This window comes from Lygodium microphyllum, chromosome 23 (genome assembly GCF_053477565.2).
Source record: "Lygodium microphyllum isolate KBCC chromosome 23, Lygodium_microphyllum_v1.1.10, whole genome shotgun sequence".
Classification (NCBI taxonomy): Eukaryota; Viridiplantae; Streptophyta; class Polypodiopsida; order Schizaeales; family Lygodiaceae; genus Lygodium; species Lygodium microphyllum.
The window spans coordinates 67,484,066-67,546,137 of NC_141157.1; the positions used below are offsets into that span (position 1 = coordinate 67,484,066).

At 44.2% G+C, this 62,072-nt stretch overlaps 1 protein-coding gene across 2 annotated transcripts; it reads left to right on the forward strand.

The window, feature by feature from the left end:
- Positions 1 to 20,279: 20,279 nt before the first annotated feature.
- LOC148016291 (uncharacterized) lies at positions 20,280 to 60,698 on the forward strand. 2 transcript variants are annotated; one of them, XM_087664579.1, is made up of 14 exons: positions 20,280 to 20,819; positions 22,306 to 22,636; positions 22,725 to 22,909; positions 37,343 to 37,541; positions 37,754 to 37,839; positions 38,108 to 38,198; positions 38,325 to 38,444; positions 57,929 to 58,030; positions 58,108 to 58,215; positions 58,332 to 58,396; positions 58,529 to 58,646; positions 58,741 to 58,914; positions 59,128 to 59,195; positions 59,273 to 60,698. In XM_087664579.1, the coding sequence occupies exons 2-14, from the start codon at positions 22,475 to 22,477 to the stop codon at positions 60,006 to 60,008; spliced, it is 2,214 nt and encodes a 737-aa protein (XP_087520705.1). In that variant the 5' UTR covers positions 20,280 to 20,819; positions 22,306 to 22,474; the 3' UTR covers positions 60,009 to 60,698. The 2 variants fall into 2 exon arrangements, with proteins under 2 accessions (XP_087520705.1, XP_087520706.1); XM_087664580.1 differs by having other exon boundaries at positions 20,281 to 20,819; positions 37,385 to 37,541.
- The last annotated feature ends 1,374 nt before the right edge of the window (positions 60,699 to 62,072 follow it).

Genomic DNA, 62,072 nt, shown 5'->3' on the forward strand with positions numbered 1-62,072 from the left:
GTTTCAACTACGAGATGGCACTTGAAGAACTTCGGTGTTTTTGAACCCTTATTCTATCTATTCTTATTGTTCTTTTAGCAGGAATGAAAGAACTTCTATGGTTCTACACACTCATAGGTCATAGTCTTCACTTTAATATCCATTGAAGGGAAAGGATACTCATAAAAGCTATATGTTGGTTGTGTATTCTTTCATTCCTAGCTTTTCATGGATGTAGATGATCGTATGAAGTTCCATATGTGATATTTCCAAGTTATGATGAAACTTCATGACTAGCAAAGAAGGCTTGGAGTCTAGCCATATAAATCCTAAGGAGAAGAGCCACCTAAGCAGATTAGGTGATTGTTATCGTAGAAGGACTTCTACCTTAGAAAAGGTTGTAAATTCCTTGAGCAAGTGTTTGATACCTCCTAGTTAAGTTCTGGTTGTGCATGCAATGGGATTGCGATGCCTTGAAGCAAGTGGGTGTGTGTTCCACTGTTTGTTAATGTGGTTTTGGCCAAGTGGGGTGTGATTGATGATTTCATGGCCGGGTCTGTGATGAATTATTACCATGGGAATAAAAAGGATGTTTTGCTAGTTAAAGGATATTGGGCTGGTTACTTCCGCTGTGGATGACTTCCTAAAGGGATAATTAAGAAAGGATGGCGTTAGCTACCCCCCGCGAACTGCCAAACCCTAAACCAAGGGGATTATGAATCCGCGTCGGGAATGTGGACCGAACCCGTCGCAAGAGGTCTCTCCGTGGAAATTAATTGGCGTAGGAGGACGCGTGGGTGCCAGTGGGGGCTCTAGCGGTAAATCCCAATGCCTTCGGACCCTACACAAGTGTTCTGCGTGACTCGAGATGGAATTGCGAGGCCTTGATACTAGTTACAAGGCAATATCTTGGTAGGATAAACCTTCGGGTTTTATTGCCGGGAAATGGAAGGATTTTTCTGCGGAGGCAGAAGGAAACACTTAATTCTCCTGTATGGGCGGGAGACAAACATTAATCTGAAGATAAGTCAAGGAAGCTTTTGATCTTGTTTTATCTTGTTTTCGTGTCAGTGCCCTAAATTACGTAAAGGAACCTGTGATTAACAAGTTAATTAAGGAAGCTGCTTTTATGTGTCAACATAATGTGGTAGGTAAATTGATAACTAAAACAACCCCCGAGGGAAGCGTGGTGGATGTGACCAATGGGTCTATCCTACAGAAGGATGGTCTTGATTAGCCAAGAGCTTTCCTCAAAGGACATATTAACGAGAAAGGTTAGGAAAAAGTCGAACGATGACCTTAGACAATGTTGGTTAGAACCCTGATTCATACCATTTTAGGGGATCGGAATGGGACTATGCCCTACGGTCAGAGAGGTCGAGCGATGCATTCCTCTCGTTTCCCATTCTCTTTGAACAAAGTGCGGTATGAGTCTACTTTGTTCCAGTTGTATCTGCGCAAAGTGGAGCAGTTGTAGACCGACGCTAGAAGGCTGTTAGGAAGACCCAACTACTAGGAACCCGGACTTCAGGTCGATCCTAGTGGGAACGGTCGGATAAGTTCCGTTGCGAGGCAGACTCGAGAGACCCTAGTTGGCAAACCCTGTGTCATTCCTTGGGAGTGCCGGGCAGCGTCTTCTAGATTGATCTCTCAATGGACTGCTAAGACGTGTCCCGTAATTTGAGGGGTGGGCATGTTACAGTTGGTATCAGAGCAAAAACGATAAAGGACAGAGTGCTACATGATTAGAGTTGCGCAGTGGATGCATGGTGGGTCTTAACCCACAGGTCATAAGCCCCACTAGTGCTTATCTTCCCCAGTTTCTTCTCGAGATGAGGACATCTCGATTCCTCTAAGGGGGAGAGGATGTAATGTCCCCCCCGTGACCCCTGTGCTCTCCCGTGCCTTCCCCATGAGAACCCCCCCTCCCATAAGAAAAAAATTTCAAATTTTTTTACTCCCTCTCTCTCCCCCTGCCTCATGGTGAGGAGAGAGAGAGAGTGCGAGTGAGAGTAATGAAGAGAGGGGGGCATGCAGCCCCCCAGGTGGCGGGTGACGGGTGGCGTCGTCCTCCCCCCCATACCTCCTCCCTCTATAAAGCCCCCTCGTGGGGGCTCATCGTCAGTCAGGAAAGCGTCCCCCCCTATCTGCATCGGCCAACAACGGCCCCCTCCATCAATGCTAGGCCACAGCCCTCGTCCCTAGGCTGCGTCGTGACGATCCCCCCCCTCGTCATCCTCAACAGGCATATTTCCCCCTGCCTGCTGACCAGAGAAACCCCCCCCCCCCCTCCTCGATTGCCAATTAGCTGCGCCGCCTCCCCCCTTGTGAACAGAAGGAAAGAAGGAGAGGGAGAGAGAGAGGGAAGAGAGAAGGAGAAGAAGAAGAAAAAAAGGTAGAAGAGGAAGAGGAGAGGGAGGGAAGAAGAGAAGGAGAGATAGAAGAGGAAGAGGAGAGGGAGAGAAGAAGAGAAGGAGAGAGAGAAGAGGAAGAGGCGAGGGAGAGAAGAAGAGAAGGAGAGAGAGAAGAGAGAGGGAGAAGAAGAAGAAGAAGGAGAAGAAGAGGGAGAGAGAGGAGAAGAAGAAGAGGGAGAGAGAGCAGAAGAAGAAGAAGAGGGAGAGAGAGGAGAAGAACAAGAAGGAGAATAGGGAGAGAGAGAAGGAGAAGAAGGGTGAGAGAGAAGGAGAAGAAGAAGGGGAAGAAGAGGGAGAGAGAGAAGAAGAAGAAGAAGAAGAAGAAGAAGAAGAAGAAGAAGAAGAAGAAGAAGAAGAAGAAGAAGAAGAAGAAGAAGAAGAAGAAGAAGAAGAAGGAGAAGGAGAGAGAGAAGGAGAAGAAGGAGAAGAAGACGGAGAGAGAAGGAGAAGGAGAAGAAGAAGAAGAAGAAGAAGAAGAAGAAGAAGAAGAAGAAGAAGGAGAGAGAGAAGGAGGAGAAGAATGAGAAGAAGAGGAAGAGAGAGAGAGAAGGAGAAGAAGAGAAGAAGAAGAAGAAGAGAGAGAGAAAGAGAGAGAGAGAGAGAGAGAGAGAGAGAGAGAGGCAAGCCGATGCTAGAAGGAGAAGGGGAAGGCACTCTTGGAGCAATGGGCTTCTTGCGTCAAGGTTAGATCTGGAGTTGGGGATTACGAAAATATCAACAAGACAAAGAAAGACCAAGGTTTCAACTCGGAGATGGCGCTTGAAGAACTTCGGTGTTTTCGAACCCTTCTTCTATCTATGCTTATTGTTCTTTTAGCAGGAATCAAAGAACTTCCATGGTTCTACATGCTCATAGGTCATAGTCTTCACTTTAATATCCTCTGAAGGGAAAGGATACTCATAAAAGCTATATGTTGGTTGTGTATTTATTCATTCCTAGCTATTCATGGATGTAGATGATTGTATGAAATTCCATATGTGATATTGCCAAGTTATGATGAAACTTAATGACTAGCAAAGAAGGCTTGGAGTCTAGCCGTATAAACCCTAAGGGGAAGAGCCACCTAAGCAGATTAGGTGATTGTTATTATAGAAGGACTTCTACCTTAGAAAAGGTTGTAAATTCCTTGAGCAAGTGTTCGATACCTCCTAGTTAAGTTCTGGTTGTGCATGCAATGGGATTGTGATGCCTTGAAGCAAATGGGTGTGCATTCCACTGTTTGTTAATGTGTGGTGGTTTTGGATATTAATCCAAGCGGGGTGTGATTGATGATTTCATGGCTGGGTTTGTGATGACTGATTGCCATGGGAACAAAAAGGATGTTTTCCTAGTTAAAGGATATTGGACTGGTTGCTTCCGCTATGGATGATTTTCTAAAGGGATAATTAAGGAAGGATGACGCTAGCTACCACCCGCGAACCGCCAAACCCTAAACCAAGGGGGCTATGAATCCGCGTCGGGAATGTGGACCGAACCCGCCGTGAGAGGTCTCTCCATGGAAATTACTTGGTGTAGGAGGACGCTTGGGTGCTAGTGGGGGCTCTGGCCATAAATCCCAATGCCTCCGAACCCTACACAAGTATTCTATGTGACTCGAGATGGAATTTTGAGGCCTTGATACTAGTTACAAGGCAGAATCTTGGTAGGATAAACCTTCGGGTTTTATTGCCAGGAAACGGAAGGATTTTTCTACGAAAGCAGAAAGGAACACTTAATTCTCCTGTATGGGCGGGAGACAAACATTAATCTGAAGATAAGTTAAGGAAGCGTTTGATCTTGTTTTATCTTGTTTTCGTATCAATGCCCGAAATTACGTAAAGGAACCTGTGATTAACGGGTTAATTAAGGAAGGTGCTTTTATGTGTCAACATAATGTGGTAGGCAAATAGATAACTAGAACAACCCCCGAGGAAAGCGTGGTGGATGTGACCAATGGGTCTATCCTACGGAAGGGTGGTCTCGGTTAGCCAAGAGCTTTCCTCAAAGGAAATGTTAATGAGGAAGGTTAGGAAAAAGTCAGACGATGACCTTAGACAATGTTGGTTAGAACCCTGATTCATATCATTTTAGGGAACCAAAATGGGACTATGCCCTACGAGCAAAGAGGTCAAGCGATGCATCGCTCTCATTTTCCATTCTCTTTGAACCAAGTGCGGTATGAGTCTACTTTGGTCCAGTTGTATCTGCGCAAAGTGGAGTAGTTGTAGACAGACGCTAGAAGGCTATTAGGAAGACTCGACTACTAGGAACCCAGACTTCAGGTCGATCCTAGTGGGAACGGTCGCATAAGTTCCATTGTGAGGCAGACTCAGGAGACCCTAGTTGGCAAACCCCATTTCATTCCTTGGGAGTGCCGGGTGGCGTCTTCTAGATTGGTCTCTTGATGGATTGCTAAGACGTGTCCCACAATTTGAGGGACGGGCACGTTACAGTTGGTATCAGAGCAAAAACGTTAAAGGACAGAGTGCTGCATGATTAGAGTTGCGCAGGGGATGCATGGTGGGTCTTAACCCACAGGTCATAAGCCCTAGTCGTGCTTATCTTTCCCAGTTTCTTCTCGAGATGAGAACATCTCGATTCCTCTAAGGGGGAGAGGATGTAATGTCCCCCCCGTGACCCCTATGCTCCCCCATGCCTTCCCCATGAGAACCCCCCTCCCCTAAGAAAAAATTTTCAAATTTTTTAACTCCCTCTCTCTCCCCGTACCGACTACATGGCGGGGAGAGAGAGAGAGAGTGAGAGTAATGAAGAGAGGGGGGCATGCAGCCCCCCAGGTGGCGGGTGGCGGGTGGCGCCGTCCTCCCCCCCATACCTCCTCCCTCTATAAAGCCCCCCCGTGGGGGCTCCTTGTCAATCAGGAGAGCATCCCCCCTCTCTGCATCGGCCAACAACGGGCCCCTCCATTAATGCTAAGCCGCAGCCCTCGTCAGTGGGCTGCATCGTCACGATCCCCCCCGTCATCCTAATTAGGCGTGTTTCGCCCCTGGCCGGTGACCAAAGAAACCTCCCCCCCTCCTCGATCGCCAGTTAGTTGCAACGCCTCCCTCGCCTGTGAACAGAAGGAAAGAAGGAGAGGGAGAGAGAAGAGAGAAGGAGAAGAAGAAGAAGAAGAAAAGGTAGAAGAGGAAGAGGAGAGGGAGGGAAGAAGAGAAGGAGAGAGAGAAGAGGAAGAGGAGGGGGAGAGAAGAAGAGAAGGAGAGAGAGAGAGAAGAAGAAGAAGAAGAAGAAGAAGAAGAAGAAGAAGAAGAAGAAGAAGAAGAAGAAGAAGAAGAAGAAGAAGAAGAAGAAGAGGGAGAGAGAGAAGAAGAAGAGGGAGAAGGAGAAGAAGAGGGAGAGAGAGGAGAAGAAGAAGAAGAGGGAGAGAGAGGAGAAGAAGAAGAAGGAGAAGAGGGAGAAGAAGAAGGAGAAGAAGGGAGAGAGAGAAGGAGAAGAAGAAGGGGAAGAAGAAGGAGAGAGAGAAGAAGAAGAAGAAGAAGAAGAAGAAGAAGGAGAAGGAGAGAGAGAAGGAGAAGAAGAGGGAAAGAGAAGGAGAAGAAGAAGAAGAAGAAGAGTGAGAGAGAGAAGAGAGGAAAGAGCGAGAGAGAGAAGGAGAAGAAGAATGAGAAGAAGAGGAAGAAGAGGAAGAGAGAGAGAGAAGGACAAGAAGAGAAGAAGAAGAAGAGAGAGAGAGAGAGAGAGAGAGGATGGCCGATGCTAGAAGGAGAAGAGGAAGGTACTCCTGGAGCAATGGGCTTCTTGCGTCAAGGGTAGATCTAGAGTTGGGGATTATGAAAGTATCAACAAGACGAAGAAATACCAAGGTTTCAACAGGGAGATGGAGCTTGAAGAACTTCGGTGTTTTCGAACCCTTTTTCTATCTAGGCTTATTGTTCTTTTAGCACGAATGAAAGAACTTCTATGGTTCTACACGTTCATAGCTCATAGTCTTCACTTTAATATCCATTGAAGGGAAAGGATACTCATAAAAGCTATATGTTGGTTGTGTATTCTTTCATTCCTAGCTGTTCATGGATGTAGATGATCATATGAAGTTCCATATGTGATATTGCCAAGTTATGATGAAACTTAATGACTAGCAAAGAAAGCTTGGAGTCTAGCCGTATAAACCCTAAGGGAAAGAGCCACCTAAGCAGATTAGGTGATTGTTATTATAGAAGGACTTCTACCTTAGAAAAGGTTGTAAATTCCTTGAGCAAGTGTTCGATACCTCCTAGTTAAGTTCTGGTTGTGCATGCAATGGGATTGCGATTCCTTGAAGCAAGTGGGTGTGCATTCCACTGTTTGTTAATGTGGTTTTGGATGTTAATCCAAGTGGGGTGTGATTGATGATTTCATGGGCCAGGTTTGTGATGACTGATTGCCATGGGAACAAAAATGATGTTTTTCTAGTTAAAGGATATTGGGCTAGTTGTTTCCACTGTGGATGATTTCCTAAAGGGATAATTAAGGAAGGATGGCACTAGCTACCCCCCGCGAACCGCCAAACCCTAAACCAAGGGGGTTATGAATCCGCGTCGGGAATGTGGACCGAACCCGCTGCGAGAGGTCTCTCCGTGGAAATTACTTGGCGTAGGAGGACTCTTGGGTGCCAATGGGGGCTCTGGGGCCATAAATCCCAATGCCTTCAGACCCTACACAATTGTTCTACGTAACTTGAGATGGAATCTCATGGCCTTGATACTAGTTACAAGGCAGAATCTTGGTAGGATAAACCTTTGGGTTTTATTGCTGGGAAACAGAAGGATTTTTCTGCGGAGGCAGAAAGGAACACTGAAATCACCTGTATGGGCGGGAGACAAACATTAATCTGAAGATAAGGAAGTGTTTGATCTTGTTTTATCTTGTTTTTGTGTCAGTGCCCTAAATTATGTAAAGGAACTTGTGATTAGCGGGTTAATTAAGGAAGCTCCTTTTATGTGTCAACATAATGTGGTAGGTAAATTGATAACTAAAACAACCCCCAAGGGAAGCGTGGTGGATGTGACCAATGGGTCTATCCTACAGAAGGGTGGTCTCGGTTAGCCAAGATCTTTCCGCAAAGGAAATGTTAACAAGAAAGGTTAGGAAAAAGTTGGATGATGACCTTAGACAATGTTGGTTAGAACCATAATTCATCCCATTTTAGGGGACGAGAATGGGACTATGCCCTACGGGCAAAGAGGTCGAGCGATGCATCCCTCTCGTTTCCCATTCTCTTTGAACCAAGTGTGGTATGAGTCTGCTTTGTTCCAGTTGTATCTGCGCAAAGTGGAGCAGTTGTAGACCGATGCTAGAAGGCTGTTAGGAAAACCCAACTACTAGGAACTCGGACTTCAGGTCAATCCTAGTGGGAATGGCCGAATAAGTTCCGTTGCGAGGCAAACTCGAGAGACCCTAGTTGGCAAACCCCGTGTCATTCCTTGGGAGTGCCGGGTAACGTATCCTAGATTGATCTCTCGATGGACGGCTAAGACGTGTCCTGCAATTTGAGGGGCGGGCACGTTACAGTTGGTATCAGAGCAAAAACTTTAAAGGACTGAGTGCTGCATGATTAGAGTTGCGCAGCAGATGCATGGTGGGTCTTAACCCACAGGTCATAAGCCCCACTAGTGCTTATCTTCCCCAATTTCTTCTCGAGATGAGGACATCTTGATTCCTCTCAAGGGGAGAGGATGTAATGTCCCCCCCCTGTGACCTCTATGCTCTCCCGTGCCTTCCCCATGAGAACCCCCCCTCCCCTAAGAAAAAAATTTCAATTTTTTTTACTCCCTCTCTCTCCCCCTACCGACTGCATGGCGAGGAGAGAGAGAGAGTGTGTGAGAGTAATGAAGAGAGGGGGCATGCAGCCCCATAGGTGGCGAGTGGCACCGTCCTCCCCCCCCATACCTCCTCCCTCTATAAAGCCCCCCCGTGGGGGCTCGTCCTCGTTAGTCAGGAAAGCGTCCCCCCTCTCTACATTGGACAACAGCGGCCCCCCCCATCAATGCCAGGCTGCAACCCTCGTCCCTGGGTTGCATCATCACGATCCCCCCCTGTCATCCTCAACAGGCATGTTTCCCCTTTAGCCGATGACCAGAGAAACCTCCCCCCGCTTCTCAATCGCCAGTTAGCTGTGCCACCTCCCCCCCTGTGAACAGAAGGAAAAAAGGAGAGGGAGAGAGAGAGAGGGAAGAGAGAAGGAGAAGAAGAAGAAGAAAAGGTAGAAGAGGAAGAGGAGAGGGAGGGAAGAAGAGAAGGAGAGAGAGAGAGAAGAGGAAGAGGAGAGGGAGAGAAGAAGAGAAGGAGAGAGAGAAGAGAGAGGGAGAAGAAGAAGAAGAAGAAAGCGAAGAATAGGGAGAGAGAGGAAAAGAAGAAGGAGAAGAAGAGAGAGAGACAGGAGAATAAGAAGAAGAGGGAGAGAGAGGAGAAGAAGAAGAAGGAGAAGAGGGAGAGAAAGAAGGAGAAGAGGGAGAGAAAAGGAGAAGAAGAAGGAGAAGAAGGGAGAGAAAAAAGGAGAAGAGGAAGGAGAAGAAGGGAGAGAGAGAAGGAGAAGAAGAACGGGAAGAAGAGGGAGAGAGAGAACAAGAAGAAGAAGAAGAAGAAGAAGAAGAAGAAGAAGAAGAAGAAGAAGAAGAAGAAGAAGAAGGAGAGAGAGAAGGAGAAGAAGAAGGAGAAGAAGCGGGAAAGAGAAGAAGAAGAAGAAGGAGAAGGAGAGAGAGAAGGAGAAGAAGAGGAAGAGAGAAGGAGAAGGAGAGAGAGAAGGAGAAGAAGAGGAAGAGAGAAGGAGAAGAAGAAGAAGAAGAAGAAGAAGAGTGAGAGAGAGAAGAGAGGAAAGAGTGAGAGAGAGAAGCAGAAGAAGAATGAGAAGAAGAGGAAGAAGAGGAAGAGAGAGAGAGAAGGAGAAGAAGAGAAGAAGAAGAAGAGAGAGAGAGAGAGGCAAGCCGATGCTAGAAGGAGAAGAGGAAGGCACTCTTGGAGCAATGGGCTTCTTGCGTCAAGGGTATATCTGGAGTTGGGGATTACGAAAGTATCAAGAAGACGAAGAAAGACCAAGGTTTCAACTGGGAGATGGCGCTTGAAGAACTTTGGTGTTTTCAAACCCTTTTTCTATCTATGCTTATTGTTCGTTTAGCACGAATGAAAGAACTTCTATGGCTCTACACGCTCATAGGTCATAGTCTTCACTTTAATATCCATTGAAGGGAAAGGATACTCATAAAAGCTATATGTTGGTTGTGTATTCTTTCATTCCTAACTGTTCATGGATGTAGATGATCGTATGAAATTCCATATGTGATACTGGCAAGTTATGATGAAACTTAATGACTAGCAAAGAAGGCTTCGAGTCTAGCTGTATAAACCCTAAGGGAAAGAGCCACCTAAGCAAATTAGGTGATTGTTATCATAGAAGGACTTCTACCTTAGAAAAGGTTGTAAATTCCTTGAGCAAGTGTTCGATACCTCCTAGTTAAGTTTTGGTTGTGCATGCAATGGGATTGCGATGCCTTGAAGCAAGTGGGTGTGTGTTCCACTGTTTGTTAATGTGGTTTTGGCCAAGTGGGGTGTGATTGATGATTTCATGGCCGGGTCTGTGATGACTGATTGCCATGGGAACAAAAAGGATGTTTTCCTAGTTAAAGGATATTGGGCTGGTTGCTTCCGCTATGGATGATTTCCTAAAGGGATAATTAAGGAAGGATGGTGCTAGCTACCCCCCACGAACCGCCAAACCCTAAACCAAGGGGGTTATGAATCCACACCGAGAATGTGGACCGAACCCGCCACGAGAGGTCTCTTCATGGAAATTACTTGGCATAAGAGGATGTTTGGGTGCCATTGGGGGCTCTGGCAATAAATCCCAATGCCTTCGGACCCTACACAAGTGTTCTACGTGACTTGAGATGAAATCTCGAGGCCTTGATACTAGTTACAAGGCAGAATCTTGGTAGGATAAACCTTTGGGTTTTATTGCTGGGAAACAGAAGGATTTTTCTGTGGAGGAAAAAAGGAACACTTAATTCTCTTGTATGGGCGGGAGACAAACATTAATCTGAAGATAAGTTAAGGAAGCGTTTGATCTTGTTTTATCTTGTTTTCGTATCAATGCCTGAAATTACGTAAAGGAACCTGTGATTAACGGGTTAATTAAGGAAGATCCTTTTATGTGTCAACATAATGTGGTAGGTAAATTGATAATTAAAACAACCCCCGAAGAAAGTGTGGTGGATGTGACCAATGGGTCTATCCTACGGAAGGGTGGTCTCCGTTAGCCAAGAGCTTTCCTCAAAGGAAATGTTAACGAGAAAAGTTAGGAAAAAGTTGGACGATGACCTTAGAAAATGTTGCTTAGAACCCCAATTCATACCATTTTAGGGGACCGGAATGGGACTATGCCCTACGGGCAAAGAGGTCGAGCGATGCGTCCCTCTCATTTCCCATTCTCTTTGAACCAAGTGCGGTATGAGTTTGCTTTGTTCCAGTTGTATCTGCGCAAAGTGGAGCAGTTGTAGACCGATGCTAGAAGGCTGTTAGGAAGACCCAACTACTAGAAACTCGGACTTCAGGTCGATCCTAGTGGAAATGGCCGAATAAGTTCCGTTGTGAGGCAGACTCAGGAGACCCTAGTTGGCTAACCCCGTGCCATTCCTTGGGAGTGCCGGGCAGCGTATTCTAGATTGATCTCTCAATGGACGGCTAAGACGTGTCCTGCAATTTGAGGGGCGAGCACGTTACAGTTGGTATCAGAGCAAAAACGTTAAAGGACAGAGTGCTCATGATTAGAGTTGCACAGTAGATGAATGGTGGGTCTTAACCCACAGGTCATAAGCCCCACTAGTGCTTATCTTCCCTAGTTTCTTCTCGAGATGAGGACATCTTGATTTCTCTCAAGGGGAGAGGATGTAATGTCCCCCCCTGTGACCTCTGTGCTCTCCCGTGCCTTCCCCATGAGAACCCCGCCTCCCCTAAGAAAAAATTTTCGATTTTTTTTACTCCCTCTCTCTCCCCCTGCCAACTGCATGGCGGGGAGAGAGAGAGAGACAGTGAGAGTAATGAAGAGAGGGGGACATGCAGCCCCCCAGGTGGCGGGTGGCGCCGTCCTCCCCCCCATACCTCCTCCCTCTATAAAGCCCCCCTGTGGGGGCTCGTCATCAGTCAGGAGAGCGTCCCCCCTCTCTGCATTAGCCAACAGCAGCCCCCTCCATCAACGCCAGGCTGCAACCCTCCTCCCTGCCCGTGAATGGAAGGAAAGAAGGAGAGGGAGAGAGAGAGGGAAGAGAGAAGGAGAAGAAGAAGAAGAAAAGGTAGAAGAGGAAGAGGAGAGGGAGGGAAGAAGATAAGGAGAGGGAGAGAAGAAGAGAAGGAGAGAGAGAAGAGGAAGAGGAGAGGGAGAGAACAAGAGAAGGAGAGAGAGAAGAGAGAGGGAGAAGAAGAAGAAGGAGAAGGAGAAGGAGAAGAAGAGGGAGAGAGAGGAGAAGAAGAAGAAGAAGGAGAAGAAGAGGGAGAGAGAGGAGAAGAAGAAGAAGGAGAAGAGGGAGAGAAAGAAGGAGAAGAAGAAGGAGAAGAAGAAGGAGAAGAAGGGAGAGAGAGAAGGAGAAGAGGAAGGGGAAGAAGAGGGGGAGAGAGAAGAAGAAGAAGAAAAAGAAGAAGAAGAAGAAAAAGAAGGAGAGAGAGAAGGAGAAGAAGGAGGAGAAGGAGGAGAAGGAGAGGGAGAGAGAAGAAGAAGAAGAAGAAGAAGAAGAAGAAGAAGAAGAAGAAGGAGAGAGAGAAGGAGAAGGAGAAGGAGGAGAAGGAGGAGAAGAAGAGGGAGAGAGAAGAAGAAGAAGAAGAAGATGATGATGATGATGATGATGATGATGATGATGATGATGATGATGAAGAAGAAGAAGGAGAGAGAGAAGGAGAAGAAGAGGGAGAGAGAAGGAGAAGAAGAAGAAGAGTGAGAGAGAGAAGAGAGGAAAGAAGGAGAGAGAGAAGGAGAAGAAGAGGAAGAAGAGGAAGAGATAGAGAAAAGGAGAATAAGAGAAGAAGAAGAAGGAGAGAGAGAGAGAGAGAGAGGCAAGCCGATGCTAGAAGTAGAAGAGGAAGGCACTCTTGGAGCAATGGGCTTCTTGCGTCAAGGGTAGATCTGGAGTTGGGGATTACGAAAGTATCAACAAGACGAAGAAAGACCAAGGTTTCAACTGGGAGATGGCACTTGAAGAACTTTGGTGTTTTCGAACCCTTTTTCTATCTATGGTTATTGTTCTTTTAGCAGGAATCAAAGAACTTCTATGGTTCTACATGCTCATAGGTCATAGTCTTCACTTTAATATCCATTGAAGGGAAAGGATACTCATAAAAGCTATATGTTGGTTGTGTATTCTTTCATTTCTAGCTGTTCATGGATGTAGATGATCGTATGAAATTCCATATGTGATATTGCCAAGTTATGATGAAACTTAATGACTAGCAAAGAAGGCTTGGAGTCTAGCCGTATAAACCCTAAGGGGAAGAGCCACCTAAGCAGATTAGGTGATTGTTATTATAGAAGGACTTCTACCTTAGAAAAGGTTGTAAATTCCTTGAGCAAGTGTTCGATACCTCCTAGTTAAGTTCTGGTTGTGCATGCAATGGGATTGCGATGCCTTGAAGCAAGTGGGTGTGTGTTCCACTGTTTGTTAATGTGGTTTTGGCCAAGTGGGGTGTGATTGATGATTTCATGGCCGGGTCTGTGATGACTGATTGCCATGGGAACAAAAAGGATGTTTTCCTAGTTAAAGGATATTAGGCTAGTTGCTTCCACTGTGGATGATTTCCTAAAGGGATAATTAAGGAAGGATGGCGCTAGCTACCCCCCGCGAACCGCCAAACCCTAAACCAAGGGGATTATGAATCCACGTCGGGAATGTGGACCGAACCCGCCACGAAAGGTCTCTTCGTGGAAATTACTTGGCATAAGAGGATGCTTGGGTGCCAGTGGGGGCTCTGGCAGTAAATCCCAATGCCTTCGGACCCTACACAAGTGTTCTACGTGACTTGAGATGAAATCTCGAGGCCTTGATACTAGTTACAAGGCAGAATCTTGGTAGGATAAACCTTTGGGTTTTATTGCCGGGAAAGAGAAGGATTTTTTTGTGGAGGAAGAAGGGAACACTTAATTCTCCTGTATGGGCGGGAGACAAACATTAATCTAAAGATAAGTTAAGGAAGCATTTGATCTTGTTTTATCTTGTTTTCGTATCAATGTCCGAAATTACGTAAAGGAACCTGTGATTAACGGGTTAATTAAGGAAGGTGCTTTTATGTGTCAACATAATGTGGTAGGCAAATAGATAACTAGAACAACCCCCGAGGAAAGCGTGGTGGATGTGACCAATGGGTCTATCCTACGGAAGGGTGGTCTCGGTTAGCCAAGAGCTTTCCTCAAAGGAAATGTTAATGAGGAAGGTTAGGAAAAAGTCAGACGATGACCTTAGACAATGTTGGTTAGAACCCTGATTCATACCATTTTAGGGAACCGAAATGGGACTATGCCCTACGGGCAAAGAGGTCAAGCGATGCATCGCTCTCATTTTCCATTCTCTTTGAACCAAGTGTGGTATGAGTCTACTTTGGTCCAGTTGTATCTGCGCAAAGTGGAGTAGTTGTAGACGGACGCTAGAAGGCTGTTAGGAAGACTCGACTACTAGGAACCCAGACTTCAGGTCGATCCTAGTGGGAATGGTCGCATAAGTTCCATTGCGAGGCAGACTCAGGAGACCCTAGTTGGCAAACCCCATTTCATTCCTTGGGAGTGCCGGGTGGCATCTTCTAGATTGGTCTCTTGATGGATTGCTAAGACGTGTCCCACAATTTGAGGGGCGGGCACGTTACAGATAATCAATAAAGCTTATATAGTACTTACATACAGCCATTGATGTAGCATTTGTAGGATTGTACACATCTAAATGTACAACATCAAGTAACTGCTACTTGTATGGAGCTTGTATGTTTATCATGAGGAAATGCATGCCTTGTCTATTTTTCAAATTGGCATGCTACACATACTTTTTTGCATATTAGCCACTCCGAAATTTAGGCAAACTCATCACAGTTTTATGTGATTGCATATTTTTCAAGCACTGCACATTTACATGGCCAATACATTTTATGTTAAATACCAATATCAACCACTACTCTTGCATCTTGTGCAAACATAGCAGCCTTTAACTCGAGAGCATTTACATTCAAAGTAAACATCCCTTCTATATGCTTTCCTTTTGCAACCAATTTACATCCATTTTTTAGATCTTCTACAAAATAAGCATCATTCTAGTTAAACTTTACTCACAATCCCTGCTCAACCACTTGCCTAATAGAAACCAAGTTCTTTGTGTTATTAGGTACATGTAGCACATTAACCAAACACAGCTTTTCCATCCTACGTAGACAATGGGATACTCCCAACATGAGTAATAAGATTTGTTGTATTATTACATGTTTCAACAAAACCTAGCATTTCAAGATTTATCATTTCTGTAAACCATTCTCCATGAGATGTCATATGGCTAGAGGCACGTGAGTCCCACATATCTTACACCATCAGTCATTACTAAAATGTATTTGTGTTTACTACATTCATTGTATGTTGCATAACAAATAACTTCTTATTATCAACTTGATATTGGTAGATGCATAATTGTTATGCTATCTTCTCCCGTTTCTACTATTTTCATTATTTTTCTTTTTCTAGATAATCATATGAAATATGCATTTTTTACTATAATTATAATATTATTTGTTATCATAACTTGCATTCTGTCCATCACGTCTTCTATGACTTCCCTTGCCTCGAGACTAGCCTCTACAACCTATATGTGATTGCTTCTATGAGTCATGAAATTGCCTTTGATTTTGCCCATAATGGTTACCACTATGGTCTCTACCACCATGACCTCTACCTCTACTTAAGTTAAAGTAAAGCACCTATTATGAATTATTCTTGCGTTGTGATGAAGACATAGTAAGACCCAATTTTTTCTCTTCTAATATCAATATAGATATTAAATATGCAAAATTGGGGATATTATCTCTTGTATTGATGGAGTTTTGAAACAGCTTGTACTCCTTGCCCAAGTCATCCAAACATGCAACCACTATATTATCATCATCAACCTGCACTTTAATAGATCCAAGAGTTTCAAAAATGCTCTTAATCTTCAATGCATAGTCATTAATAGACATATTGCTACACTTGGCATTGTTCAACTTAGACTTCAATTGCAACATTCTAGCTTTGGTATTTGTACCAAAAAGTTTGTCTAGGTTAATCCTGCTTCTACATAACAATCTATATCTTGCATATACCCAATTATATTCTCTAAAACACAAATAGAAAACTAATACATTACTTTCTGAGAACCCTAGTTCCATTTCTTAAATACCTTAGTCTCCTCAAGCAAGCACTTTCCTCTAACAACTTCGGAGCTTTAGTAATATATCCTTCAATGTAGTTTCAATAACCTTTACCCATAAGGAAATCAATCAATCTGAACTTCCAAGCATAGAAATTACGCTTATCAAGATTGTTGTTGAAAATCTAATTAAATCCATCAAAATTGTGCACCAGAACCCCTAAATTTTATTTTATCTCAATAACGTGCTAATTCAGATAAACTCTCACCTGTATTGAACTTAGTACATAAGTATACCCTAAGCAACATCTGTAATGTTTGATAGTATCCAAATATTGTCCATCATACCCAATACATACGACCTATTTGTGAAATGACAAGGCTTACATAGTTCATGAATCTTACTAGATTCTCATACAAACAACGTCAAATTGTCGAATGAAACAAACCCAAAACACAAATATGACCACACAAATGTAGACCAAAGGTCTAATAATCAAAACTCTATAACAATCCCTCAAGGACTTTAATCTTGCAAAGTCAGCTTGTCAATTGGAGATCATATGAGAGAGATCTCCATAGGTGTACTCTATAGTAGGGTTTCTTGTAGACTCTTATATTTGCACTCATAGCTTCTTGCTTGAATGTTATTTTGATACCATGAAAGATGGGGGAGAGAGAGGAAGCTTGAGCTCTTGCAAGACACAAAATAAACAAAGAGAATGCACACAAGATAGGAAGCTAAAAACCTAGTCTTTCTTTTTCTTTTTCTTCACTATATAGGTCTACTACAAATAAGAGAGAGTACAACATACATAAGATACAAGGAGTCCATAATGTGAACATGCTAAGTAGAAAGATAACTAGATAGATATCCCCTAACTTGGGTAGGTGGACTAACTAATGCCAGCTGTGAAGTATCACTCGAATGATAACCTAATGCAACTACCAACCACATATGTGATATAAATACAAAAATAGTCATTCAAGTATGTGAGTGTCAGTTTGTGTTAAGCTTGGCATCTCAACATTTCAATGGAGTTGCCTAGATTCATCCCTTGATGAACTACCAAATTCATGCTATTGAGGGTTTATTAGATAGGCATGTCATGGTCATACAGTGCAAAACAAATACACTAAACTTTAAAGCCCATCCTCTAGACTCAAAGCCTTGTCAAAAGCACAATAATTATGCAAGTATACCAAGGGCATATGGGCCTTTTTTCTTCAATTGTAACTAAAGTTTGGCCTAATTAATTTATGTGCATCATGTGACACACATGTATATAGTTGATGACATAACATGTAGGTGCTTTTAAATTCCTCATCATTGTTACAAATGGCCAACCAATATCACAACCGTAATGGTATTTAGTTGATAAGATTATTTGTCAATTGGTTTTGGAATAAGATGCTAATAGAATGCCTACTTAGGGTTTTGAAAATACTCCATGTATCCTAGTTGACTTAAAATGAGCTTTGATATCTACAACTTGGCTAAAAGTCACACACACACATCGAAGCTAGTTAGAAATCTAAAAAAGATACTTAATCTATGTATGTTTAAGAGGCCCATGCTATAGTTCTTCTAAAAATATTAGGATTCTTATGTTTTTAGATACTTTCTAGAGCTATATTCCTAACTATGTCCCAAAATTCTCCCATAGTATCATTGAGGCAGTTTAAAAGCATTGTTTCTCGCGAAAGTAGTTTGAATTTTTGATCAGCTACTTTCATCGGTATGGCTTTATCTCATTGATGCAAATGGGCTTCTTTCCTTGGATTCTTTGGGCTTCTCAACTCTTTCAAGTTTGAGAAACTACTCATGAATATGTTGATTTTCCTCTTTAAGGTTTTGAATGGCTTGAAGGATAGCACTTGGATCTTCCATTGGGATTCTAAGAAAAAATATGCTCATGCACTCAATGCAAGGTCTAAGAACAAACGAACTTATAATTGTAAGAACTACCAATGTTGGGGTGAGGATCAAACCAAGGCTCTCAAGCCAAGACTCTAATACCACAGTAAATACCTTGAACAATGTAGTATGCTTAACAATTATAATGTTTGTTTATTTCAATATTTCAAACAATGGAGAGAACAAATAGTTAAAGCTGAATACTGCAATTTACATCCATTGAAATATAAAACCAAGAAAGATATTCTCCCCCTGTTTGCCCCCCTTTCCCTCCCTGAAGAAATTTATTTCTTCTCAATCCAAGTCCTTTCGAGAAGAGCTCAATTACAATCAACCAAAGAGTGAGAAGAACTAGTTCTATGTAGATACACACATACATAACTTAGTATGCAATAAAAACAAGAGATTTCTTTACAAGATATGAGTAAAAAGAGAAAAAATCGGTCTTTCGTGATCACATTGATAAGCAATACATTGATATGGCTTGGTTCTTATTCTGGAAATGGAAGAAAATCTCAAGAAGGAATGGTTATAATAATGAATTTACAAGTTTGTTGTCCTTTAAAACAATAGTGAAAGAGGAGGGAATAGGGGGGTAGTTGATGGTGGAGAAGTTGAGGATGATTATGTAGGTGATGCAAATAGTTTACAACCAAGAATGTTGATGTAAAATAAAGAATATTGAGTTCTCTTTATAGAGAAAAGGAGAAAGCTAGTGCAAAAAGAGAAAGCAAATTAGTACAAGACAACTCTCCACCCCCATATAATGAGGTGTAACAAGTGGAAGGACACTTGGAAGCTTGTGTGACAAGAGTTTTCATATCTCTTCTATTAGGCCTTCCTTTTTTGGTTGAGTATTTTTAAGAATTAAAATACCCAAATTTAGTAAGCACTACTAGAATACAAAACTTTCATACATATTTTTTAGGACGCATTTTTACACTAATTTGAGGCTCTTAAAGTTTAGGATTTTCCTAAAATTTAGCGACTCTCTCTCCCAATATGGGTAGCATATGAAAGCTCTTTACGAATACACTACAAAAACATTGATTATATCTTTATACGAGTTTCTATGTAAAGATATGTGGGTTTTAAGTTTTTAGCCTACACATGCATAAAGTACAAACGTTTCATGAACATGCCATCTTGTTGATTGTAACTATTTCTTTTGACGGATCCACCCCATACTTCAAGGCATTAATATGTTCTATGTGCGAGCTTGGCATTGATATGCTCGACTTTCGGTTGTTAGTATCACCCAATCGAGTCATATAGGTAAAAGTGTATCGTATCTTTTCTTAATCCACTGCGTGAATCCACTATAACCCGTGACCACTCATCAATTGTCAGCTCTAATGCACTTTTCTTTATATATGATAAGTACACATTAAAAAACTAAGTAAACAATTAAGTATGCTAAATAATAGAAATGATAGAAAAAATTTTGTTATGTTATTGTAGCTCCGAATAAATAAGTAGAGTTTCTTCACTTTTTGGATTATCCATGGCTTCAAAAAAATTAGAATTTTAAGTAGATTTGTCATTTTCTAAACTCAAATCAAATATTCAATAACCTTCAACCAAATTGCTAGTTTTTGGCTATCCATGATTGTCATTTGATCTTAACTATTTTATAGACCACACAATTTCAAAAATGCATTTTGTATTCAAACTTTTTCCAACCAAGCTTGAGTAAAGCACACTCCTCCAAATGATTAAAAACAAACACGTGGAAAAATCACACATACAATACCACTACCTAAAACTAAAGATTGCCCTTTATTCACCACTAGATATTGCTTAAAGTCACTATTCAAAGACGCAATATGGAGTAGAACACAATAGTGTTATAACAAGTTGGCATGCACACTGAGTCAACTAATATTACACAATTGTCATGAAAAGTTTGCATTCACTACAAGTCAGCTAACATGTATATGTCATTGCATGTAATGAGTCAACTAATATGAGGGGGAAGTGTCACAAGATTGCCTCCATTAGAGCTTTAAGGGAAGACTTAAGGCTCGTGGATTTGCACCCTACAAAACTGTTGGATGGGACCATTATGTAATGTGCCCATGGTCTTTTAAAAAGCATTACACTCAAAAGTGATATAAAGAGACAAGAAATACTTTTTTAAAATGCGAGAATAATATTGATATGTGAAATACTTATAAGATCTAGATTGGAAGTTACTTCAAACTATACATTCATCAAAGTTGGTATCTGTCCCAAGGTAGTGAGACTTGCATTTTGATTTTACATGAGCTCTTTACATGGACATTGTTTTCCATTTTTTTAAACTTTTCAAAGCCTAAAGGATTAAAAGAAGCTTCACATACTATGGTACTAACTCTTATGTCACAATCTACCCCGAAGGTAAAAAATAGTATCATGGGGCCCTTAAGATCCGCACTTGCGCGGGCCCTAGCGGATAATGAACACGCAGGTACTTGCGCGGAGCGCGCGTCTTTTCTAAACACAAAAGGACCAAGCTTCGGTGCCACGTGGATAGTTTGAAAGACGTTAGATGTCGAATTTGAATCGGACGGCTGGAAAGCAAACTCCAGGCAGGGTGGCGAGTTAGTTAGTTATCAGAATTTCCCGCCTGAGAACGAGAGCAAATTCTTTCATGCGCACACGCACGCACGACCTTCTCCGGCCACCTGCGCTAATTCCTGCTTGTCGCATTTTTCCTTCACTTTCTTTGCATGCTTTGCATATGCCTGCAGTCTCCATGGCGGCTAGGGTTTGACGTGCTTCTTTCCTGCACAGCGATCCTTCTGCTGGTCCGCCAGGCCCATAACGGCCAGGAGCAGGAGTACTGTTCTCGCGTTCTCCTTCCCTTGCCCCAGGACAGGTGGCATATCCTTGCTTTTGGAAAGCATGACGGCCTGCCGCTCGCTACTACCTTGAACTCTTCAAAGGAAGCCGACGCAGATGCTCACGGAGGCGCATTTTCGTAGCGGGTTTCGACTCGCGTGCTCTGTTCGTGTCCGCCATAATTTCTGTCCGAAAGCGCGGCATGGTTTATGGACTTAGGTTCGTTCTGCGTTGCAGCTCAGCAGGAGCTGCCGCATCCTCATGCACACTTCGACGACGCAGGATAAGATCAGCCCGTAGCGACAGTGCTTCATCAAACACCCTTACCCTAAACCGTTCGTCGGCTTTTGTCTTGTAAGTTTGCCTGTAGAAGTGTTGTTCTGTGACGATTAAGTCATGAAAACATCGGTTAGAAAAAAGTAAAACTGTCGAAGGCATCGATATGATGGCACTGTCAGCATGCAATTTGATAGATTCTTCGAAGCTACCAAATTTGAGGTTGATGTTATCAGAATATACGCTCAGGAAGACAATCACACAAATGCAGATCGTGTTGTGCAGGAGCAGTCAGTCTTTCTGAGAGCTCTTGATTCAATAAGGGAATTGCGTCAGCATTATCTCCTTTCAGACCATTTTTTCACACGTGCAAACGACAGTGCTGTACTCTAGTGGACCCTGGACTATCGAGGCGTTCTTTATACTCGGGGTTTTTCATATCTAGATGGACAATCTTGGCTCGGATAGATACATTTGGCGAGTGAGCTTCCACTTGCACTTATATCGATGGCTTATGAATATGATCAACGGTCCATCACTCGAAGTCAGAACTGTTACTTTGGTCCAAACATAGAAGACTCTCCCTCCCTTAAGACCTAGTTCTAGTCATGGCAGTGCAGTCTCTTGCCATGCACAATCGCTTCTGGATATTGCCATTATACCTCTAAAAATGTCATACAGGTGGTAGGGATGCCGCTAGTGAGACAACATATTTTTCAACTCAGTCCCTCTATTACTCTCCAATACTATGTAAGCGTTAGGTGCAATCGGAAACGAAACTTCACAGTGGTGACACTTACGAGTGCAGCTTTTAGAGAACCTCTATTGATATAATAGTATAAAGAAAATAGGTATACATCTGTGATTGAAGTGCAATATCATCTTGTGCAGGAAGGAGTTGTGCACTAGAAACTTAATATAGCTCATAATTGTTACAGAGTCTACGTGGGAAACCTTCCAACTCATCTTCTCCACAGATGTGTGCATATTGCTTCCACATTTTGATAATGCTCAAATAACAGGATATAGGATACTGCATTCTGATCCTGGCTGTCATCATAGAGATCAGTACTCGTTTGTTTGATACGGTACTGCACAGGTCAAATGTATATGCCACTTGTGAATGCATGCTGATTCAAATAAAAGGCATGATAACCAAGCGTTAATAACTAACAAATAATTACTGCTTGATCACAGACATCAGTCTGGCAGTTTCAAATGATCCAATATGCAAATAAGTTAACCCCAAGTTTACTCACCTTCTGGGATTTGGGCATGACCTTACTGTATGACAGACTTTTTATACCAGGTCAAGAGAAATGACATTAATATTTCTTGGAAAATGATGGGCTTTTTTGTCCTTACGACACCTTACATGATGTATCTTACTGGATCTTGAAGCTTTTGTATGCATAACACACATGTCATTGTGCAAGTTTCTAATATTCTTTTTATCGTAAGGATTATATCAAGTAAAGGTTTAGCTGAGTCCATTTACATTATTCTTGATTGAAAAGGCACTTCCCTTCTTGATCATCTGATTTCTTCTGGGGTGCTGATGCAGGGAAGGTCATCACTTTGACATCTTTCTGGGATGAGGCATACATTTTCCAGTCCCAATAGATTTATATTGATTACAGCTATTATCCAAGGTGGAATAATAATAGTTGGATGACAAGAAAGTGTGCATAAGTTGAAAAGATCCTTGTGATATTTTGAGGGATTCTACTGTGATGGATGACATAATTAAGTTGAATAGCATGGAGAGCAGCTCCATGCTTTTTGAGAAAGCAATTCCTGTCAAACTGACAAAATTGCCAGGATCAGAAGACAGGCTTATGGAGCTTACTGTACGAATTGTTATGGGTATCAGCAAGCTTCACAGACCTAGCAAGGTATCCAAAAAGAGGGATTGTGTTGTCTTAAAATTCTGGAATAGCTTGTTAGATTGCTGAACGCTCAATCTTTCTTCGGCATTTACAGCTCCTAAGAATGCAATTGACAAATGAAGCAGATCCATTTTTCCTTTATTTTTTGGAAGTCAGTGAGGAGGATTTCCAAAGTTTGAAAGTAGAACAATGCATACTTGTGGATTTTACAACCTTCCCACATAAGCTCATTGAGTTGTTGGAACATTGCATTGATGCAGGCAGCCATGATACTCCCAGGTCTGATGTTCATCTTATGCCACAACTTCTTGTCTTTCTTTTCTGATTAAGAGTGATCTTAAAGCAGTTCAAGAGTCTTTGAATCTCCACATTTTATCACCACTACCAATAGCTAAGAAGTATCTACTTAATTGGAAGCTTTTTTTGTTTTGTTTTCTTGACAATTCATTTTGTGACCTATATTTATGTGTCAACATTCCTTTTTCATGCTCCTTGGGAAGGGGATGGATGGTTGAACATTTGGTCCAGGAGTTGTTTTTGCTTAGGATATAGCCATTTGAACTGCGTAGGCATGGGATAGTGATAAGCTGGTTCAATCCTTTGTCGATGTATATAACATAAGTTCAACAATCAAAAGGAGGAGCTATTTTACCTGTTCACAGTAGCATAAGCCCATGCATGGGGTATGCATTTAGGTTCAATACTAAAAGGGGAAACTATGTCACATGTTAAGGATAGTATTGGTAGTAGACATGCAAAGTTTTCAGATTTACCTGCAAAAGTTTACTCTTTCAGGCCTCAAAACCTGCAATTTGGAAGAGGTCTGAAATTACTTGCAATTTGTGATTGAAAATCTTGAGCGATTTCAAGAACTATCCTGCTGAACGCTTTGTAGGAATCCCTTTTAAAGCAGTCAAAGTGATTGTGTTAGTTATCCACAGGTTCTATGGATGCTGATTTGGGAAAAGTTTGAACACAAAATTATTTAGTAGGTAGAAATTTTGCAAGAGGGATGTTTTATGGCTTTCCCCAGGATCCAAGAGCTACTATCCAGGAGGCACTGCTGGACTCAACTAATTCTTTGTGGAACCAACAGAGCAATGGTAGGATTTATGCATGCAGCATGCTTGACTTGGGTAGCTCTCAGGGTGGATGGGGAGTCAGTAAGTAACTTTTCAAAAAAACGTTTACTTTGCTTCTGTTACAGCATTATAACTGTGTTGGCTTGGAATAGTGGTAAGCATGTAGGGTTCTCATTATCAGGACACTAACTCAATTGTACAACAGCATATATATATTGAAGATCAACAATTAAAGGGGGAGCTATTTAACTGTTAACAGATAGCAATGGTGGCATGAGGCTGATAAGAGAAAATGTATATCAGCTGAATGCTTTAAAATGATTCATTCCTACACAGCAGAGGTGCTTGTGAGGGTACATGTCAGGACATTGCATTAAACCAATCACATTTTTTCATGACCAAATATAAGTATCCTTTAGATAAATGAAAATAATATTCAAGCTGCAGGTTTTGGGACACCAAAAGTTAGATTATGCAGGTAAAAGTGAAAACTCTCTGCTCATTTGCATACAGCTCGCCTGTCTCCTATACTGATTCAGGTCAATTTTGACCATGCATACCTATATAGTACAGGTGGCAGAACTTTGCAAGTAGGGTTTTTAATGCATCTTCTTCCCATTGGATCCAAGAGTTTCTATCCAGTTCCGTTTCTATGAGGAATGGTCACAGTCGACTAGTCCATAAAGCCAACAGAACAGTGTGGACTTCATGCATGTGACATGCTTGAGTCAGGTGGAATTCTGTACACTATTGACTTAGTATGGAGTGCCAAATATCTAGGACCTCAGAAAACAAGATATCCTCACCACTTCTTTTGAATGTACCATAAATTACTAGATAATCTGAAGGGTAAGCTATGGGGCATATTCAGAAGTCGCAACTCTATACATCTATTTTATTTAGGTCTCATAGATATTCTACCTTTAATTTTTGTAATGAGACAATCCATAGAATCTTCTACCTCTAAGCATGTAACCGAACTACCTTGTCGTCATATGATTTCCTTGCTGAAATGATACAATCTCTATGTCTCAATCATAGGTTCTTCTCCTTTTGATACACGCACTCATTCACTCTTGAAGGTTATTGAGTTAAAGTATAACAGAGGTATGAGAGACTGTATGGACAGTGCTCAAAAGCCATATGCACAACTGAAAAGAGAAAACAATTGCATTGCCAAGAAACCCCCAATTGACAAGATCTTTGCTACCGCATGCCTAGCACTCAAGACTTCATGTAGGAGATCACAATCTTGCCTAGATCTTTAGTGAACAATGCAAGAGATTCCTCCAACAAAATTTATCGCAATGGATCTCTTCGGATGCGTTGAAACATTGTCAGGAGGAGCAATAGCACAAGTGTAAATACATGGGAGAAACATACAATCAATTTTGTTCAAGCCACGATCCATGTAGAAAAGCCCATGTGTGGCCAAAAGTTGGCTTGTACCTGCTTTTCCTATGCTTTACTTTCTTTTCAGCAATTTAATTGCATTTACTGGTAAATTTTAGTTGTTTGGCCATTAACTTATTAAATTTAAGTTGCCTGGCCCAAAACTTTGGTCCATGCCAAAGTTAGTGACTCAAATGAAACTTTTATAACTAAGGTTTATTTAAGTTGCATTAACTAACTGTGCGCACAAACTTACAGATTAATACATTCATTGTCCCTTCACGTAACTTAGCAAGTAATGAATGTGCCCATGTCCAACACAACTCATACAATATCATAGATGCCTTCAAAGAGCCAGAGACAAATTGCATCTGTGTGACACACCCCCTTCTTGAAATATGGCAAGCATCCTTGATTGCATCCAAGTGCGACTGAATCATGGCAGCCATACTTTGACAATACATGTTCCCTAGTAATTTGTGCCAACATTTGCAACTATTACTACTACTAAAAGTCTCATCTATATATTCGAGAAATTTCCTTCATACATACTGCTGCCTGCCATTAGGGAATTCATTGCTGCAGTGGAATAACTATACGAATTGTGACAACTAGCATGTCATGGCTACTCATCATAGAAGTCCCAAAGCAGAAATACTACCAGCCCACAATACCTTGGATGAGTATATAGGATCACCAAATGATTTTTAGATATTAGAGCCCCATTAGAGCCTATTTGTTTATGAGGGAGCAGAGGTGCTACCCTCCTCTTGAGCACTAGGCAGTGCTCTAGATCCATGCTGTGCTGAACCTATCCCAACCCTGGTCCCCAACCAATTGGCTGTAGCTGGAATGCCTCTAAGTTGCAACAAGCCAGGCTCCTCTATCCAGTTCCCATCCATTAGTGGATAATTTTGAAACCTCACCCAATATAACAACATGGAGTTTTATCTCTATCTTTCTTTCCTTATGTACCAATATTTGTTTAAAGACCAAGATCTCATCAAGCCCGTCCACCTCTAGCTGAGTCCCATCAGAGGCACATATCAATTGAAAGCTCGAGAAAGACTCAAATTTCACATAATGCCTTATGAATCCTCTAGTGATCTGGTATCTTCCACTTGCAAGCACATGACTCATATTTTTTGTCATCTAAAAAGTCCCATAGCAGCTCATGCTTAACATAGGGAACAAGTGATCTTTTCCCTTCATCTTCTTAAGCCTTGCCTTTTCAAAGTACAAGAGCACCCAATCACACTTGATAAACTCTAGAACTTTGTATGGTGATGGTTTGCTGCTCTCTTATGCTTTTTGTGATTTTTGAAGAGCTTGCTTTACTTTCTTGTATGCTTCATACATTACTCTCCACATACTTGTCAACCTTAGATCATAGTTGTCAAGTACAAAAGGTATGATACCATACGGTACTAAATGTATCTTAAGATTTTATAAGGTACGGTATGATATTAGTACAAAAAAAATCATCTTAGATATTTTGAACTAAAGATCATAGAATAAGTATGTTATGTCTAAATAGCAATGCTATTAGAGTGTACAAGATTACTTGAGGGTAACATGCCATCAAATCATCTTAGATATTTTGGACTAAAGACGATAGAATAAATGTGTTAAGTCTAAATAGCAATACTATTCGAGTGTACAAGATTACTTGAGGTTAACATGCCAAAACCGCTATGATATATGCCTCATGCGCAATATGAGCTACAACGTATAAGTTACAAGTACATAGATGGGGCTGGATACATCATACATATAATAATCATACAAATAAGAGAAGTATAGGCTTTTGAGAGAGAGAGAGAGAGAGAGAGAGAGAGAGAGAGAGATTGATGAGGTGTGGCAAAAAATGCCCTATTTTTTGAACGAAATCGTACTAATACGTACCGTACCGTACGGATTGTAATGTATAGATCAATCTGTACTACATACGGAGACAACCTTGCCTTAGATTTCATCCTTTGTATGTAGAGTAGGTGGGACCTTCTTACCACCCACAACTATCTCAAATAGAACCTCACTAGTGCACCTACGAACGGTGTTGTTATAGGCAAACTCTACCAATGGAAGAAACTATTTCCACAAGGTCTCATACTCAAAGGCATGACACTTTTAAAAGATTTAGAATAGTAGAACTTGCCTCTTTTGATTTTCCATCTGTCTATGGGTGAAACTAAGGCAAGAACTTTAGAGAAGTACCTTTATTTTCAAAAAGACCTATTCAAAACAAATTTTTCACTATTGGATCTCTATCATTGATGATAGAGTGAGGTATACCGTGATGCTTAACAATGCTATACACGAACAACATCGCCATACGACTGTGTTTCTCTTTCTTACCAAAATAAAATAGGCTTGCTTACTAGACTTGCATATAATAGTCGAAATCCCATCATTCCTTGTGGGTGTTGTAAAAAGATTAGAGATAACATCCATGTCTATGTTCTCTTACCATAGTCTATCAGCAATAGGCAATGGATGTAGCAATTCTTATACATTTGGTTGGTCATTATTGAATCTCCAAATATACAATGCATGTATAGACAAAGGCATCAACATCACGTCTCAAAACTAACCACCAATAATAGAACTAATTATCGTCACTATTGTATCAATACCTCAATGCTTGCATATGGCACTGCACGACTTCCATTCAAGTACTTTTGTCCTCAACTGCATTGTTACACATAAGTGACCATGCAACATGAGGACACCATCCTTGGAGTATAATGCTCATGATGCTAAACATTGGTCAATTGATCATAAACCCTTCCAAAGCCTTTGTGTTATGCATATTGTGTCTTCATCTCATCCAACTCTTGATGATAAGCAGTAGAAACATCTAAAACATGTGATTTCTTAGACAAAGCATCAAACATAGCATTCTTCTTATTGTCCACATGCACTGTTTAAGTTAAACATGGATAAGAAGTTCGCCCATCTCATATTCTCCTTAGATGATTGATCTAAGTGAGAAGATAACGCAACGTTCAATGATTAGTCTAAAAAATTAGTAGATAGTACTCCACACAAAAAGACCATGAATGATAACTAAAAGCTTTTTCTCATAAATTTGCAAATTCTTTTGAACACTTTGCAAAATTCTACTTTGATTAGCAACACATGCCCATCCAACATGAAAACTGCACTAATGCTATTCCGACTTACTTCACATTGTTGAGAAACCACTTCTTTAGTAGTTTACACACTTCATTTAAGGTTTCGCACTGATAGCCCCAAAAAGGGATGGTGTCTACTTTTTCAGTGGGTGCCCACATAGTGGTGCGCCACCCTAGATAGCTTATGCCTATAAATAGACAGTCACTTCATTCATTCTTTACACTCCTACCACTACTCTTTAGTCATTCTTCACCCCTCTTCCTCCATCATCAGACACGTTTTGAATTGTCACTTATTTGACATGGTATCAAAGCATACCTGTTATTTTCAACATGGTATCATAACATACATGTTATTTTATGACACATTGTATCATAAAAGCTTTTCCAAGATTGAGAAAATCAAACTAAATCCCAAGTAAGCTTTTCCTTTAGTTGATTGAAGGTAGTTTTTGTAAATGGCAAATAAGCCTCCTTTAGTAAAAACATATAACCCAAGGAAACTACAAATATCATGCAAAGTCTGCAAATCTAGTCAACTATAAATGACCTACACTTTAGTTGATCCATCCTTACACCACCCTTAGAGTTGATTTGACCAAAAAGTGAATCTTCTCCAAGAACTCACTCTTCTTGCCATTAATGACCAAATGATGTGTGAGTGGTTCATAAAAGACTATAGCCAAAAAATTCCTATTCTCCATTTTATTTATTAAATAAATAATGACATCATCGAAGAATATCCCTCAAAGAATTTATGCTTGTGAAAGATACTACCCATCACAGGATTGAATCTTGTTGGAGCATTAGTAAGCCCAAACATCATTACTAAAGCCAAAGACTGCCTTGAAAGTTGTTGTATGCACATCTTCTTTTCGAATGCGTATTTGGTGTTACTCCTCAAATCTATTCAGCTAAATCTTACAAATCCCTCCAACTTGTGAAGGATATCATCTATTCTTTAAACTAGAAGAATGATTCTTGATTATATTTTTGTTCAAGGCATAGTTTCAATATACATGCCATGAACGATTATTCCTTTGGACCAAAAGAATAAGTGAACAGACGGGGACAAATTAGGTTGAATCAACCCCTTATCCAATAAGTCCTTCACATGATTCATACTATTTTCTTGTTGAGTTGCACTAACTTTGTATGGTGATAGGTTAGGTGGAGTACCACTTGGCACTAGACTAATGGCATGATCCTCACGTCTCTTGGGTGGAAGTTCTCCAAGCAAAGACCAGAGAACACTCTTTACATTGTGCAAGAAACTAATCCTTTCCTTATCCAACTTAGGTAACTTTACTTTAGCTTTATTATTACTCTTATCTGTAGCAAAGATTGAATATGTAAAAAGATGGTCTTTCACTACATCAGAAATATTTAAAGTTGATAAAAGAGGGTCCAATTCTCCTTAAGCTTTTACATGTAAAACAAGAGTCTTTCCTTTATGCTCTAAAATAATCTTCTTATAGATGTCCACATGTGTCACCAAGGCACACCCAATGGAGCATCATGATTCACAACCCTCAAGTAGCATGATGTAGGACTCCTCAATATCCATATAGCTTCAAATATGGATCCATAATTCCCCAATAATAGGTGTCACAAGCTCAGCATGATTGCTTAGCATGTCAAGGCAAGCTAATCTTGCTTCAATCATAGGCCCCATCTTGTCTAGATGGATGCTTGCGACCTATGCCAATTGAAACCAGCTTTCCTTCTTGGAAAGGGTGGTAATGAATTGATTTAGCAGGACAACAAGAGCAAAATTCACATAAATTGAAATACAAATGTTACTAATCAACCTTGAACAATGCACACCCAGTTGGCCCGATGACTAGTGCCCCATTGTGGTATTTCTTCGGCTTCTATTAATATTGGATGAATCACACTAAGATTTGGCTCAAATCTCCTTCAATTTCCAATACTTCTTGCTGTCATAAATGACCAGCAAGCCTTCTTATCCATTGCCCCTCAATCTAATAGGGGAATGGCCTCCAATCGACCCTTGGCTGGTCAAAATGAACCCCAAATCCAATTGTGATGATTGGCTTCTTAAAATCTTTGGCAATTCCTCGAATTCCAGCTAGCAATGTCAAGTACTAGCCTTCAATTTTTTGGCATAAGACCCGAGGTAGTTGCTAAATCCAATTTCTATTGTGAATTAGGGTTTATAGCAGTAAATGCTCTGCTGTCCACCTTCTATGGCTGAAATCTGCTGTAAATGGCCGAGACCTATTAAGGGATTGCTTGTAAAGGAGAGAAATTTCTGATTTCTATCATGAGAAAGTGTTGTTGCTCCCTGTGAAACAAACATTAAATGTTATTGGTCAGCAGCCCGGAGGCCTCAGATGGATTTCACCCAGCCCCAAATGTAATCTTCAGCTGCTGCTCTCCTTGCTGGAGCTGATGCTTGCAATAGTAATCTTCCTAGCTGGCTGGAAATGGCCAAAACCTACTGGTACTTGTTTGGACAGCACTCACTCCTCTCTCAACCTCCACAACCCACTGAATGGCTAGAATGTGCTAGCAGATTACCCATCTCATGAGTGAGTTTGGGTGTGCTTTCTTGGGCTATGCACAAAATTATATTTATGCTTTTTTTTGTGCCCGATTTATGAGATTTTGGTCATTTTATGCTAACTGACCTGATTATTTTATTATTATTCACATCGTGGACTTTTTGCGGATTTTGGCCTATTTATTGCCCCCTGCTCCTTCCTTCTCAGTCTCCTCAGTCATTGTCAGCATACTTAGTTGCTTTCAGGTCCTATTGGAGAGAGGGAGCCAGTGCTAGTGCCTGCACAACCAGTCATTCAGTGCTATATCTGACTATCTCATGTCTTGGTATATAGTTTCCATTTCCCAAGCACATCTTCGAGTTCTCCCTTTGCAATGTTCTTCTATTCTCTCTTATCATCTTGAACAAGAGTGGGAAGTCAAGCCACTCAATAGCTCTTGAAAGAACATACTACAATTGCTTCTGCACAGACCATGATTTCATAACAGCACTCCATGTGAGATAGTTAAGTCCATGAAGTTTATCATTAGTAGTAGGGAGGTGTCACTTGGAGAAGATATGAGGAGAAGATAAAGAAAAGAAGAGAATTATAGGGAGAATACAGGCAAAATACAGCACAGATTGCACTTGACACGAGTTCACATGCAAGATAGAGAAGAGCTGATCACAAAATGATTGTTGAATGATCATGAACAGCCAAGAAAGCCTAATGAGTCACTTGCCCAGCCCACAGTAGGCAGAAAAATTGAAAATGCAGATATTAGATAGCAAAACGTAGACAGTAGGAGTATTAAATGCAGCAAGCAATGAATAAAATAATGCAGAAAATACAAAAGCAGACAGTTGAGGACAAAACAGAGGCTGCAGAGGAAGAGAAATAGGCCGTTTTGCTTCTGAATGAGGTCACCTAGACAGCTGTTGAAGCACTGGAAGGTTGATCAACACCAAGAAAGTGTAAGGGAAAACTGTCCATAGCTAAAAATAGCACCCAGAGCCCAAACACGAACGTCTAATACCATGTCAAAAGTGGGTGCAGCAATGGAAGCATAGAATACTGCTATAAAGTGGTATGGGAGAAGCTTCAATTGTTGTACAAGGATCCATCGACTATGCGTGCAATGACCTTCTATGGATAGCTCTAATAGATGAAGTTCCATATTGTTCAGTCTTTCTTGCTTTGTGTTACATAGGTACATAATCAGCTTTAGCACATGCAGTTCACACTCTAGAGGCTCATCTTGTGGGACTCTGCTCTCTAAGCTCCCTCTGAGTTTGATGGAGTCGCCAATACTTTGTAGGCCAAGTCCTTATCAACACCAACTAGTTTCACACATATGTCCTTGATGCTACTTAAGCATGATGTGTTGTTGAGATTATAGGGGAGGCTTCCATCTCGATATGGTGGCAATGATGAGGCATTTGCAACTTAAGAGAGGGGTGACAGGAAGAAGTCGAAAGCCCAACGCTATTACTATGGTAAGAAAGGGCATTTATGCAAGGACTACAAGGGGTTAGCAACATGGTGGAAGGAGGAGGAGAAGTAGAATATGGACTCTTTTGACGAGTCATCCTCATCCTTTGTATTCGACTTGGATCCTCTGGCCAAGGCGAAGATCGAGGCACGGAAGTGGCCATCTCCTTCAGAGAAGGGAAAGGGGCTGTTTGCCCCACCCTTTGCTGCTTTCTAGTGCTAGTGATTTGGTCATTCCTCATGACTCTCTAGTGCTAGAGGAGTATGAGAGGGTGGTCAGGTGGGATACTTGCACCTCATCTATACAGGTATATAGGTGCAAAGGATCTAGAGAGGGACTTTCCTGGTTTTGAAATCCTAGAGTTGGGATTGACTTCCAGGTTTATGATGGGTTGTTTCTTGACAATGAGTAGGATTGACTCCTAGTTTGAGCTCACATGAGGGCACACTTCGGCAATTTGGCCGAAGGCGGGGAATCCACAGTTACATATGTTTAGATGTATTGTTGACAAGATGGTCATGTATGCTGTGAGGTTCTATGTTTCTTCTCTATTTTCAAAAGCTAGTATGATTGACATTAACATCAGATTTTGTTCGAGGCACCTTGGTGGTGGCCTGATCATCCATTGCTTGGGTATCCATGGTCCTATTCTAATGGTATTTGTTGTATAGACTATGATGAGCATTATCATTGTATTGTACTAGATCATCCATGATCTTAGAGAAGGTGTTAGGAGATTAGTCATCTCATGAGTGAGTCTAGGTGTGCTTTAGTGGGCTTGGGACAACATTTTATTTATGTGTTTTTTTTAAATACCTGATTTATTCTGGCCAACTTGATTGTTGTATTATTATTCAATTCGCTGACTTTTTGCTGATTGTGGCCTATGTATGGGCCTCCCTCTGTCTCCTAAAACACATCCTTTCTCTCCTACAATATAGTCTCTCCATCTTATCATTTAAATTTTAAATTTCGAGCTCTTTTTTTCCCCATAGTGGGTTCAAGTTCCCTCATACACACACACACACACGCGCGCGCGCGCGAGTAAAGCTCTTTCTCTACCTCAAGCTCTCAAGGTCTCTTCCCTTTACTTTGAAGCTCTCTCCTACTCCCTCAAGCACTAAATTTTTGAACTAAATTCTCTAAATGTTTAAGTGTATTGTTTTTGTCTCAACCTTAAGCATAGGCCTAAAAATTATGTGTGTACTACTTTTGCATCAGATGTAGCATCGAACATATATCCAAGGTTTTTTAGTTAAATTAGAATTGTACTAACATCATACAATACTAATTGGTGTCAAAAGACGCGGATCTAGAGCATAGTAAAAGCTATGGCGGATGGAATATGAAGACCAAACTCATGATGACATAGACAAGTAGAGACCGACTGTTACACAAGTGAATTAGGTTCCAAGTTGGCAGCTTGCACTCATAAACACAATCTTGTGTTTTGGACTGACAAGTACAAGACTGATACTAATTGATAAGGAAAAGCATCATCATGTATTCATTCATATGTTAAAGTGGTAGTCAGGCACAATGCTTTATAGTTGTTGGATGGGTAGTAGTTTCCCTCTCTATGCATATGGGATTCAGTCTGCCTACATGTCTTAAGCCCAGAATTACCTCATATAAAAAGGATACATTAGGTGTGATTGCAAATATCTCAACACCCCTCCTCAATCACAACCAGAAAGTATAAAGTGTGTAGAGACTTTAGTGAGAGCAACACTTGTAAAGTATGGGCATACCATAAACATGGCCAAACACCAGAGGCTATCGCAAAACAAGCTAAGTGTGGGTACCACAAACATGGTGGACGTCCAGAGGCTGTAACAGGGGCCTCACAAAGTGTACAGAGGTTGTAGTACAAGGCTACATGAGGAGTTTACAAGCTTATGATAGAAGCATTAGGGCTTTAGACATTACAAGGCTAAAAAATTCTAGTAAAAATTGGGTCAAGGACACACAGGCCCTTGCGGTTTTCAGCATTTCTTTTTACATAGATCTTCAATTCATTGCAGGTCTTCTTGTCGATATAGTCCAGCTTGCTCTTTTTGATCTCATACTTGTACTTCACTTTGCTCTTTTGGTCTGCATGATTGATCTTTTTCTTCTTCTTCTTCTGCTCTGCTTTGACTTTGCTTGCATTAGTTGCATTGGTCTTCATGTCCATGTCTCCCTCAAGCAAAGGAATCAACATTTTTGAGGAAGCAAAGATGTCTTCAAAGTCTTCTAATGAGCTGGAGTGTAGACAGCTTCATTTACTCTTGCAAGTAGAATAGAAAATTTTCCAGTATAGTATAAATGAGTAACAATAATCATGTTACTTCTCCTGAATGAGTTCCACATTAAGGTCTTCATAATTTCCATTGAAAATCGGTCTTGAAACTCTGAAACTTTTCAGCTATAGAGTTAAAAACTAATGTGTCAAAAGACACAAACAATGGTAGTGTGAAAACACACTATGTAGGTACTATGCTTGAACTTGATGTTGAGCTTAAATATCTTGTTGCTTGCTCCAAATCTTTCAAGTCTGTAAGATTTCCCCTCCTTACTGATTTGTTGGTCTAGTTAGGCAGTAGACTTGAGTGGCAAGAGCTCTAGTGAGCTTGAGAAAGTGTAAAGGATGAAATTTGGAGCTTTGGCTATGGAGTCCACACTCTAGGGTTTGCAGCCTTTCGTCACAACTGTGCGTGGAGTGGACGATTTGGTCGAATCTCTGGTGTAGAGGTAGCTTAGGTAAGGGGCTATCAAAGCCCTATGGTTCCAGGACAGGGCACACAGCAAGCGGAGCACACAACCGCATGACCAGTTTGTAGGCGCATAAATGGATAACGAAGCGCAATCTCCAGAATGCCGAGCAGGACGATGACCAATGTCATGCTGTTATGTGATAGGCAGTAGTGGCCATAGCCAGGGAGCAATCCCCTAGAAGGAAGCAAGTGGAGTTATGCCCTGTAGGGGAAGATCAAGAAGCTCAATTAGAGGTAGGTACAAATCTGGCTATGGCAGACATAGAACAGAGCCTGAGAAATTTGATAATGCTAAGCTTGTGGCAAGGCAATGCTAATGTTTCAAGTGATACAAAAAAGCTTCAATAGTGGGAAACACTTCTCCAGAAGGAAGCTCAGTAAGATTTGGCCGGTAGAGAGAGATATGAGAGCTTCAAGAAGCAGGTAGGGTACTGCTAGCTATGGCTGCCACAAGGTCAAGTGGAGAAGGAGTGAGAGATGAGGTCCTGGACTTGTTTTGAGTTGGACTAAGCTCAAGCTGAGCTAGATGAGAGCGAAATGGAGCTGTGCCATGCTCAGCTGCGCTCTAATACCATGTCAAAAGACGCAGATCTAGAAAATGGCAAAAGCTATGGTAGATGGAAGATAAAAACCAAACTCATAATGACATAGACAAGTAGAGACCACATGTTACACAAGTGAATTAGGTTCCAAGTTGGCAGCTTGGACTCATAAACACAACTTGTGTATTGGACTGACAAGTACAAGACTGACACTAATTGATAAAGAAAAGCATCATCATTCATTCATTAAAGTGGTAGTCAAGTACAATGCTTTATAGTTGTTGGATGGGTAGCAGTTTTCCCCTCTGTGCATATGGGATTCAGTCTGCCTGCATGTCTTAAGCCCAGAACTGCCTCATACAAAGAGGCTACATTAGGTGTGATTGCAAATATCTCAACAATTGGATGCCATCGGATGTGACAACCTTGACTACCACTAAGAGGGTTGTCTATGGATGGTGCTCTCCTTGAGATATGTCCAAACCAAAAAGTGCTGACAAAATCACTTGTAGATAGTGTGCACAGAGACAGCCCTTAATGCACATAGATATTTCTCTTTCGCGATGTGTTAACCTTTCTCTATACTATAAAACACACACGTGCACATGCACACACAAAATTGGTATATCCACAGACAGATATACATATGTATACAGTGCCATTTCCTATTGGGACCAAAACTCTGTTTCAAGCATTTCCCTGCCATTTCGGAAACCCCAAGAAACTATGATGACAAGCAACACAATCCATATCATAAATCACAGATACAAACCATACCAACAAGGCGTGAGGCATAGGCTCCATGTGTTGGCCTCCAGCACACTTGTCTTTAATCCTCCAATGGCTAAGTGAATGAATGTGGAGAGGAGAGCTCACATGTTTAGTGTGAAAGGAGCTAGTCGGCCATTCTGGACATCTCCCTAGAAGACACAGAGTCGGCCTTTAAAGTGCCACTAGGTCACTCATAAAATGGCTACAGAAATACACAGTCATATATAAGCCAATAAAAGGCTGCACATACACATGATATGCATAATGCTAGCATTGGGTCCCCATACAGTGTTCGTTTCAACCAAATAGGAGGTCATATACACCACATAGGCACAAGCACAATAGAGCAAAAGAAACTATGAACTGTAATCTGTCGGTCTGTTTCTAGCTCAAATTGACAGCTTGTATGGTTTGAGTAGTGTTAGCCATCACAGCAGACTCGCACACATTCACGTGCAGGTCCTGGGATTGTAGATCTATGCTGAGGATGTGGCAATAAACTGTCAGAAACCTCGCTGTTGGGTGGTGGAATGTGTTCTTCCTTGTGCCCCAACAGGGACTAATTTGCAGAATTTGAATCATAGAAGCTGTGAAGCTAAAAGTTAAAAAGGTCGAGCAGTAACCAAGGGGGTCCATTGTGTAGAAGGAACTATTGAGCAGCCAGGGAGCAATTCACAGCAATTGGAGAGAATGATGCTGTGAAATTTTAGTGCACTAGGCATATGTTGAAGAGGATAACTACCTTTAATTATTGTTTGTATGTCACTCTTGTATACAGAGTCAGTAATGCAGATATGGCTGCTCTTACTCAAGTTGAAACCAAAGGTTTGGCAATAGCTTTGTCCTGCATTGTAGACATTAGGTTCAGACCCAAAGATCTATTAGTAATATACAGTAAAAGTTTGGGGAGTAATTCTCATAGCAACATTTAAGGTCTGTAGTTTCATTTCAGGAATACATGTGAAGGTATTTTTCCTTTTTCTCATGCGTTGCTTTCTGATTTATTGTGGATAATCATCTGTCATGTCTTTAGCTTGATGGAGGAACGATTACAAGTTATTGACTCAGCTCACAGGTTTCAGGCAGTCTTACACTTGCGGACAGGTGATTCAACATTCAGTATTGTTGAGGCCAACCAATTTAAACACCTAAGCCATCTCTCTCTCTGCTTCAGACAGGGGAATGACTCCACCATCAAAATTTATTTGGCTGGTCGCCTGGCAGAGTTTAAGGTCAGTCCCATAGCTAGCAGCACATAAATACGATTGCAGGAACCATGGATTGAATTCTAACAAATGAACAAATCAATTTATGTTCATTGATGTTTGAAATGAAATTCATCACATGAAAATGACCACCTTCAACAAAGCCGGCTAACTTTAGACAGTATTGGTATCTCTGCTCATTCTGAAACACAATTTGACACTGCAGTGCATTTTGACAGACTGCAAATACTGATCTACATGAAAAGCTGAGGAGAACACTACTGTCATTGGAAATGGCGTTACGAGACAATGGTAACCTGAGTAGGTAATCGCCAGCTTTAGTTCAGCAAGTCATTGCAAACTGTAGTTTCTTAAGTTTGGTAGATACAAACTCATTACAGGTCTGCCTTAAGACACTGACTTGTTACTTATAAGCATAGCAAACACTATACATATTACACTGCTGACAAAGTTGACAAAATAGATAGAACCCATTCATTATGCAAACTTTGCTCCTCATCATTCTTAATACTCTGATGATGCAAGCTTAGACAAACTCTTCAATGATGCCCTCATTTTGTTGGATGACACAGTGAACTTGCTGACCTGAGGGAGAACAACTCTCGCACAATGAACCAGCTGAAAACAGAATATGCGATGGAGATTGCTCATGAGAAAGAAAAGGTTTGTTTTGTTATAAATGTATAGAGATGGAACCCAAACTATTGTCAATAATGGACCTTGTAACCGGAGCAAATACATCACTGCAAATCATTGACATATTGGTCATAAATAAGCTTCCTTGCACAGGCTACGCGTGACTTTTTTGAAGCTAAGGAAAGATTTGAGAAAGAACAAGCAGAGCTGGAGAACCGCCTCAGACAGCAAGCTGAAGTGCACCAATATCAACTTCTTGAACTTGAGAAGCAGGTAAACAGAATCAAATATGTGAAGAGCCTTCAGGTTAAAGGTTGTTACATTAATCTGCTAGATAAGTGGGAGGCATTTTGAACCAAGGAAAAATCTCAATGTGAAGAAAAAAGTGAACAGAAGTTCACAATGTTTTGTGATTTGGGCGCACACTTCCTATCAAACTTCCTTGACACATACTGAACATTATTCATGTGCTCTCTCTCTCTCTCTAGACTAAAAAGTTCATCCACATCAAAGCAACCAGCATCAGACATGGGAGATATATGATGGATGGAACTGGATGGAGATACTGCTAATGAGAATTCATCTCCCCTATAAATAGGAATAAGGAGGGAGTAAAGCATCAGTGCCACATGAGAAAGTTCCAATAGAGATGGGAGCTCCACCGGTTATAGTGGATGCCCTCTTCTAGATAGTCACCTTCATACATAGGCTATGGAGGCCCAACCACAAATATTCCAAGCTTGCACTTGAGTTATCTAGGCCGCTTGTGGCATAGGGTGATACAGAGTGCTGGTATACCCATACTAGCATATGATTATAGTTACATGGCGTGCATATGGATCATCTCTGTGAGCTCAACAAGAAATTAGCAATATCATTATCCAACTACACACAGCTCGCACGTGGGTCACATGACCAAGCCCTAGGGACAAATATGGTTTTCTATTGTGAGCAGACTTCTCCAACTATCTTTTGAACAGCCCGCCTATGCTCCGCATACAGCCCATCGGCCCCCCGCCTTGCCACCCCAGCCTGTGGCACTGTTTTCATCGCCTGCGGCCCCCCTCCCCCCCCCCCCCCCCTTCCCCTTGGCATTGTCTCCATCGCCTGCGGTCCACTATTTTGAAAACAGCATATTTCCCCTCCCCTCCCCCTCCTCGCCATCGACTCCCCCCCCCCCGGTAGCACAGTAGTGTGATAGGTAGGTTCCTAGCAGAAACGTGCAATGGAAACCTCTGGTTAGACGACGGCACATTCTGCGAGTGCCCCCCAGTCAAACACCTTGCGCATCATCCTCTCTGAGGAACAGCTCTTGGCCGTCCATGCCACAGAGCTAGGGTTGAAAGAAACGAGGTCAGGTCGTTGGACACTCCCCATCGAGGACCCAGCTGCAGGATTGGCTCCACTCCACACTGCATATTGGTACAACGCAGATCGTGGAGGTAGTCCTCATGGGCCGAGGGATCTTCATGGTTCGACTCACCTCCATGCAGATGCAACTCGTGAGTTAGTGGAGAGCGTGCCCTATGCATTCACGAAGGGGGTCATCTACATGGTTCCTTGGAATAGCGGCTTCACAGTGGAGACATTTGCACTCCACAACAGATTTCTCATATACCCGGTCACCTTACTTTTCCCCGGACTAACCGCCAGTTAGTCGACGACTTTGGATTGCTCTTTAGCACAGTTCTTCCTGCCTCCTTCGCAGATGCAGTGACAGCCGCACGAGTCCCAAAGGTACGAGTAGCCGTCAAAGACACAAAGAGTATACCAAAGTTCCTAGAGATTGAGGCAAGAGGTCACTTCTTTAGGCAACAAGTCATTGTGATTGGGCAACCAAGGCAGTGTCTGCGCTGCCATGACTTTGGGCATTAGGCAGTAGATTGTACGCGTTTCAGAGCCAAGGCAGCTCTGTTGACAGGTCCGTAGGTGGACGCTGACAGCTTCACACAGGTCCAAAGACAACAGAGAGGGAGACCGGGGGGGAGGTGCAGCTAGCTCCTCAGACGCAGCCTCGACAGTAGGGAGCAGGAGGGCGAGCAACGCCCCCTCAGCAGAGCACTCCACAGTTCCCCTCCCCCCCTCCCAACCCGGCAAAACCATAGTCCCCCACCACAGCCACCACCCGCGCCATAGATTACCTCACCTAAGATCTCATAGCCCCCACATCCACCTCCCCCACCTCCCAGGCTCCCCCCATTGACCCTAACTCACATCCCCCCCTTCCAGGGCCAGCAGCGCCCCCCCGCCCCCCCCCCCGCCCCCGCCGCCCCCTCCCTCCCCCCCCCCCCCCCCCCACCACATCCGCCACGTACCTTTGACCATCCCTCGATCCTCTTTTCCCCCACCACCTCCCCTGTCGAGCACCCCCCTTGATCCCCATCTGCTTCAAGTGATCCCCCCCAGACCCACCCCCCCTCTTCCCACAGGAGGTGATAAGCCACACATGCCTACATCCTCCTCACACCAGCAGTTTTCCCCCTGCCACACAGCCACCAGCTCATCTAGCCCTACTGCTCATTACACTTTCCCGATACAGGCACAACCGTTGCCATAGGAGTTTTTCCGCAACGGCACATGGTCCTACCTGAGAGTTGCAGAGCGTGGAGAGTTTCCACTACCTCTAGAGGTGGGGATCTTCGTGGTTCGCAAGTCAAGGAGGGGCAAGGTCCATCTACTAGCACCACCGAATGGACCAAACTACGCTTTTTTACTCCAGTCCTTTCACTCAAGGGATTGGATGACGACACAGATTGAGGAATTGAAGAGTCAAGTGGTGGACCATATCTCCTAGTGGATGGGAGGAGGACTAGCACTGTTTGCACAACAGTGGCCTGGTTGTATAATGGACATTAATTGGTGGGTTGGTGTTGAGGTCCCACAGTTGAGCATTATCTTTTGAGCCCCTTCACATTGGAGTGCTCCAAGGGATGTGATCAAGTAGTCCTTGGCACAGGCAGCCCGTTTCTACCAGTGTACAGAGTCACGACTCTCAGCATGGCTGATAGATGCATTGATAGTACCGCCTGGAGCATCTAGCACCCCTATGGTCCACGGCCGAGGGCCACATTGGGGGACTGGAGTTCGCCATCCAGACCTGCAACAAAGCATACTTGCATGACCCATAGTTTTTCCTCCTCATCAGCAGCCTCCACACCGAACAAATGCCTGTTTGGTCAATTGCAAGTTTCTCCATGAGCTTACACCTTGCATCCTGGAATGTGAATAGTCTCCACTATAGTGGGGCACGCTGTTCCAGGAAGTTGATTGTTCGGCAGGAGCTGTAGCTTGCCCTTGCTGGACGAATTGACATCTTACTACTACAGGAGCACAAGCTCACTCCCACCCGAGCCTTCCAGCAGGTAGGGAATGTACTTTTGGGCAGCTCGCACACTTACTGGGAGCACGCCATAGGTGCCCATGGCAGGAGTGGAGGCATATGCACCTCTATTGGCCCGAGTCTCACTGCTTGTGTACAAGACCATGGGATGATAGTGGCAGGGAGGGTTCTATGGATCAGATTGGATATTGGGGACTCGTGCCTTGGAGCCCTCAATATCTATGCCCCTACGGAGGTTAGGGCACGCAACAGGTTCTAGGTGGAGATCGCGGAGGGACTCCCAGAGGTGGACTCCTGGATCGTTGGAGGAGACTTCAACAATCTGGAGGCTTTGGAGGACCAACAAGGCAGAGGCAGGAACTACCAAGGCATGGCCGCGGAGGAGCAAGAGACATGGGAGGTCTTTCTATTGGCAGTAGGAGCACGCAATGCCTGGAGAGACCCTGCCTTCCATAGGAGGGAGAGTTCGCTAAACTTCTCTTAGGGATACAGGCGGCTAGGTGGAGCCTTGCTAGAGCGGTTGGACAGGTTTTATGTGGGAGAGTGGGGAGGCTCTCGGGGAGGCTAGATTGGGCAGTTGGCAGGTACCACGTTGTCCGATCATTGTCCGGTTCTCCTGACACTAGATCCCCCAGCATCTGTCCTAGACACGCGATCCTGTCAGATCCCTGACTCGATCTAGAGGAGGGCGAAGGTAGCGAGACAAATAGAGCAGATTTGGACCAGGGAGTGGGGCAGGAGGGACTGGATTGCAAAGGAGGTGGCAAAGGTCCTAGCCGAGTCGAGCAGAATATGCCAAGAGGTAGCCATACAGGCCAAGCAGCAGAGCTGCGAGGAGGAGAGAGCACTCTGGTGCGACCTTGCAGCCACACAAAGATTATTACAGGAGGCACCAGGGGATCCCACCCTTCACGCACAAAAGGTGCACACACAAACAACCATTGCTGGTCTAGAGGACATGCACTCAAAGTTCTCTTTCCACACCTCGGCAGCTTTTTGAACGCGAAAAGGGACACAATGTGCAAGGAATTTTTCCAGGTGCACCAATCTCGCACCTCAGGAGAGCAGATACGCAGCCTTCGAGATCAGTATGGGAGGATTTGTTCTAGCCTCAATGAGGTGATGGAGATTGCCACCGACTACTACAGACGCCTTTTCCAGTAGGAGATAGCCTCAACTAGAGGACAATGATGTAGGCAGCAGGTTTGAGATCACATCTCGTCCCTTGTCACAGAGGAGATGGGACGCTCCCTCCTAGTCCCCTTCAAAGAGAAGGAACTAGAGGAGGCTTTCCATACACAGGATGGGCAGAAATGCTCGGGAGAGGATGGCCTCTCTAAGGCCTTCTTCACTGCCTACTGGGAAGTGGTGAAGGACCCCTATTGGTGGCCTTCCAGGAGATTTTCACTTTAGGACAAATGCCAGGGAGCCTTTCGGCAGGCCTTATCAGTCTTTTCCCCAAAGGGGGAGACCGGTTGGAGCTTTCTCAATGGAGAACGATCACCTTATTGTCAATGGCCTATAAGGCACTAGCAAAGATGATTGGTAGGCGATTACGCCCCGTGCTTCAGATATCATCCATGACACACAGATAGGCTTTGTCCAGGATAGGAGCATCTTGGACAATGTATTCACCTTCTTTGAGGCGACAGAGTGGGCTCAACACAATGGTCAGAGACTGGCCGTACTACTCTTGGATTTCGAGAAAGCTTATGATAGGGTGGATTGGGATTTCCTAGAGGGCACCATGGTGAGACTGGGTCCCCCCAGGCTTGGATTTGCGGGGTCTCCGCACTTTACAGTGGCCACCAGCAGGGTCCTCATAGGTGGTAGGCGAGGGAAGGAGTTTTAGCTGGAGAGATCGGTCCGACAGAGCTGCCCCCTGGCCCCGTACCTATTCTTACTCTTTGCAGAGGCGATGTCCCACTTCCTCAAGTCACGTGTGAGTGGATTACGTGGCCTTTGACTTCCAGTGAGAGAGAAGACTGAGTTGTTAGACCCAGTATGCAGATGATACAACACTCTACATAGAGGACGATGAGTTGATGCTGGAGAGAGGCTGGCTGGCTCTTGAGATGTTCTGTTCTGTAGCGGGAGCAAAAATCAACTGCCGAAAGTCGGTTGGTTTCCTCACAGACCTGGGCTCTAGCACGGAGTGGGGCGTCCACCTAGGATTTAGAGAGGTGAGCAGAGGGCAGACCGTCCGGTACCTAGGGTTCCAGGTGGGACTCGACATCACTCTTGCCTGACAATTTCTTCCAGTCCTCGACTCTATTCGGAGGAAGTTGACCTACTAGAGCACAACTCTCCTCTCACTAGCCGGCCGAGAGCCCTAGTGGTTAACCGGGTTCTCTTAGTGACAATCTAGTACATCGCCTCGTGTTGGTAGCGGAAGCAAAAATCAACTGCCGAAAGTCGATTGGTTTCCTCATAGACCCACGCTCTAGTACGGAGTGGGGCGTCCACTTGGGATTTAGAGAGATGAGTAGAGAGCAAACGCTCCGGTACCTAGGGTTACAGGTGGGACTTGACATCACTCCCGCCCGGCAGTTTCTTCCAGTCCTCGACTCTATTCGGAGGAAGTTGACCTACTGGAGCACGGCTCTCCTCTCACTAACCGGCCGAGAGCCTTGGTGGTTAACCAGGCCCTCCTAGCGACGGCCTAGTACATCGCCTTGTGTTGGTGCTTCTCATCATCTTGCGTAGTGCAGCTTCGCTGCCTAGTGCAGAACTTCCTTTGGTTTGGGTCAGACGACTCTAGGGATTCCAGGGCCAAGGTGGCATGGGCGACCATCATACGACATCGGTCAGAGGAAGGGCTTGGGATGTTTTTTTTTTTGCAAATAAAATGTGGGTAATTATATTACTCAAAGAAACTTATTACAACGGAGTGCTCATGCTCAACAGACTAGCTGGAGCCGATGCAGAAACACAAATACATCATGAATACAAGCCTCTTAGGGCACTCTAGGGGGAATGGTATATCGCCATCTGAGGCTGCCTGCCTGCATCACGAAAAACAGGTCCTGGCCGCCCCAAGTATGCATGAAGTGACCACAGAGCTCCTGATGAACCCTAGACTCACCCTGCACCTGATCCCAACGGCCGCGGAGGGAGTGGATGATGGAGGTCCAGAGCTCAGCTAGGGTCGCCTATGCTGAAAGAGTCTCTCCGCCGAAAGTCTCCTGATACCATGCCTTCTAGATATGCCATCCAGTAAGACTCCCTATGATTTCTCATACCTCAGAGCGGTCTGCTGTGGGCTCCAGTACCTGGCGGATGGGTAGAGCCTCCAAACCGACCATTGTGCACGACCCTGCTTCAATGATGAATATCATGTTCAGCATCCCGGCCTCATACAGAAGGTGAGGACCCTGGCTGACTGCCTGCCAGCAGAAAGCTCCCCATGAGATACATTCAAGGCTGGGTGCTATACGGCGGAGGATGCGGCATGCTCCTCTCCACACGAGCTACGCCTCCTCACATGACCAAAGGCAGTGCTTTGGGGTTTCCAAAGGCTACTGTGTGCAACGCTTACTACCTCCCTCCTTTTGCAACTGGGCAAGATAACTTCCCACCGCCAAGCCTCCATGTGCTACCAGCCATAAGAAATACAATACCCTCCTTGGCCTCCAACTATCCCATAGGGGGCACCAGAAGGTCCGTCGGAATGGCTCCGTGATGCTGTGCTCCGCCCAGTGCCTGCTACGTGACGGTGCCCAATCCATATCCTCCTACATCAGTACGTGTTTGCCAATCCTAGCAGTGTACTCTAGGAACCTTGGTGGCTTCATGGCGAGTGCAGTGGTCGGCCATAGCCACTCTCTTGGATCCCACTCCAGCTCATCAAGTGGTCTGTCCTCCCAGATCCAAAGGCGCCACTCCTTGAGCTCCTTCCAGAAAACATAGGGATCCAATCGCCATGTCTTCCCCTGAAGGCCCACCACCTGAATCCTCCTCCATGAAAGGGTAGCCATCCCCTCATCCTACTGCCCTTTGTCAAGGGCCAGACGCCCCTCCTAAACGGTGAAGAAAGTTCCTTGCGGGGGGCCGCCCACTCTGCCTACTACCTGTAGGGGGATACGTGCTGGTGAAAACCTGATAGCCCATACCTCCCCAGGCTCTATCCGCACTCGTATCGGGGGAGCAAGCCACTCCGGAGGTATTGCTGTATCTATCTCTCTTCGCCTCAACTCCACTCCTCTCTGGTAGCCTGAAACTCGCTGCAATACCTCCTCGTCTGCCATCCTGTATACCTCCCGCCATGTCCTGATGATACGAACCAGGCCGGCCTCCCAACGGCCTCCCAACCAGCCCACTGAATGTGGGGGCGCTCACCAATCTGTGCCCCTTCCCGATCTTTGACCTGGGGATTCCATATCACCAGCTAATGGTCTATCTCCTCCTGGCAGCCTGGGGGGCTCTGGATTAGGGCCTTATGGAGGCCGTGCCACACGCGGACTAAGCTGCGTAGGAAAGGTGATCTGGGGGGGGTGACTTGGGCTGACGTGAAGATCCATCTCAGGGACGGCCTCCACTCACCGCCAAGCCTTAGTCTACAATCCTGAAGACCCTCCTACAATAGGACCTTCTAGGTTTGCCCTCCAGGTGTGAGGCCACGGATAACTAGCTTGCCCAAGAGGGCCATACTCTGAAACTCTGGGTCTATGATCCCAAGTCCTCCCTCTGACCGATGCCGTATGATGGTCGCCCATGCCACCTTGGCCCGGGAATCCCTGGAGCCGTCTGACCCGGACCAAAGGAAGTTCCGCACTAGGCGGCGAAGCTGCACTACGCAGGATGAGGAGAAGCACCAACACGAGGCGATGTACTAGGCCGTCGCTAGGAGGACCTGGTTAACCACCAGGGCTCGGCCGGCTAGTGAGAGGCGAGCCGTGCTCCAATAAGTCAGCTTCCTCCGAATAGAATCGAGGACTGGAAGAAACTGCTGGGCGGGAGTGATCTCGAGTCCCACCTGGAACCCTAGGTACCGGACGGTCTGCCCTCTGCTCACCCATCTAAATCCTAGGTGGGCGCCCCACTCCGTGCTAGAGTCCGGGTCTGTGAGGAAACCAACCGACTTTCGCCAGTTGATTTTCACTCCCGCTACGGAACAGAACACCTCAAGAGTCAGCCTCACTCTCTCCAACATCAACTCGTCGTCCTCTATGTAGAGTGCTGTATCATTTGCATACTTTGAGTCTAGCAACTCAGTCTCCTCTCTCACGGGAAGTCAAAGGCCGCGTAATCCGCTCACACGAGACCTCAGGAAGTGAGACATCGCCTCTACAAAGAGTAGGAACAGGTACGGGGCTAGGGGGCAGCCCTGTCGGACCGATCTCTCCAGCCGAAACTCCTCCCCTCGCCTACCATCTATGAGAACCCTAATGGTGGCCGATCTGTAAAGTGCGGCGACCCTGCGAATCCAAGCCTGGGGGAAATCCAACCTCACCATGGTGCCCTCTAGGAAATCCCAGTCCACCTTCTCATAAGCTTTCTAGAAATCCAAGAGTAGTACAACCAGTCTCTACCCACTGTGTTGAGCCCACTCTGTCGCCTCAAAGAAGGTGAATACATTGTCTAGGATACTCCTATCCTGGATAAAGCCTGTCTGTGTGTCATGGATGATGTCTGGCAGCACGGGGCGTAATCGCCTACCAATCATCTTTGCCGTTGCCTTATAGGCCACTGACAATAAGGTGATCGATCTCCATTGGGAAAGCTCCAATCGGTCTCCCCCTTTGGGGAGAAGACTGATAAGGCCTGTCGAAAGGCTCGTGGCATCTGTCCTGAAGTGAAGATCTCTTGGAAGGCCATCAGTAGGGGGTCCTTCACCACTTTCCAGTAGGTAGTAAAGAAGGCCTTAGAGAGGCCATCCTCTCCTGGGCATTTTTGCCCGTCCTGTGTATGGAAAGCCTCCTCTAGTTCCTTCTCTGTGAAGGGGGCTAGGAGGGGGCGTCCCATCTCCTCTGTGACAAGGGACGGGATGTGATCCCAGACCTGCTGCCCACATCGCTGTCCTCTAGCTGAGGCTGTCTCCTGTTGGAAAAGGCGTCTGTAGTAATCAGTGGCAATCTCCATCACCTCATCTGGGCTTGAACGAGTCCTCCCATATTGATCTCGAAGGCTACGTATCTGCACTCCTGAGGTGCGAGGCTGGTGCACTTGGAAAAACTCCCTCACATTGTGTCCCTCTTCCGCGTCCAAAAAGTTGCTGACGTGCGGAAAGAGAACTCAAATGGCTTGTCCTCTAGGCCAGCAATGGCTGCTCGCGCTCGCACATCTTGTGCGTGGAGGGTGGGGTCCCCTGGTGCCTCCTATAGTAATCTCTGCATGGCTGCAAGGTCCCGCTAGAGCGCTCTCTCCTCCTCCCAGCTTTGTTGCCTGGCCTCTATGGCTGCCTTTTGGTAGATTCTGCTCGACTTGGCTAGGATCTCTGCCTCACTCCCTAGTCCAAAGCTGCTCTATCTGCCTCGTCACCTCCTCCCTCCTATAGATTGAGTCAAGGGTCCTACAGGATCGAATGTCTAGGACAGATGTTGGGGGATCTAGAGTTAGGAGAACCGAGCAGTGATCAGACAATGTGGTGCCCGCCAACCGCCCAATCTGGCCCCCACGAGAGCCTCCCCACTCTCCCACAAAAATCCTGTCCAACCACTCCAGTAGAACTCCACCTAGCCGCCTGTATCCCCAAGAGAAGTCCAACGACCTCTCCCTCCTGTGGAAGGCAGGGTCTCTCCACGCATCATGTGCACCTACTGCCAATAGAAATACCTCTCATGCCTCCTTTTCCTCCCCAGTCATGCCCTGATAGTTTCTACCTCTGCCTTGCTGGTCCTCCAAAGCCTCCAGGTTGTTGAAGTCTCCTCCAACGATCCATGAGTCCACCTCTGGGAGTCCATCCGCGATCTCCAGCCAGAACCTGCTGCGTGCCCTAACCTTCGTAGAGGCATAGACGTTGAGGACTCCAAGGCACGAGTCCCCAATATCCAGTCTGATCAATAGAACCCCCCTTGCCACTATTGTCCCGTGGTCTCGTACACAGGCGGTGAGACTCGGGCCAATAGAGGTGCATACGCCTCCACTCCTACCGTGGGCACCTATGGCATGCTCCCAGTAAGTGTGCGAGCTGCTTGGGAGTACCTTCCCTACCCGCTGGGCCTGGGAGAGAGTGAGCTTGTGCTCCTGTAAAAGTAAAATGTCGATCCGTCTAGCAAGGGCAGGCTGCAGCTTCTGCCGAACAATCAACTTCTTGGATCCATGTGCCCCACTGTAGTGGAGACTATTCACACTCCAGGATGCAAGGTGTAAGCTCATGGGAAAACCTGCGACTGACCGAACAGACATCTGTTCGATGTGGAAGCTGCTGATGAGGATGAGAAACTTTGGAGCATGCAGGTACGCTTTGCCGCAGGTCTAGATGGCGAACTCCAATCCCCCATGGTGGAACTCGGCCGGACCATAGGGGTGATAGATGCTCCAGGTGGTACAATCAATGCATCTATCAGCCATACTGAGAGTCGTATGTGGCAGATCACCTGCAATGGGTGCGGATCAGGGGGGGTGCTCGGCAGGGGAGATGGTAGGGGGAAAGAGAGTCAAGGGATGGTGGGATGGTCGGAAGTATGTGGCGGGTGTTAGGGGGGGGACTGGTGGCCCTGGAAGGGGAGGGCTGTGGGCCAGGGTCAGTGGGGAGAGCTTGGGAGGTGGTGGAGGGTGGGTGTGGGGGCTGTGGGATCTCAGGTGGGGTAGTCTGTGGCGCGAGTGGTAGCTGTGGGGGACTGTTGTCCTTCCGGGTGGGATGGGCAGGGGGGGCTGCGGAGTGCTCTGCCGAGGGGGCGTCACTCGCCCTCCTAAGCCTTGCTGTTGAGGCTGCGACTGAGGCGTTATCTACGGTCCCCCCTGCCGTCTCCCTCTCTGTTGTCTCTGGATCCGTGTGAAGCCGTCGGCGTCCACCTGTGGGCCCGTCACCGGAGCCGCCTTGGCCCCGAAACGCGTACAATTTGCTGCGTGATGTCCAAAGTCATGGCAACGCAGGCACTGCCCTGGTTGCCCAGTCACAATGACCTGCTGCCTAAAGGAGTGACCTCCAGCCTCAATCTCCAGGAACTTTGGTATGCTTTTTGTGTCTTTCACGGCCACTCGTACCTTTGGGACTCCTGCAGCTGTCACTGCATCCGTAAAGGAAGCATGGAGAACTGTGCCAAAAAGCCATCTAAAGTTCTCCACTAACTGGTGGTATTCTACCGCCAGTCCAGGAAAAAGTAGGGTGATTGGGTGTCTGAGAAAACTGTTGTGGAGCGCAAATGACTCCACTGTGAAGCCGCTATACCAAGGAACCATGTAGATGACCCCATTTGTAGAGGCATAGGGCGAGCTCTCCACCAACTCACGGGCTGCGTTCGTAGAGGTGAGTCGAACCATGAAGATCCCTCAGCCCATTAGCACTGCCTCCAAGATCTACGCTGTGCCAATGCGCAGCGTAGAGTGGAGCCAGTCCCGCAACTGGCCTCTCGATGGGGAATGTCCAACGACCTAACCAAAGATCGTTGTTTCTTTCAGCTCCAACTCTATGGCCCGGACGGCCAAGAGCTGTTCCTCAAAGAGGATGATGCGCAAGGTGTTTGACTGGGGGGCACTCATAGAATGCGCCGACGTGACCAGAGGTTTCCATCGCATCCCAACTAAGGACCTACCACTCACGCTGCTGCGCTATCGGAGCAGGAGGGGTATATTGCTGCAGAGGAAGGGAGCAACTGGAGGGAAGGAGAACCGATGGCAAGGGGGGGGGGGGGTGGGAAAAGCTTGTTTACACGGTAGGGGAAGTGTTGGACACTGCTGTAATCCAACTCATAGTGAGGTGGGGGGGGGGAGTGCGGAGGGGCTGGGAACCAGATCCTCAAGCGGGAGGACACATCGCGGGTCCAGGCGAGTGGGGAGGACAAGTTTCCAGGTGGGGGTGGAAATATCGTGTTTACAGCAGGGGAGGCGAGGCATGCAGGGGGAGGGGGGGGGGCAGAAGGTGTGGTGTTGGGCGGGGACTGACGAGGGGTCGTGTTGGGGGGGAGGAGTCGCGTTGAGGGAAGACGGATGGTGGGTCGCGCTGCGCGCTAGGGGGGAAGACAGGGGGTCGCATTGGGGGGAGACGGGGGACAAGCGGCACAGAAGGCAGGGGGGGATGGCGGGGAGCTGGCAGCGCACGCTACGGGTCAGCAGGGGGCGCATTGGAGATGTTGGGGGAGATGGAACAGCAGCGCGACGGTAGGAGCCGTTTACCTAGCAATTGTTGGGGCTTGGGATCATAGACCTAGAGTATCAGAGTATGGCCCTTCTGGGCAAGCTAGTTGTCCGCAGCCTTACACTGAGAGGGCAGACCTGGAAGGTCCTATTGCCGGAGGGTCTTCAAGAGTGTAGATCGAGGCTTGGCAGTGAGTGGAGGCCGTCCCTGAGATGGATCTTCACGTCAGCTCAAATTCCCCCCCCCCCCCCCCCCAGATCATCTTTCCTATGTAGCTTGCTCCGTGTGTGGCAGGGCCTCCGTAAGGCTCTAATCTAGGGCCCCCCAAGCTACCAGGAGGAGATAGACTGTCAGTCGGTGATCTGGAACCCCCAGGTCAGGGATCGGGAAGGGGCGCAGATTGGCGGGCACCCCCACATCCAATGGGATGGTTGGGAGACTGACCCGGCTCATACCATCAGGACATGGCGGGAGGTGTATAGGATGGTGGATGAGGAGGTGCTGCAGTGAGTATCAGGCCGCCAAAGAGGAGTGGAGTTGAGAAGGGAGATAGACGTAGCAATACCTCAGGAGTGGCTTGCTCCCCCCAATACGAGAGCCGATAGAGCCCGAGGAGGTATGGGCCGCTAGGTTCTCACCAGCAGGCATCCTCCTACAGGTGGTAGGTAGAGTGGGCGGTGCTCCACCTAGGACCTTCTTCACCATAGAGGAGGGGGGGCGTCTGGCCCTTGACAGAGGGCAGTAGGATGAGGGGATAGCTGTTCTTTCATGGAAGAGGATCAGGGTGATTGGTCTTCAGGGGAAGACATGGTGGCTGGATCCTTTTGTCTTTTGGCAGGAGCTCAGGGAGTGGTGCCTCTGGATCTGGGAGGGCAAGCCACTTGATGAGCAGGAGTGGGATTCGGGTGAGTGGCTATGGCCAGCCACTGCAGTCTCTAAGAAGCCACTGAGATTCCTGGAGTACATTGCCAGGATTGGTAGACACGTACTGATACAGGAGGATACGGATTGGGCGCCGTCACGTAGCAAGCACTGGGTGGAGGACAGCATCACGAAGCCTTTCTAGCAGACCTTTTGGCGCCGCCTATGGGACCGCTGGAGGTCGAGAAGGGTATCATATTTTCTATGGCTGGTGGCACATGGAGGCTTGGAGGTGGGAAGTTGGCTTGCCCATATGCAGAATGAGGGAGGTTGTAAGCACTGCACACAGCAAACTCTGGAAACCCCAAAGCACTGTCTTTGGGCATGTGAGGCAGCGCAACTCGTATGGAGAGGAGGATGCCGCATCCTTTGCCGTATAGCACCCAACCTTGGATGTATCTCGTATGGGGAGCTTTTCGCTGGCAAGCAGTCAGCCAGGGCCGTCACCTTCTGTATGAGGCCGGGATATAGGACGACACAATATTCATTATTGAGGCAAGGTCGTGCAGAGTGGTCAATTTAGAAGCTCTATCCATCTGCCAGGTTTTGGATCCCACAGCAGACCGCTCTGTGGGAGATCATAGGGGGTCTTACTAATTGGCATATTTGGAAGGCGCAGTGTCAAGAGGCTTTCGGCGGAGAGAGACTTTCAGTAGAGGTGACCTTAGCAGAGCTCTGGACCTCCATCATCCACTCCCTCCGCAGCCAATGGGATCAGGTGCAGGGCGAGTCCAAGGCTTGTCAGGAGCTCCGATGTCATTTCATGCGCACTTGGGGCGGCCAGGATTTGTTTTTCCTGATGTAGGCAGGCAGCCCCAGATGGCGATACACCCCCCCTCCGTGGCTTCTTGCCCTCGTCCCCCCAGACCGCCTTGAGTTGCTTGTATACATGATGTACTTGTGACTTTTATCAGCTCCAGCTAGTCTGTTGAGCATGAGCACTCCGTTGTAATCAATTTTATTATGAGTAATATAATCAACCACATTTTACTTGCAAAAAAAAACTATCTTTTGAAGGTTCGTCGTTGTTCGCCCAAGCTACATGGACGCCCACCACTCCCATGGAGTTAGATGTCATATTGGCTAGACTTGTGCATCTTCACACCAATCAAGGATAGAGATTAGTTGGCACTATTTCCATTGCCCCTAAGGAGTATCCAATTATGTTAGATGGAGAAGAGTTCGAGGAGTACTACATATGTTACTACCCGTATACTATGAGATTTGGGGATACTTCCATTGCTTCTTTTAGGATGGCTTTGATTCCCTAACCAAAGTGATGGACTTCTCAAATCAACCTTGCCTTGCACGCTCTCTCATTGAATTGTGCAAGTATTGAGATTACATTCTATGATCAAAGTAGGGGGTGAGTTCGACACATTGGTGACTTCAGAGCAAAAGTGACATCAGACATCACTGATCAAGGTGCATTTGGACCTACTCAATTGCCTTGTAAGAAGTCACCATAGATAGAGCAAGAGAGCTAGGTACAACATTGACACCCACGACCCATTGGACCATGATAGCCAAGTTGACCAAGTATTAGCATTTACTCACTGAATTTGATAGTGTTGGCCCACCAAAGTTAGATGATGACTAAGTCACATTAATGAATAGGCTACCACCCAAAGAATTCAACTTCATACAATAAATCATCTCGCAACCCTAGTTGTCCACATTCTATGAACTATAATATCAACTATTGTGGTACACAAGGTTGTTTGATTAGGTTCACAAGAAATCCCTTTTATCAACTTTAGAGGGGGTCCTTGTCTCTCCACTCCACAAAAGGGGAAGCAAGGGGGTGGAAAGAACAACATTAAGCCCTGGCAAAAGCCAAATAGTCATTTTGATCATGAATATTACTCAAGAAATAAGCATGAGTATATCACATGAGATCATATGGTATACATATCTCTACCTCGATGAAGATTCTCTATGAAAGGATTAGCATGCTAAAGATGTAGGATAGTAAGAGTAAAAATGTGCGCTAGAAATGGATACAAACTAGAGCATGCCTTGCTAGACTCTAGAGATGTGCAAGTGGGAAGATGAATATTGTCTTGATCTGGGTGATAGACATTTGGACCAAGTGAGACACTACACTCCATGATTTGCTAAACTAGAGGGTCTCATGGGAAAGTAGATTCAATTGCTTTTGGCTGAGCACTAGATATAGATTGCAACACAAGAGGAGAAGTCAACGATACATCATGTAAATCCTCAATGGAGGAATAGGAAGGATAGTGTCATGAGGATGTGAAATATTGATGCTTTGCTTAGCATTTGATTAAGTATTAATCATATGTGCAAATGTAAGATGGACATGTGATGTGCAAACTAGTTATTCCACAATGATGGGCCAAGGACCCTAAGAAGTCAATGGGTGTCAAAGGCAAACGTTGTAATAAGCTGTACCTAGCAAGTAATTAATCATATGTGCAAATGTAAGATGGACATGTGAAGGGGAAGCCCTAGAAGATTGATCACTTCAGTTGGAACTCTATACCTCTTCCCCATAATCATAATCGACTTGTGAGAGACACTATTGATCCATTGCTAAGGAAAGCCCAATTGTGCCATGGTAGTCTTCAAGAAGTCCCAATCCACCTTGTCATAGGTTTTTCCTAAGCCCAAAAAGAGCATTGCAACCCTTTGGTTGCTATGTGGGCCCACTTCATAGCCTTGAAGAGTGTCAAGATATTGTCCATGATGCTTCTGTCTTGGACAAGCTTGCCTTTGTGTTGTGAATGATGCCTGGGAGGATGGAGCAAAGTCAATTGCGAATCATCTTTGCCAATGCCTTATCGGCCATTGATAGTAGGCTGATCAGTCACCTCTAGGGATAAGCAAACAATTTGTATCCTCCCCGAGTTGAAGATGTCATAGAAGGCTCATAGCAAGGGGTTCTACACCTCTTTCTAGTAAGTGAAAAAAAGGCCCTGGATAGCCCATCCTCTCTTGGGCATTTCTACTAATCTCATGACTAGAAAACATGGAATGTCTCCTACTCGGAGAAAGGGGTGAGGAGTGATTGTCCCATGTCCTTTGTCACTAGGGATGGAATACAATTCCACACCTACTCCCTGTAGCACAGTACTTGAGCTGAGACTATCTCCTATTGAAAGAGCTATTTCTAGAAGGCAATGGTGAGCTCCATCACCTCCTCAAGGCAAGATCTCACTCTCTTGTAGTATTTGTGCAAGTTGTAGATCTAGTTCCCCAAGGTACTGGGTTGGTGCACCTAAAATAACTCTCTATACACATGGTGTCCCCCTTTTGAACCTAGAAAGTGTTAGAGATTTAGTCATCCCCTGGATTGGCATTGTTAGGCTATAGCTGCTACAATCAATTCTCTCAAGCATAGTTACGCATTCCATGTCAGTTTTGGGCATTTTCAGCAGTCACCAAGAGCAGGCACCTTTTATCGGCAGGTCTGACGGTTTGACATGTTGTAGTGCCATGTGGAAGTACAGCACAGCAGATTGCTATTTTTTGTGTAGTCAGCCAAATCTAGCTGCTGGTCAGCCAGTTTTGGTTAGCCGCCCTGATCATATTTTGGCTATTTTTCATGCTATTTATAGCCAGCTTGCCCACCTAACTTGTTTTTGTCAGGTGTTGAGAGAGATTGGCTCGAGGAGATACTTTGACAACTCATTTGTATATTTGCCTTCTTCATTTCATCATTCATTGACTGCAACTTTCTACATTCTATTCTCTCTTTTCTCTCTCCCTCTTCTCTCATATTCATTGTCTTTCAGTCTTGTCCGTCCATACACTTCTGCATTTGTTGCACTCTAACATGGTATCGGAGCAATGTAGAAGGGCTGATTGATTGTGGGCAGACCTGAATGGGAGGTTTCTTCATGACAAAAGTTTGCATTTTCAGCATTCGAGGGCTGAGGCGAACAAGTGAAGCATGGGAAGGAGCAAAGTTGTTTCTTGCAAACTATTGTTGTTGGTGAAGGAGAAAAGGCTATGTCTTCAGTCTTTTGAAGCAGATTTTGAGTTTTCATCATCTTTGGTAGTTGAAACTCGTTGAAGACGAGCAGAAGAAGCCCTAGTAGGCACCGTCACCATGTGTAGAATTAGAGGGGGCTGCCCTTGTTTTTGTACAACTACTTCTATTGACAATGTCTACCAAGATCAACATGGAGTTTCAGGCTATTATGGACCATAAGGTCCCCGTGTTATTGGCTCTTCCTTCGTATCAAAAGCCCCATGGGAAGAATACCACATTTGGCAGGTAATGATGCTTGCCATCTTGGAGTCCTATGATTTGGTGAATCTGGGGTTTATTGCCCTTAGGGCTTCCAAAGGCCGGTTTTAGAATGGACAATGGAATCCATAACAAAATACAAGAGATGTACTGTCCAAACCTCACAGGTGAATGTCCCATGTAGTGACCAGTAGTACCTCTAGACTTCCTCTCTCCAAGTGGCTGCGATCAAAGGTAACATGAATGAAGAAGTGGAGAATACATAGACTCTAGGGCAAGACTTGAGAAAAATGAGCTAGAGCTAAATGGGCTGCCCAAATGCCCATAAAGGCACCCAATAACAAGTCTAACAAATAGCCTAACACCTATGAAATGTACACCACTAACATGGACTGCTGTGGTTTGGTAATCCACTGCATCCTGCTTGCTGTGTTTTGCTAATCCACTGCTTCTCAATATCAGGAACACTTTGGAGGCATATGTTTTATTCCCTCTGTTGATGCCCACATCATCATCTGCCTAGTGGACTGCTGCTGCTGCATTTTGGGATCTGCCATGGGTACAACACACTTTGACATCAGTCTCATTCACCTCTGTCCCAGTTCTTTGAGAGAGGGAGGTTGGAGGCTCCTCAGAGGATATTCTCATTCAAATTTCTATGGATTGTGTTTTCATGTGTTGTCTTACATTTTGTGTTTTGTCTTTGCCATACCATTTTTTCACAGTTGAGCATATGCTTAGAAGCAAAACTTGATTGATGGCTTGATGAAAAGAAAATCCTTTTTCTTATAGCTTGAAGGCAAACCTAAGTACAGTTCCTCTTTTGCTACGGAGACAACCACAGACAATCACTACAAAAGTCACAAATCCTTACCAAGTCTCTAGCAACTTGGTCAAGAGAGTTGAGCAAGCTTTGTAAGTCAACTTAAGAGTACATCACTGATGACTGTCCTGAAAATTGTCCTGGATAAATCATACTGAAACTTTTCCACCTTAAGTAATGTCCTGAAAGTTTTCAAATGCGAGATACTTCGATGCATGAATCCTGCAGTCAAGCTGAAAGCAGCTTGCTGGACACTTTGAACTTGATGGCAACTTACAACTTGCGTTTTGCTGTAGATAAACCTGCACTCAGCTTTCCTCTTTCACAATATTAATTGCAGCAGGCACAGCACTCTGGCAGCAAATGGAGATTGAAATGGAAGAGTAAGGACCAGAAAAGACTCCTTTCTAAATGCAATATACACATTTGCGATCAATACAGGCAGCAGTCCATTACTGTCTGTGCTTGGCCTACAACCGCACTAAATGAAACTTGTTTTTGACTGCTTTTCTAACCACTCCTTATATGGAAAACTGTTGTAACTGGCTGAAATGATTTCAAATGCTCTTACAAAGTGGACACCCACCCCTTAAAATCAAAAGAGAATGATCCAATCATTCCTGGTGCATCATTGATTCAAAATGCCTTGAGTCTGATGTAGCTTCCATGTCAGAATCTTGCACCATTACACAATGTACTTGTTGAACAAATATTTGAACCACCAGCATGGCTTCAAAACCATCAGTGCATCCCACGAATATCTGTAATCAACATTAGCCAGTTTCACACATTCACAGAGTTGTCAAGACCTTATGCACACCACTGATCCTAGATTATGAGCTCTGATCACCCATTGACTGCTTTGCTAAGAAGTCTGTTCACCAATTGCCACTAGCCAATTTTTTAGACATTGATTCATAACACACTGTTTATGCGTAAAGAGAAATGCGGGCTTAAACAAACCATGAATTGCATATTTGCTGAAAATGATGCTTTTAAGCTTTCTTTGCTTTAAACTTACGGCTTTAGTCAGTGCTGCAGTGAGCTGTCAGGCTATTTTCTTAACATCTCATATTTCCTGTCAAAGGGAAGACTATCAGGAACTTTAAGAGATGAGCATATATTTTCATTCCGTTGCAGCATGCAAGTGTGTCATCCATAGATAATTGTGAATATCTGACCTGCCAATCCTTGTCTGCGTAACGGGGCAATGCAGGTAAGGGAATTAGTGGACAGCAAGCATACTTTAGAAGTCAAGGTAGCAGCTATTGGAACACGCCTAGAAACTGCTGAGAAGGATCTAGATGATAAGATTCAGGTAGAGTGGTTTCATTCTGGTGCAGCCCAAAACATAAACAGTGTTTTGCTCTACTGATTTTGACAGTTCTATTATAGGAATGTGAGGGGCTACGTGCAGAGAAAAACAAGTTGGATGCTGAAAAAGGAGAATCATTAAAGATGCTCAATAAGCATCTTGTCCGTCTTGCTGCCCTAGATCAGGAAGTATGGGTTTCTTCCTTGTTATATCCTCTGAGATGATTTACTTTCATTTTCTGTGAGATTCTTGCACTAGGAATTGCTCTCACAATATGCGATAAATATGTGGTTATGGATGTCAGGTTCAAGACAAAAGTGAGCTGATCACAGGCTTACAAAAGCAACTTGAAATCCAAACTTCCCAAAGGTAAAAATGACTCCTCAATCTTTTTGTGAAAATTTTCTGTTGTATAACCTCCAAAGCTGATATATATTAACTGTTTATCATAATACCAAGTCATATTGATGCTGTTTGATCACTCATAATGATCAACTGCAGGGCTTCGATTGAATTGCATTTGAGAGAGGCACAGACTGTGGCAGAGCATGCTGAAGAAAAGTACAGCACTAGTGATGCTGAACTGAACAAATGTCGTCAGTCCATAGAAAAACTTCAGGCAGGCAGTTTTCTGCTTAATAGAATCATCCTGGGGTGTGTATGGTCTACTAGACTTACCAATTTTACCAGCTGGCTTTGTTGTTGCATTACAGGCTGAGCTCCGTACTTGTAAGGCTAAAGTAAAATTAAAAGGGCAAGTTGCATCACAGCAAGACAATCTTCTCCTTGAGCGGCAAACAGCCATTGATAGAACATTGCAAGAAAACAACACATTAAAACAAGACATTGCAGCTCTAAGGGATGATAATGATTCCCTTAAAAAGAAGGTTTTCCCTAAAATCATTTTTACTTGTGTTGCTCTTCCAGTGCAGCAGGCAGCTTCTAGCCATCATGTCTTAATGTTTACATCCTTTCAAGAGCTGTAAACTTGTCAAAGTTCAAAAAAACACCAGATCTGCTAGATTGCAGTAATCAATATTGTGTACGAAACTCTCAATGTTTTCTAAATGTTTTGAAAATTAATCTAGTCATTTTTGCAGGTGGAAGAGCTCAAAGGAAAGCTAGACGACTCTCAAGAGCTTCAGCAGTCCAATCAGCAGATGATTCAGTAAGTCCAAAAAGTTAACAGGTTTGGTGAACTCCGAACTGGAAAAATACTAATGTTGAATAGATTTCCTCTTGCAGATGGCTCAATCAGCAGTTGACAGATGCTCAACTGGGCAAACTCGGAAGCACCCATGCTTCTTCCCGATATATGTTAAGGCCGAGCTTAAGTTTCCTCTCAACCTCTGATTCTGCAAACCTCAGAGTGTTAAATCATGCAGGGGCCCCATTTTCTGGATCAGGCAGCTTGAATGGGACTTTGTCTTGCACAACATACAAAAGCATGCTGCGATCAATCTCTCCGTTTGGGCAATCTATTCATTCCAAAACATTAGGGACCAGTGCTAGCGATGGTAAGATCCCAGCATTGACATCCGCATCGACCATGAGGTCAGCCACTAATAAGACACAACCCCTACATTCAGGCCAAGATGCTTTGAAGGCATACAAGCCACCTGTTCACCTTTTACCCAAAGCTGAGCTAACAGGAGGTACAAGTGCATCAACCAAGTCCATCAAAGTGGCATCTTGTCCTGAGAAGCTGGATTCGATGACAAAAATCACAGATCCGGTTCTTTCAATTGGGAAAAAAGAAGAGCATTCGTGGACACTGCTTCCTCGGCCTCCGTTATCTTTTGTGGATGCCAGAAATGAGCTTCTGAGTTTAACACCAAAGACCCAGATCCCTTCCACTGCTACCAAGGCACAAAACAATTCCATTAACAGAACTTCCTCAAACAATGAGGATGATGCAGCTGCCGCTAAACCACTGGCTCATTCTGGAGACTTCTCCTCCGCTAGCTCTAGCCTTGCATGAAATTTATTGTGGATGTGTCTAGCCACAATGAATTTTCACATTCGTTTCATGCTCCACAATTTTGGCCTCTTCAAAAGGGCAGTGTGATATAGTAGACCACAGCAGTGCAATAAAAGTACTCTAACCGAGTACTGCCATTCGGGATGATCGCCCCGATCATCTTCAAGTTGTAAGCTTTTTTGTGGTGTAGAACGGATTCGTTGAAATCGTTGATGGATCCTCCTTATGAAGAGCATTAAAGCATATGGGCTTTCGGGAATGTTCTGTGTGAGAAATCGAACGACATTTGGTCTATAGATTTATTTTTTGGTTGGTATTTCTTTGCCTCTAAACAATCTATGCCCATTCGGATGATATGAAATGTGTCGAGCTTGGGAGGAAGGTTTTCCGATAGCAGGTACTTTGGAAATGCAGTACAGGTAAAGTAGCAAAAGCTCGACAGAGTTGTGTAAGACCAATCTATGGACGACAGAGGGGCTCCACTCCCACTCCCACCGCATCATTTCTTATTGAGCACATGTTAAGACACTACAACCTCAAGTCGTTCGCTGAGTAAACCAGATGCTGAAGCCTGAAATCTATATCCATAGATTTTGCAAAAACGAGAAGCAAAATGTGAGGAGAAAGGAAGGAAAAAAGCTTAAAGCGTTGGATAAGGGGGAAGACGAGGCGCAAGAGTCATGCTAGTTACTCTTACAGCATAGAAATGAAAAACTACATTACCATTCAATAACTTAGTATAAAACACTTATCTAAACTTATAATAGTAAAAAACGAATGTGTACAAGTGGTTTCTATCAGCATGGGCTTAGAGAAGAGTGTACATAATAAGCACAAATATCAAAAGAAATTGTAAAATAAAAATAAAAAGTTAAAGAAAGGAAAAAAAAATCAAAAGCTATAAGATTTGGGAAAGAAATCAAGCACATTTTACATCTTAACATTAAAAAAAGGAGTTTAAGCATAGAAAATATAAAAAAGAGAAAACAAAACTAACAGAACATCATGAAACATATCCTGAACTAAAAAGAGAAAAGCTACCAAGAGAAAAATAGGTTTCACACAACAAGGAGTTAAAACATAGAGGATAAGAACACAAATCTTATATGAACGAAAATAAAATAAAACACAGCAATATATATGAGAAGAAAAAGAAGCTGTGCCAATGAGAAAAGGTCAGAAAAGTTAAGATAACCAAAGTATAAATGATGCACAGTGACATCAGAATCATCATAGGCCATAATGAAATCAAGTGCTTACATGAGCATGTATATTTATTGCAAAATCAATGAGTAAATTTCTTGTGTTGTATATAAATATCGATGTGTTTTTGAGCCTATAAGTCCATGCTTTCAATGAAATCCATATCATTAAACTTAGAATGCTCTCCAATAAATACTTTATTAATGTATCTAGAGTCTCAATCTCCAAACGATTGTGCAACTTACTTTTTATCATAGTTCGAGCACTAAAACCTCTCTCACAAATAGCAGTGCTTGAACATTGAACAAGAGCTACTTGACAAAGGGTAAGAATATTTGGATAAGTGTCCCTCCACATATTATCACAAGTAAGTGCTGAAGCTATCTTTGGCAATGTGAATTGTATCCAGTCTCTAGATGCTTGATGCTTAAAATTTCTAAATTCTTCCTTAAACTCATCAACTTTTACCATTGTAAAAAATTTCTCAATATTTAATTTTTTACATGAACCATAGAATGAAGTCAATTGATCTATCTCTAGTGTACCATAAATTTTTAAGGCCTTCTCATGTATTGGATGTTTTATAGGCACAACAATTTTTAAACAATTCAAAATAAAATTATCTTGAAATTGGGAATTCAAGCTACTTACCATTGTCTTGGCAAAAGTAACTTGAAATTCTAAGGCCCTATTAAAGTCTTCTCCATTAGGCCACTTCGCAGCAGCTTCGCTACCTCGAAGCAGCAAGCAAAGTTGCCGTGCTATCTTACGGCAACTTTGCTCAACAATCCATTTCTCATCTTTCTCTCTTCTCTTTTCTCTCTCTCTCTCTCTCTCTCTCTCTTTCTCTCTCTCTCTCCC

Excerpts from the sequence above, each read along its gene's own strand:
- LOC148016291 (XM_087664579.1), top strand. The coding sequence starts at position 22,475 with ATGGATGACATAATTAAGTTGAATAGCATGGAGAGCAGCTCCATGCTT. Across the intron at positions 58,031-58,107 it reads ATCTAGATGATAAGATTCAG|GAATGTGAGGGGCTACGTGC; the intron begins GTAGAGTGGTTT and ends GTTCTATTATAG. Across the intron at positions 59,196-59,272 it reads TCCAATCAGCAGATGATTCA|ATGGCTCAATCAGCAGTTGA; the intron begins GTAAGTCCAAAA and ends TTCCTCTTGCAG.